This window comes from Amborella trichopoda, chromosome 4 (genome assembly GCF_054954075.1).
Source record: "Amborella trichopoda isolate Santa Cruz 75 chromosome 4, AtrichopodaSantaCruz75HAP2 v2.0, whole genome shotgun sequence".
NCBI classification, from domain to species: Eukaryota; Viridiplantae; Streptophyta; class Magnoliopsida; order Amborellales; family Amborellaceae; genus Amborella; species Amborella trichopoda.
This window is the reverse complement of record NC_142339.1, coordinates 43,076,349-43,148,437: the sequence shown is the minus strand read 5'-3', so window position 1 is coordinate 43,148,437 and position 72,089 is coordinate 43,076,349. Positions and strand designations below refer to the sequence as shown.

Here is a 72,089-nt window from a genome sequence, read left to right as displayed (position 1 = left end):
CTCTCTCTCTCTCATGATTGTCACATGCAACCAAAAAATTGATATCATCAAGAAAGAATCCCCGATAGCTTTTCTTAGGTTCCACCTTGATAACTTCCACGATACGTAAATACAAGTATTTGGTTTCTTTTCTTCGCTTTAGGATAGAGTTGTTTAACAACAATTATCAGTAGAAAATACCATTAAGATCATGAACTATAATGTGGACATTCCTCATCAACTGTGAGAAAAATCTCTCTATCTCACACACACACACACACACTCAAATAACCAGGGCATTACTCATTAACAACCAAAAGGCTAGTCAAGCACTACTCAAGCAAGTGTGTTTACTAAAACAATGGATCATATTTAGAGTTGAGAAATAACTCTAAATTCTCAACTCTAATAATAACTAATTTTATTTTCCAACTGTTTATGTAACAATCCTAAACTTTCAAAAAAAAAAAAAAAAAATAGAAACTATTATTACATGACAATTGGTTTGAACATGATGGTCCTTAGGGACTATCGTTACTTTTAAAAGCTTTTGTTTTAAAAGCTTTGTGTTTCCTTGCTCTTGCCACGTCCACTAAAGGACGTGGGCTTTAGGTGTTTAAAGCGTAAACTAACGCTCACACCTGTAACGCAATAAAAGCTTTAGGTGTTTAAAGCATAAACGAACGCTCATACCTGTAACGTAATAAAAGCTTTAGGTGTTTAAAGCGTAAATTAACGCTCACACCTGTAACGTAATGAAAGAATAAAATAATATGTTAGCAGAATTTAAATTCAGAGAGGTGAAGACTCCTACCTTAGAAAACTTATGAGATTTTTCTCTCTGGTCGAAACACAGTGAACTCCTCTCTCGAGCCGAATTTTTATCGGAAGCTCCCTCTCAAATATTTGTGTGTAAGTCACATCATCTTCTTGAAAAATAGTCTGTTTTTAATAAATAGTGATATTTCCGTCCAGGATTTCTATTTTATAAGCTTTGTGCGTAAGTGACCTCATTGTCTCGAAAAATAATCCATTCTTTTTAAAAGTAAAATGAAATAATTATTTCTACTTATTATCATGAATTTTAGGAGCAAGAAATTTTATGCGCACGCGACCTCATTATCTTGAAAAATAATCTTTTTAATAAAAATTGTGATATTTTATCTATGTTAGAAATTTAAAATGCTGTAAATTCTTAGAAAAATAAATTTATCTATTTTTCTTGTCTATTGTTAGAAAATTTTAGATACTATCAAATTATTAGAAATAAATGTGATATTTCTGCTTTTAGTAAAATTGTGAGATTTCTTTCTACTATTTTTAAATATTTAGACATTGTGAATTTCATGTGCAAATGACTGCCTTATTATCTGAAACTTGATATTTTTGCAATTGATTATAGCATTGTTGTGAAATGTTTATTTGTGAATTGATATCCCATAAATTGTGATAATTCCGTATTCTTGAATTTCTATAAGAGTTTTTCTATACATATTAAAGTGGCAATTATGCTAGAATGTCTTTACAAACTGCTACCATTCTAAATTTGAGCCCAAAATACTTGATTGGTTATTTTTGAAATGTTATTAAAAGTGACTATTATTAATGGTTACAGTGAAATTTATATTAAAGATTTCAGTGTTATGTTGAGTACATGATATTTGCTGCTTTCAAATGTTTAAAGAGATTTAAAAATAATTTAAGTATGCAAGTGGACTCATCCGGTTCGTCGGTGAGGTATAAGTGGACCTATCAGGGACGCCGATAGGGATTAAGTGGACTCATCCGGTACCCCGGTGAGGTATAAGTGGACCTGCAGGGATTAAGTGGACCTATCTGGGACGCCGATAGGGATTAAGTGGACCCATCAGGACGCTGATGGGGTATATAGGTGACCTACTTGGGACGCCAGTAGGGTATTTTGTGAAATCCTTTGAATTATGCACTACCGTTAAAGTGTTATATGCATTTCAATTATTCGGATTATACTTAATTATGCATTTATTGAAAGTGAAACTGTTGATGCATTTCTGTTAATAGATCTTCTTTTTGAAAATATTGATATCTTCCAACCATGATTATTTTTAGGATTATGATGATCACTTACTGAGTAGCCAAACTCATCAAACTATGGTAAACATTTTTTCAGGATAACTGCTGATTCATTTTGAGTGCTAGTTAAGATCAACCTTGGAAGATATTGTTGTTGTGCTAACTTTCTTTTGTTACCTTGTAAGAATTCGCCACTGTAAATTTGTCCTATCAAGAGTTGTATATATGTTTTGGACTGTCACATCTCAAAAATATCTGTATTGTAAATTTCTTGGGGGTGTGACAGTTTAACTGTAGAGCAGGGTTGTCGCACCGCTTTTGGAAATTAACAGATGAAAGGAAAAAAAAAAGTATAGAGAAAATCCAACTAAAGATAAATAGAAAATGAAATTATGTATGCAATGCTAAACCATGAGCAAGAGTAACCTTTTGATTTTAGCATAAAAGGAACTCTGCAACAAGTTTGTTATGAAAAGGATTTATAGGATATATTAAATAAGATGAGTTTGCAAGCATGACTCAAACATAAGAACAAACTGAGACATGACCCAGTAAAAAAGATAACTGAATATTTGATGAACTATCTTGCTTCCAGGTTGTCGAATCAATGAAAGAAGAAACAAACCTGCATTGAGCATCTCATAGAGGTCCTCTGCTGCCTCATTGAGTTCTTGAGTCATGCTAAACCCATGAATCAAAGCTTTATAAGTGAACTGTTCTAGTTTGAGTCCTCCTTCCAACATCATATTTCTGATCTTCCAAGCAAACACCATGTCTCCTCTCTTGGAGTAGGCATTGATCAAAGTATTGCATGAACTATGCCTAAGTAAAACTAACTGGAACTGTGCCTAAGTAAAATACCCAAAGGCATAGAAGGTCCTAAGTGAGAAGATAAAAGTGTTGTCTCTAACAAAAATTCAACACAAGCCCCATTAAAGCAATTCAACAAAATTGGGGAAAAACAAATACAGGAAAGATGGCATACCACATAGATTGGTAATAGCATTTGAAATGGCCAACGCCGTGCAGACACCCTTTTCAGATGCTGACATATATTCACCGAGCAAAAGCTTGGACAACTTCTCTTTCATCATCTCAATTTCTATAAACCCAAGTAAGAATTCAAAACAGTATTATCAAGCTAAAAAATGAGAAAGAAGAACAAGAAGTGAAAGAGAGTGAAACCCAACTAGTTCGTCTTCAGTACGTGGGAAAATTCCACACCCACTAAAAAAAAAGCTTGGGTGCTTGTCTGAATTCAGAACATTTATCAGAAACACAAAATCCCATCTTATCTAGTTTTATAAAAAATGTGGGTTCTTGCCAAAAAAACATAGTATTCAAGAAAAGCCAACAACCCAATTTCTTTCTCCAAAACATTAACTGGAGAATAAACGATAAACGTTTATGCAAAGCTTGAGAGAGAGTCTTCAAAATGCCCAAAAATTATAGATAAAATCAAACAAGAAACTCACCTACATACTTGCGTTCTTGTTTCTCACTCTTCACGTCTTTAGCAACACAATCTTCCTCTTTAACCCCAATTAGCCACCCAATAGGTGGAGACTCTTCAGAGCAAGTGCTACTGCAACCTTCATCATTTCCATCTCTTTGCTCCTCACTAGTTGAGGCCTCAGAACAAGTGCTATTCTCTACTGTAACCTCCCCTCCCTCTCTAACTCCATCACCATTAGCAATCTCACCATTACTTCCACCCACCAATAGATGACATCCATCAATTTCCACCCCATTTGCTCCAAATCTTCCTCGGCTGCTTTCAAAAGATAAAAACTAGAGTTGGGCAAGCATAAGAAACCATTGCTAGCAAAACCCATCAAAAAATTCGATTCTCAGAAGCTCGAAACCTGAATACATCTAGCAAAGGGAGAAGGCTTTCGGTTCACCAGATATGAGATCTTCAGTGCTTCTTTAATGGCGGAAAGGTCTCTATCCATACCCTACCCAAAACCCGATAAGTAGAACATGAAGTAGGGGAAGCATACGCCTTTGTGGAGCTTCGTACTGCGTATAAGGCCATGGTTTAGGGCATGAAAGGCGCGCAAAGAGCTCAAATAACACATGATAATATTAGTGAGTCAATAATTTATGAACGCTCTGCCTTATAAATGCAGAGACAGAGACACAGAGAGAGGATAATATTCGGCATGAGAAATGACCATGAATACTGATGAACGCTCTACCTTATGAATACTGATGAACGCTGCCTTATTCGACTCCTCCATTTTTTCTTTTCCCGTCTTTCTTTCTCCAAGAAATCCGCAGAGAGAACCCTTGGTGGTCAACGTGGAGAGAAAGAGAGAGCTACCATTCATCACGGAGAGTGACCCCACTGGATGGAAAGAGGGATTCCATTTCAAATTCAAAAGTTGAAATTTATAGACTAACTTTTTATTGGTTACATGTGGATCATCAGATTAAAGTAGATCCTATGGTTGAAATAAATCCACGTCATAATCTCATTCTACTATAATGCAACCATTGCATTGAATCATTTCTCTCTCTCCATGTATATATAGGGTGTAGTTTGTATAAAGCCAAGGTTCTAAACAATCAAATTAGAGTCTAGCTTCAAATAGTATCGAGAAATGTAGTTTCAAAATTGGAAATTTTTGTGACAGCCTTAAAAAATAGTTTCATAATTATTTATGAAGTTTAAAGCTTCGAATAGTGTAGATCGACATATCTATGAAAACTTGAAAATATTGAAAATTAATGATCCAAAATTTAATTACAAAAAACAATATTTTTAAAACTTGCAATCCATTATATTCTCATGTCCGTACATCTTGATGTCCAGATGATCAATTTGAATATATTTGGGCATCCAAACAACCTCTTCTCGTGAAATTTTGGAGGTAGGCTCAAATTCGATTGTTTAGAGCCTCGACTCTATATAAACGTTTCCCATATATATATATATATATATATATATATATATATATATATATATATATATATATATATATATATATATATATATATATATATATATATATATATGGAAAACTCTTCTCCACGCCTATAGGCGAAAATGAACAGTGATTTCACCTACTTTCATCACCATCCAAACTTCTTCTTGCAGTCACGGTTGTTCGGTAGTGTTTCAATTTATATTTTTTTATACAAATTAAAATTACATGAAATTTGGAACGTGTATACATTTTAGTGCAGCTCACCCCATAAAAATATGAAAAAAATAATTCGTAAAATTTAAATTGATTAAAATACCCCCGAAAATATATGGGGGCATTTTGATTAATTTATATATATATATATATATATATATATATATATATATCTATACAAACATACATACATATACATATATGTATGAAAGATGCAAGGGTGAGCCCATGGGCCCATGGAACAGGAACAGTGTAAGCCCAATTGCCCAGACTAAACCAGAGCCGATCTGACGGTAAGGACTATATATCGGTAATATAATTTTAGTATTTTTTATATAAATCAAAATAGTATGAAATTTGGAGTATAAACTTCCGAAACATTTCAGTGGTATTTTAGTCAGATTAATTTGTGTGAATTATTTTTTTATTAGATTCTACTAGTCTTGAAGAATAAGCGCTCCAAATTTCAAGCAATTTGGAATTGTAGAAAAAAATTAAAATTCAATTACAAAATACAATAGTGCTAATTGCAGTGGTCCATATTTAATATGAAATTTTGGGTGTATGTACCTAACACTATTGCGCACCATATAAAAATATAAAAAACTTATTTCAATAATTTAAAATGACCAAAATACCTCTTTATATTTCTAGTGTATTTCGGTCATTTTATATTTTGTGAAATATTTTTGTTTGTGCATCTTATTTTTTAGTACACATGTACAAAATTTCATTATGATCGAATTTATTGAAAAATGATTAAAATTAAAACAGTGATACGCATTCTGAACTGCATGATGAAGATCTGATGACTCATATTTCCACCTTTATTACTATTCATTATAGCTGACCAGGTATTTTAGTTTTTTCCTATATATAAATAGGGAAATGACTTTGTGAGACCCTCCCACACCCATGTGTGTAAGACCCCAAAAGATCACCATTAAATTTGGCATAGATCTCTAGAAAAGTCAGACCCCACACCCATATCATAACGTTTTTAGAGATCTGTGCCAAATTTAATGGTGATCATTTGGGGTCCTACACGCATGGGTGTGGGAGGTTCTCATATATATATATATATATATATATATATATATATATATATGGAAGATGTTAGGGTGAGCCCACTAGTTCATAGAATAATATAAGCCTAATGGCCCAGCTTGAATCTGGGCCGATTTGACGGCGGAGACTGTTTGAATATGACTTTTTTTTCTACAAATTCAAATAACTTGAAATTGTAGGTGAATATTCTTCTCATCAAGCCACACCTAATAAAAAACAAAAAAATCCACAAAATTAAAATGACCAAAATACCCCCAAAAATATATGGGGGTATTTTGATCATTGTTTTCATGTCAAATAATTTTTTAATAATTTTTGAATATTCATCTATTTTTTATGAACATACAACTAAAATTTCACCTATAGGTGTAGTTCTACAGTACTTCACCTTAACCACATCTCCAATAAAAGTTCATCACACAATCACAGTTGTCTGCCAGTATTTGAATTTTTATAAATATTATACTAATCAGATTTTTCTAAACTCTGGGGCGTGTGTACATACGATCATGTCGTATCAAAATAAAATAAAGAAAAAGCACTAATCATAAAAAATGACAATATTACCCTGGAAATTTTATATGGGTGTTTGACGTAATGTTTATCATTCAAGTTATTTGTTTTATAATTTATTCGTGTGAATCTCACTAAGGTGCACACACCTACAAACTTTTCGATCATTATTATTTTTAAAAAACACTATTAAAATTGAAATACTATCAGACATTTGTACACGTGATAAACGGTGATATAGCTTTAGGTGAAGTACTGTAGAACTTCGCCTATAGGCATTTTGTAGTGTTTTCTATATATAATATAAATATATAGTTAGAAAAATGATCAGGTAAACAGGTGGGCTTACTGGTAAAAATACGTCCAACAGCCCAGATTGAATCAGGGCCGATCTGACGGTCACGACCTTATTTCGTATTTTAAATTTAATTTTTTTCTACAAATCTAAATTACTTGAAACTTTAGACGTGTTATTCAAAATTAGGATAATCTAATAAAAATATCAAAAACATAATTTACATGAAATAACTTGATCAAAATATCCCAAAAATATTTCGGGAGTATTTTGATCAATATTTTTTTTTTTTTTCATATTTTTATTAGGTGCGCCTTAATGAGAATACATGCCTAAAAGTTAAAGTTATTCGAATTTGTAAAAAAAAAACTAAAATTCAAATACGAAATGAGGTCGTTATCGTCAGATCGACCCAAATTCAATATGAACCGTTAGACGTATTTTTACCTGTAAGCCAACCCCCTTACAGTAGCATCTTTTATATATATATAAACTAAGTGATCCAATGCAACGATTACATGTAAATACAAAAAAAGTTATTCTATAAATTTAAAATTTTGAGATTTGAAAATTTCAAATTTGATGCATTCAATGGCAGCTAAACCTCAAGATCCGTACTCTCCTTAAAATACTCTCTTTTCCCTTTCCCACGAAATACCCTCTCTCCCCTTCCAATGGAGCAGCAGTGGTTCTCCCCATTCCTATCCCGTCTATCGCTCTCTCACCGCTACTGCACCAGGTCCATCTCTGCCAATCTCACTCATCTGCACCATATCCGTCTCTCGCTCTCTCACCGCTGCTGCACCAGGTCCATATTGTCAATCTCACTCGCATGCACCATATCCGGAGAACCAGTAGGAAGGCTTATGCTTCAACATCAGGTATGGTCTTTCTCTCTGCTCTATTTCTCTCTCTTGGCTCTGGATCTCCCTCTCTCTCTCTTCCGCTCTTCACTCTTGGTTAAGGCGCTAGCCCTCTCTCTATGCTCTGGTTTTCTCTCTCTCACGGCTCTAGATCTCCCTCTCTCTGCTCTGTTTCTCTCTCTCTCTAGGTTAGGGCACTGGCCGCCTCTCTCTCTCTTTAGTTCTTTCTCTGCTCTGGTTCTCTCTCTCTCTTTCTCTCTCTGTTAGGGCATTGGCCCTCTCTCTCTCAATTTGGGGCAGCCCCAAGAGGGCTCTCTATCTCTCTGGTTCTCTCCCTGCTTTGGTTATTTCTCTCTTTCTATCTCTCAGTAAGGGCACTGGCCCAAGTGGTCTCTCCCCTGCTTTGGTTCTTTCTCTCTCTATCTCTCAGTTCGGGCACTGGCCCAAGGGGTCTCTCTCTCAATTTGGGGCAGCCCCAAGGTGTGTCTCTCTTTCTCTCAATTTGGGGCAGCCCAAAGGTCTCTCCTCCCTGGTGGGTCTCTCTCTCACAGACACATACTCGCCCCCACGTGGTTCTCTCTCTCTCTCTCTCTCTCTCTCTCTCTCTCTCTCCCCCCACAGTGAGCTTGGTAGCATGCAATTATTTTTCCATTGTGTCCAACTTATTATGTTAAAGGAAGATGTAGTTCTTGCGCAAAAACTTTGTTCCATGAAAATCCATATCGGTTTCTATTAGTCAAGAAATTTAAAGCTCGAGAAATTTCTACCATTAGAATATCACAGAGGATATGGAGATCATATGGACTGTTTAGTGGGTTCGGGGGTGTGGGTTTATGCTGCAATGTTATTGGTTTATGACATTTCTATATGCTAAATGGATTTTGTTTTAGTGAAGAAAAAGGGATAAGTGGTTTTCCTTATTTTCCATTGCCATTACGTAGTTACCCTCATTGGATTAGATGGTCCCTAGCAAGTAAGAATTCTGGGTATTGTTAGTTTCGTAGCATTGGATTGGTCTGCCCATGAAGCTCTTAACCCTACTGTGATGGATTGGCAGTGGTTGCAGGAATTTTCATTAATCAGCCGAACATGGCATTTTTTATGGAACTATTGATCATATTATTAAGGCTTTCATTAATTTTTGGATGATTTATAGAACCATGGATAAGATGGTAGATGGTATTGTGAATAGTTTGTAGCCTCTACATGGAACAATAGTTTCTGCCTGTCATTCTCATGTAGAAACTTGAGAGGCACTTATGTAGGGCTAGTTAATACTTCTGTGGGGTTCACTATTTTCTCTAGTGTACTCATTCATGTTTGGGGGCCAGTCATTTGTTCTAACAGTTAGGGGTGACAAAACTATAATCTCCATATTCATCCTTATTCTTTTCTCATCACTTTTTCCACAACTTGTTATACTCATGGTTCTTCTTTACATTTTGTGTTCCTCTCTCTCTCTCTCTCTCTCTCTCTCTCTCTCTCTCTCAATAAGGTTGTCTACGATGCAGCAGTTAAAAATATCAAAATCAGTATCAAAATTCATATCCCAATTTACCAAGCAAGAAAGTATCACTCAAGTAACAGTTATATGGTGGGTGTGATTATTATTAGATTTGGGAATGTTGTGTAAGCTTTCCTCATATTTGCTGGCCTAGTTGCAATTGAACTTGAATAATCGTTTAGTTTATTGAACTTGAATAATCATGCAGTCGGGGGGTCTAGGCTGCCTAGCGCCTAGGCAAGTGCTCAAAACCTGGGCGACCCCGTAAAATTTCTTTTTTTTTGGGTTTTCCGTCTCTAAAATAGCTTGTAATGAGTTTTAGGGTTCAAGTGAATCTAAAACCCATAATTTTGCCTCTTTAGTATTACAAAAATTGTCCAAAAATACCCTCAAGAAGCCGCAATTCCACCCCCGCCTAGGTGGGTTTAGGCAGCCGCCTAGAGAAATCCGCCTAGGCGGCCGCCCAGGCACTGGTCGATCCGCTTTTTCAGAAATTGAATAGAGTGACCGGCCTACTTGTAAATGAAAGCAGATTCTAGTGCACAATGTCTATTATTTAAGAACATAATTGCCGTTGAAATTACTTACTTTATTTACGGGATGTTAACTGGTGTGAATAGTTATTGGGCTCTTTCTTTTGACGATTGTGTGATAGTGTCATTCATAAAGTTGTGTTGTACTTGGGCGTCGGTGGGAAGAGGGCACTTTCATCTACAAGACTGCACAATATGAGAGCCAACAACATCTAACTTCAAGTCACTGATCAAGTTATTAGAGAATCAACAATATTTGATTGCCTATGGGAATTCTGAGAAGCATCTAATGATAGCCATGTTAGCTCTAAGTTTAGTGATCCATGTTGAGTAAAGTGTACTTCTCAATCTTACATGTATATTTCTTTCTCCTCATAAAAAAAGGAGTACTCAATCTTACATGTTGTATATTTTGTTCTCCTCATAAAAAAGGAGTAAACGTGTAATCATAGTAAGATGTACTCAACAATCTTAATATACTCTATTTGAATCAAAGGCAATTTTGTTATATGTTGTTCTTTCCCTTTCTCTTTCTGCTTGATAACTTTGGGTTAACCAAAGTCTTTGGGTGCCTAAGAAATTATTCAGAAGCATTGTTTAAAATGTAAGTGGACATCAATTTATTCAAAAAGACATTAAACCATGTCATAGACAGGCCTAACGTTACAGTTTATGGGGAAGTTTATATGTACCTCCCCTTGCAAATAAGAATTTGCAGGATTTGGGCATCGCCTTACCCCATGCAAATTTAGCCTCAAATCGCATACGAATTAAAATCCAATTGGTGGGCCTTGTATAGTTTTACAGTTTATTGGAAACTATATGCGACACTAAAAATCTCATTCAAATTAAATAAGTATTTGCATGATTTGTGTATGGCCTCACCCCTTGCAAATTAACCCTCAAATCCCATCCGAATTAAAAATCCAATTGTTGGGCCGTGAGAGAGAGAGAGAGAGAGAATATGAGAGTTTAAAAGGAATTAAAATCCAAGTTGTGGTTTCTAACCCACAGCACCTTCACCCACCCCAAAAGTGAAAAAAGAATGATTGAAAAGGAATTTCCCCAAATTTTAAAAACTTGAAGGGCTGTTTGGATAGGAGGAAATTAGGAATCTTCGATATTTGAAATCCAAGGAAATCTATGGATTTTCAATATCAGAAACTTTTATCATGGGTACTTCAAATCTCTTGTTTGGATATATTCAAAATTCATGGATTCCTTGCAATTACTTTAATTTCCATTGTTCGGTAACAAAACTTGATACAGTATCTCTCTCTAAAATTTAAAATTTGAGATAGTGTCTATAAAAAATTTAAGATAGTTTCTTATTTTAAAATTTGATATGGTTTCTCTCTCTAGACTTTAATATACTCTCTATCCAAAACTTAAAATTTGAAATTGTTTCTCTGGAAATTTTGAGATAGTTTCTCTCTCTAAAATTTTTAGGTGTTTCTCTCTCTAAAATTTAACATAGTTTCTCTTTCTAAAAATTTAATGTACTCTCTCTATAAAACATAAAACTTGAGATAGTTCTCCTCTTCAATAATTTTGAGATAATTTTTCTCTCTAAATGATTTTAAGTAGTTTTTCTTTATTAAATATGACAGCTTTCCTCTCAAATTTTAAGATATTTTCTCACTAACAGTTAAATTTGAGATAAATTCTCTCAAAAGTTTTTGCGATAGTTTCTCTTTCTAAAAATGTTTATGTACTTTCTCTCTAAAATTTGCTATAGTTACTCTCTTAAATTTTAAGATGCTTTCTCTCACTAAAACTTCAACTTTGAGATAGTTTCTCTCTCTAAAATTTTAAGATATTTTCTCTCTTTAAAAATTGATGCAGTGTCTATAAAATTTGATTTAGTTTCTCTCTCTAAAGTTTAAAGTTTGAGATACTTTCCCTCTCCATAACTTAAATTTTGAGAGTTTCTCCCTAAATTTTTCTGAGATAGTTTCACTGTAAAAATTTCATGTACTTTCTCTATCTAAAATTTGATATAGTTTATCTCTATAAAATTTTAAGATATTTTATCTCTCTGAAACATAAATTTTTACAATAGTTTCTCTCTCCAAAAATTTTGAGATAGTTTCAATCTCTACAATTTTTAAGGTTGTTTTTCCCTCAAAAATTTGATATAATTTCTATCTTTATATTTTTAATACAGTTTGTCTAAAACTCAAAATTCGAGATAGTTTCTCTCTCTAAGAAACATGAATTATTTCTCTTTAATTTATTTTCAGCAATTTCTCTTCCTAAAATTTATAACAGTATCTTTCTAAAAATTTTAGAATATTCTCTGTCTACAATTTTAAGAATACTTTCTCTCTAAAACTTAAGATTTTATATACTTTCTCTCTCAAGAAATTTTGAGAAAGTTTTTATCTCCAGAACTTTTAAGGTACTCTCTCTAAAATTTTATATAGTTTATCTCTCTAAAAATTTAAAACTAAGATTGTTTCTCTCTCTAAAATTTTTGAAATAGTTTATCTCTCAAAGGTTGACACAGTTTCTCTCTCTAAAATATGATAGTTTCTCCCTACAATTAAGATTTGAGAGTTTTTTTCTCTAAAATTTTGCGATAGTTCATCGCTCTAATTTTTTTGATACTTTTTCTGTCTAAAATTTTAACATACTTTCTTTCTTTAAAATTTTAATTAACTCTCTGTCTAAAAGTTAAAATTTGAGATAGTTTCTCTCTAAAATTTTTGCAATAGATTTTCTCTTTAAAACAATTTAGGTACTTTCTCTCTCTAAAATTTTCATACCTACCAAATGTTCCCTATATTTTGGGTCGAGGGAGCCAATGAGTGAAATCCAAGGGCCTTTGAAATTCAAAAAATCAGCTTTTGGTGTGGAAATCAAATTATGGAAAAGTAGTTCTTATTTTCATAATTTTAAGTATCCTAGTCATTAAGAAATCCAAACGATGGATTTTGGCATTATCCAAGATACTAAAAATCCATGCAATATCCACGTACCCAAACATGCTAGAAAGGAATTTTCCAAGCATGATATCCTCGACTTTACCAGACAAAATTTGGAAGTCTTAACTCCATCAAAATAAGACTATGAATCAATGACATAGAAGTAAGCGAATTAAGAATTCCACAACAAAAGACAACCTCACAAGAAGTGGATATTACTGCATAATAAGTCATTGAACTTCAACTTGAAACAACTGAGTGCTTGTTCATTCCCTAAACTAAAATTTAAAAACACATTTATGTTTATTGATTTGAATGCATAAATATAATTCATTCCATAAACTGATTTCATTATCTGGGACCCAATCTTCCTCTCTTTAAAACAATCTCTTCACTGGGTTAACCCCTCTGTCTTCATAAACCACTTAACTGCATTAAAATTCAGCAGCATATCAATCCAGTTTTTAACCCTCGTTAGTTCTTTATAAAAAAAAATTGCTTTAAGTGAGAACAATTATAGAAAATCAAAGGAGCTTCATTTAAAAGAGATTGCTGCAAAAAACTAAAAGATAACAATAACTCAGGTTTAAAGTTTGTGCAAATTCATAACACAATGCCTCCTGGAAAATAGCGTGCAGACCATTAAATCACTGAAATTAACAAACATCTATGAAATGTACAAGCATTTTTCAGAATAATTAAAAAATGTAAATTCAAACCATAGTAATCCCTAGAAGCATTATTTTATTCCGCCAAGACACCAAGGTTGCATTTGTGCATATATGGATAACCCTAAATAACCAATATAATCACCCAAACACTAAACCCATTTGAACAAGGCATCTTTTCTAAGGGTAGAGCTTTAAATTTTTTAGCACCAGAACTACATCTTCCTTGCAATAATTTGCACACAAAATGGAAAAATAGTGGCACGTTATCAAGCTTACAGTGGAGAGAGAGAGAGAGAGAGACCTTTGGGCTGCCCCAAATTGAGAGAAAGGGAGAGACCCCTTGGGGCTGCCCCAAATTGAGAGAGAGACCCCTTGGGCCAATGTCCTAACCGAGAGATAGAGAGAGAAAGAACCAAAACACGGAGAGACCTCTTGGGCCAGTGCCCTAATCGAGAGATAGAGAGAGACTCTCTACATTTCCCCATTACTTGTATCAACAGTCCCTTTTGCTACTATGTTCCCATTGTGTACGTTATTTATAATTTTTTAAAATAAACTCTCTATATTTCGTCAACCTCATCATCCTTTACTAATATCTTTTGATCCTCACTCTTAATGTATTTATTATTAGTATAAGTCCCGACGCTTTTTCTCTCTTATTTGTGTTAATTTGAAGATATATTTTTTGCCTTCTCTTGTTCTTAATTTATTATATAGATTATCATATGCCTAAATTTTAGCTTTAGTTACAACTTGTTTAGCATTTTTCTTAGAATTTTTATATTGTTCTAAGTTCTGATCGCTTCTATTATACTGCCAAATTTTATAACATGATCATTTTTATCTAATGGCCTTATGAACCTCATCATTCTACAACCAAGTTTCCATAACTTTTTTTTTCCCTCTAGATTCTCCTAAAATTTCTTTTGTCACTTTCTTGATACATTTAGCCATCTCTTTCCAAAGTACATTGGCATCATGTTCAGAGTTCCATTTTCCTTCTTTAACTAATTTATCTCTAAATAATTCTATTTTCTCATTTTTTAAATTCCACTACCTAGGTTTTGGTTGCACATTACTCTCACCCCTTCTCTTTCTGTAGACGTCCATGGCCACGAGCGTATGTTGGGTTGTCAAACTCTCTCCTGGGAGAACTTTGCAGCCTTTACCTGATGGTCGATCTACCTTCTTAACTAGAAAGATGTCTATCTAGCTGTTATGTGTTCCACTACTATAGGTTATTACATGTTCATGTCATTTTTTAAAGTAAGCATTTGTTATTGCTAGGTTGTAGCCCATAGAAAAATCTAAAACTGTCTCACCCATCTTATTTCTTTCTCCAAACCCATATCCCCTATGTGCCCCTTCATATGCTCTATTATCCTTCCCTACATGACAATTTAGGCCTCCACCTAAAAAAGTCATCTCTCCATTCGGTATATCTTGGACTATTCTATCTATGTCCTCCCATAATTGTCTCTTAATTTTATCATCTAATTCTACTTGTAGTACGTAAGCGCTAATTACGTTAATTATCTCTTCTGCTACTATGACTTTAATTAATAAGATTCTATCACCTATTCTTTTGACAATAACTACTTTATCTTTTAAATCTTTGTCAACTATTATGCCTATGCCATTTCTATTATTATCATTTCCTGCATACAATAGTTTATACCCATCTATTTCTCTAACCTTTTCTTTTTTCCATTTAATGTCCAGTAGACACGTTATATTTACTTTCCTTCGTCTTATTGTATCCACTAACTCCATACTCTTACTTGTAGCGTTCCTACGTTCCATGGGGTTAAACGAATCCTATTATCTTGGACTAGCTTCTTTATCCATGCTTGTCTAAGGTGTCGCAGGAACCTTTGCCTATATTTCACCGCAATCGGGTAGTATTGCGGTGCGTCACTTCTGGGGAATTCCCTACCTACCCCCTGCTCATTTATCACTATACCCAATTTTCAGAACAGTGCGTCGCTTTTGGAGAACGTCCTAGCATAAATAGATATTATAGTTTATCAGGATTAATGATGGGTTATGAAAATTTTTTACGTTGGTTTCTTACCTAATACAACCATGCCCTTTTACCCAAGCATGGGATGGGTTAAGGGAAAGTTTAAGGTCACCACCTTTCTTAAACCAATTCTTATCGAAGGCTAGGGGCCCAAATCCCACTAACTTACCCGTTTTAAGAATGGGCTGAGGCTTTGGTGGTAATATTACTAAGCTCCCTGATGAAGTATCCGACTCCATTCTAACCAAAGGGTAGGGGGTCAAATCCCCATTGATCTTCACCTTATTCACCAAATAGCAGGGGTCCAAATCCCCACTGACTTACCCCTTTTGGGATAGCGGCTGCGTTTGTGGTGGTAGCACCCCACATCCTAGTCACCATGTTGTGGTTTCCATTCCCACTCACACCACCCCAATAATATTTTAAAAAAACTAACTCCTAAAATAATTTAAAAAATAAGTAGCGGCCCGTCTTCCCCACTAAATTACCGAAAAAAAAAGCTTATATAAACTTTTTCTTATATTGTACACCTTGCAACAGATTATCCATTTTCAAGATTTTAAAGAGTTTGTAAATCTGCTTGATTTTAGCAATTTTTGGAGTTTGAACTTTTATAATTAGAGATGAACATAGATTCTCAGACCATCTTATGAATTTTTGACACAAAATTTGGATATTACAACAAAGTTTATTAGTATGTTTTATTTTGATTGTTTAATAGTTGGAACCTCATACATATCCACCTACATATAATATTATGACAAAGTTTATAAGTATGTTTTATTTTGATTGTTTAAAGGTTGCAACCTCATATATACCACACTTACATATGTACACCCATGAAGCAATTGAGTTTTTCTCTTTGTTGGGTTTTGGTAAGTTTGAAGATTCGAGCTCTGGACTTTTAGCGTGTGAAGTTTTGTATAAAATTTATTTCATGTTACCCTTTTTATTTGTAGGGAGCACGTCCTGCAAAGAAGCTAAGATGTCCGATCCATGAGGCCATGAAAGTTAGTGATTTAACAAGAAGGAGAATAAATGGACCACAAAAAGTTACAAGGAGAAAATATGCAAATGGAAATTACAATTGTTTCTTCAAATGGTAAAATACGAATAGCTTGAAGCTGTTAATTTCTAAGATAAATACCTGTAGATTAAAAACCAAAAGTTGCATCAGATTTAAGTGGGTATTCGGCCCTGCAAAACAAAAAAATAAAAAGAAAAAAAATACATAAAAGAAAACCTAGAATGCATTCATATAATTATCAATACTTGGATGTGTCCCAAACCTACACAAGGAGCATGGGTTGCTAATCGAAATCCTATAGGCCGGTACCCCATGGTGACGGGTATACAATGCGAGCGAACCAGCTCCTTTCTCTTCTTTCTGTTTCTAAATCTCTAGCTCATTTCTTTCTTGCATTCCTCGTAGAATTGATTATAGAGTAAATTACGTGCATAAACTATTGGGGGAGGCCAATTACCATTTGGTGTCTCATTTGCTCGAAATTACGAGCGCTACCTCTTCTATTTTTTTAACTAAGATTTCCCACTGTTTGGCAATGCAAACATGTAAACACCAAAGAGGGCGCTATTCTTTCCTTTTAAGTGAATTCCATTTCTTTCTTTCACTAACACTAAACCCATATGCTCCATTCTTTCATTCACCACCTCCCCAAAACCTCGGCGGAAAAAACCCCAAACCCACCAGCAAAAGATGAAAAATGGATTTCAAGTTTGAAAATAATGCATTTTTTGACCGTCAATTTTCAAGAATTTCAAGTTTTCGTAGATCTTCTCGATCTACACTATTTTTAAAGCTTTGAATTTTATAATTAGAGATGAAAGTATATTTTAAGGCTATGCAAAAAATTTCCCACATTGAAACCATATTACTCAACACTATTTGAAGATAACCTTTACTTTGATTATTTAGACTCTCGGCTCTACACAAACCGCACCTCCTACATACCTGGTTAGGTCAGGCACAACCGCATGAGTCAACTCCATCAAGGTCCAAAGAACCAAGCCAACATTACGCAGCTTGAGGCATGCAACATGGAATAGGGGGAGAAATGCCGGTTAAATGAAAAGATACAATGAAATAACTCTTTTCTTTTTAGGGAATCTTTTCTTTGTGAAAGAGATAAGTACCAGATTACCCAAAAAACCAAAGAGATAAGCACCATCTAAGGTGTGATTGCTTTGGGAGGGCGCATGCCCGCTTAGGGTGGCCGCGTGCCCGAAATCTCTCTACTTATAGGGAAAATAAATTTATTGAGATTTATTGCCAAATTCGAGAGGTTATTAAGAACAGGCCAGACCTTATAAATGAAGCCTAGTGGGCAACCATGGCTTCAAGTTCAATCCTCATCCTCAATAATATGACGTGGGTGCATGCTTTGTTTCCTCTCCTGCTTCTCGTCTCTCTTACGACTCTCCACTTTAGTGAAGGAAGAAATGTGGTGGGCCTCGACCAGAAACTGAGCAACCAAGGCACGGTGGCTGCCACAGTTGAATTCGTAGAGGACAACTTCCGTCCCACTGACCCCGATCATAGCCCTGGCGTAGGACACGACACCCCGCCCCCTGGCACCGAATTTGTTATGGATGATTTCCGTCCCACTGACCCTGGTCATAGCCCTGGAGTGGGACATGACACCCTGCCCCCTGGCGCAGAATTTGATGTGGACGATTTCCGTCCCACTGACACTGGTCATAGCTCTGGCGTGGGACATGACTCCCCGCCCCCTGGTGCAGAATTTGTTTTGCACGATTTTCGTCCCACTGACCCTAGTCATATCCCTGGCGTGGGACATGACACCCCACCCCCTATCCCAGAATTTGTAGTAGACGATTTCCGTCCTACTGACCCTGGTCATAGCCTTGGCATGGGACACGACACCCCACCACCTACTGCAAAATTTGTAGTGGGCAATTACCGTCTCATTCGCTCTGGTGCTTAAATTGTTATGGAAGATTATCGTCCCACTGACCCGGGTCATAGCCCTGGTGTAGGTGATAAGTGAAAGTTTTGATGCCTCTCATTCTCTCTTCAACGGGAGAGACAAAGCCTAGCATTGTAGTGTTGGATACATTGTCATGGAAAAAAATTTCACTATTCTATTTTCAGGTGGTTAAGCTTTGGATTTGAGTCATTACTTAAATTTTTTTAATGTTGTTTTTTAGCCCGTTAATGCCCTCTGGTTTGTAGTCTCTCTTTAAATGGCTGACTTGCACTTTCCTTACCTTATTAAAATTACACTGCACTATAATTGGAACTCTATAAAGATGGAAAATGTTTTGATAGGGCTGTCGTTCTATCAGATTAAGTAAGGCCTCATTGAAAAATGTAGTTTTCACGTCAAGAAACCTTCAAATCATTCATCTTGGCCTAAACTATTATAATAGGAAAAGCCGATCAGATTTCAAGCCCTAAAATAGTGTATATTGTAATACATTATTCAGACAGTCCATTTTCCCCTAAAAATAAGTGTTTACTGATCTGTAAGACTTATAATATTTTTTTTAGCTTTAAATTTCATAGTTTGCATTTGAATTTGACTTTAAAATCATCATCGAGATTTCCAATGCTCAAAGGATTCGGGGTGTAGCCATTCGCAATATGGGATCTTGTAATGGAAAAGATTTTATTTTGTGGGTAAGATTGTAAAAAATGATTTAAATTATCTTTATTATCATTTAAATGATATTTTTTGCATCAGCAATATATAAATAGTATTTTATAATTTATGATTATTAGAGCAATTATCCTATGTATTAAAGATACACCTCATTAGGCATCTGAATTCCTTCTTAAAATACTCAAAATCTCAAGTCCTATTAACTTGGAAAGCCTTGTCATGAAATTTATATCCAATTGCCTTTTACCTTATTGCAATTTTTTTATCTAATACCCCCTTCAACGGCCCCTTTCTTGTGCCATCATTAAAAACTTCTCCTTTTCTATCCCTTTCATCGTTCTCTTCTCTCACTCATGATTTTAACTTCTTGCTCCTCTCCTCTCTCTCATGATTTTAACTTCTTGCTCCTCTCCTCTCTCTGATGGTAGTTGCAGGAGGTCTTGAAGAACACCAAGAAAATAAGAGAGAGAGTGCGCATATTAAATAGTTTTTAAAAATCATATAATATAGTTTACGAGCTTGTATTTTTTGAGTTCATATAGGGGCATATTCATAATAAATTAATAACAAATACATAACAAATATTTTGAAAAATAAATGTCTTTGACTAATAGTAACATATTAATATACTCTATCATAAATTAAATAATGTAAATATATAATATAAATTTGTAATAATGTACTAAATTGCATATGCATGGATGGGCATGCATTAAAGGGCTCTTTCTTTATAGTATCGCTTATAAACTTATTTCATTTTGACTTTTGCTAATAATCAATGCAACAGATGCACAACCATTAATGGCTTTGGACTTTCCTTATTGCCTTTAACTTTCTTTCTACACGTATTATCTAGACAAATAATACAAGAGAAATTTATGTATAGGCACTATTTGGGGTCAATTACAAAATGCGATCACGTTTGTTTTAAATTACGAGAGGCACCCCCATCCCTCCCATGTTTTTTTTGTCCCCCTAAGTTGCCCTCATGTTCGGCAATGCAAAAACAAGATAGTATGATGGCTATTTTTTTTCAAAATAAAAAGAATTGTCGGGTATTCAAAATACCAGACAGCTTTATTTGCCAATGATAGAGTTAGAGAGAGAAAAAAAGGCATCTCTCTAAATACATCGAACCAAAAAACCCCCACTTTTTAATGTGTGCTACCCTTTTCGGTTGCTACCAATGTAAATCTTGCACCGCATCCATTCCACAATGTGTTATAGTTAGAGAGAGTGCAGGCCCTTGGCTCACCCTCCCCCTAAAGTTCCCTCAAAAAACAAAAGAATTAAAATCCTAAAAGTAAAAGATATAGAGACGAGGAGAAAGAAAAACTAACAGAAAAAAATAAGAGGATTTTCTTCTTCCTTCTCTCAGTATAGAGAGAGAAGAAAAAATACATTAAGACACAAAAGTTGGTGGTATTTTTTTCTCTCATAAGAGAACATATTCGAGAGAGAAAATAAGGAAAAGGTTTACAGGGAAAAATAGGTAGTGTTTCTCTCTTCCAGTAAAGGCGAATGAAAAAAGAGAGTGACAAGATAGAGGAAAGAAATAGAAGATAGAAGTCAGTAGTATTTAGACTGTTTCTTCTCTATGAAGAGGCGCTTCCCGCCTGTGAAAACCCCACTTTCTCTCTCTAGAATGAGGATTTATTAGTAGAAACCACTTGGGTATTCCAAAAATCATATCTCTCTCTCAGAAACACCTTCCTCTCTCTATAGAATGCCCTCTCTGAATGGGTATTCCACAGTCGCACAAAGGGGGCAACAAGAATGGTATCCCCCACCTGTAAAAAAAAACCCCTTCTCTCTCTAAAACTCCTCTCTCAAGCGCCAACTTCTCTGCCTCTGTACATTTTTCTCACTCTCAAGCTTTTCTATGCTATGATTACCCTCACTTTCTTGCTTGACTTCTCCCTCTCTTAAGTACCAACTTCTCTATTTCTCTCTCTCTACTAAACCTTCTTCTCTGGTTTAGCCTCTATCCCCACTTTTACTCGTGGCTTCATGGCCACGCCCGTCTTTCATTTTTACTCATGGCGCCCTTTCGGGCTATCACCAAGCCGAATTTTCTTTTTGGCCATTTTATCCACAGCGTTGTGGCTTTGACCGCTTGAGGCTCTCACTTTTACTCATGATGATCCTCATCGGAAGCTCATTATGCCCGACTTCTTTCTTTTTGAACAGTTTGACCCATAGTATTGAGGCTGTGTCCGTCTTTATGAAAGGGAAGGGCTCCTTCTTGATGATGAATAGGATGGAAGGGACCATTCCACCTCACTTGATCCGACTTATTTTTGTCACATATGAAGCACCATTCACCATCATGAGTGGAAGCTTCCATTCAAAACCAACCCAAAACATGTCAAGCCATTATATCCCCTAAACTTTCAAATCCCAAGCTCAGGTATTTCTAAGCTCTCTAACCCCCACGTGTCATATTCTCAATTACCTAGGAAGAACATCTTATAGTTCGGTAATTTAAATACTGGACAACTCTTTTATTATTGAAAAAAATTAGCTCTCTTTCTGTCTGTATTTGCAATGCCAAACATGATGGCAACTTCGGAAAAAAAAAGCTGCGAGAGAAGGGGGGGTGGGGGTGGGTGCTTCCCGTAATTTGGGAAATGAAAAGGATATATATTAGATACATATTGATAAATATACAAATGAAGAGGTTTAGAAAACGCGTCAATCTTATAATACGAAACTAAGGAGCCTTAAAAAATTATTCAAAAAGATTGTTTCAATATTGAAAATCTCCAAATGATCATCTCAACCTCTAGATATACGGATGTGAAAAGAAAAAGATTTGAAATTCTTAAAGAAGGTGTGTCTTGTAATGCAATATATGGGACGTCCATTTATTTAGTTTCCAATTGTTACAAATCAGCTCAGATTTGTTGGAGTATAGCCACTAAGGCCTCATAACCACCATAGTGTTCATGGTCCATCTCGTACCTTTTATTTTTAAATGCATTTAATTTAATTTAATTATATTATATACTTGTTATAATGGTCTCATTGCATTCAAATCCTTTTATTATCTTTTATGGTGTATTTCATTCTCTTTCTTTCTTTTTCTTAACCACCCATCTATGATATTCTAACGGTCACATTAAACAAAATATTTTTCCTTTGAGGTAAGAGAGAGAAAGAGAGAGAGAGAGAGAGAGAGAGAGAATGACAAAAAGGAAGGCTTAGCTATTGATATGGGTCGAGAGAAATCTGGACCATTGGATGAAAAACCTGTGATATGTGGCAAGGGAATATGCTCCAATGCATAAAAAAGGAGCTCACTCACCCATTAGAAAACATAGAGAAAAATCTGAGAGCTATTTCCCTTCTCTTTAGCTATCCAGAAGCTTTACGAAAAAATTCATTTCATATCTATCTTTCTCTCTCTATCATTTTTAATCAAATTATTTTTCGACACCGGTATCAGATGTAGATCCTTATCTTTCAATCAAATCATCCGTCATTAATTTGGATGTTTCATAATCTTCAAAAACTCTTACAAAATTATCTTATATAAAAGTACGAAAAGGAAATATAATTATGTGTTATATATTAGATGCATATTGATAACTATGCAAATGAAGAGGTTTAGGAAAGGTGTCAATCTTGTAATATGAAACTAAACGGTGATAATCTTATCATACAACCCAAAAGCATTGTTCCAATATTGGAAACCTCCAATTGATCATCTCAACCTCTAGATATACGGATGTGAAAAGAAAAAGATTTGAAATTTTTAAAGAAGGTGTGTCTTGTAATGCAATATATGGGACATCCATTTATTTAATTTTCAATTGTTACAAATCAACTCAAATTTATTGGAGTATAGCCACTAAGGCCTCATGGCCACCATAGTGTTCATGGTCCCTCTCTTAGCTTTTCTTTTTAAATGCATTTAATTCAATTTAATTATATTATATACTTGTTATAATGGTCTCATTGCATTCCAATCCTTTTACTATTTTTTATGGTGTATTTCATTCTCTTTCTTTCTTTCTTTTAACCACCCATCAATGATATTCTAATGATCACATTAAATAAAACATTTTTTCTTTGAGGTGAGAGAGAGAGAGAGAGAGAGAATGCCAAAAAAGAAAGGCTTAACTATTTATATGGGTAGAGAGAAATCAGGACCATTGGATGCAAAATTTGCGATATGTGGCAAAGGGATATGCTCCAATGCTTATTAAAGGAGGTCACTCACCCATTAGAAATCATAGAGAAAAATTTGAGAGCCATTTCACTGCTCTTTAGTGGTCCAGAGGCTTTACAACAAAATTCATTTCATATCTATTTTTCCCTCTCTATCATTTTCAATCAAATTATTTTTCGACACCGATATCAGATGTAGATCCATATCTTTTAATCAAAGCTTCCATCATTAATTTGGATGTTTCATAATCTTAAAAAACTCTTATCAAATTATCCTCTATAAAGTATGTCATGTAATTTTTGTTAATGTGTCATCCCCCTCCCATATCGCAAGTTCTCTTCTACTATGGGTAGAGGGGCTTAAATCCAATTCAGGTTTAGTTGAAGTCAAAATATAATCAATCGTGTCTTGAATCAATATGTAATTCATTTTTCTTTTCCACGTATTCAAGTTTGGCCCCATTAAGGTTTTAGGTTTTAGATAGCTCACTCATCACCAATCTAGCAGCCATGTTATCAAAGAAATATATGTATTTCATAAAGTTCAAGGTTTAGATCAATTGACCACTTTGTCAATACACGATTTACCAATTTCTTGGATGATGATAGCGACACCCTTTGGTCGATGGTGAGTCACAGATCTCTTAAGGGAGCAGCAGGTACTTGAGTCCAAAGAATCACCGATGATTACCAACTCGTTGTGACTTAGGTATTTCTAGCCGTAACAAACAATTGGTGTAGCAGCCCAAAAAGATCCATGAAAGAATAGAATTAAAGAGGTTGACTTATTTGAAGAAGAACACAATAAAGATCAAGGCAATCAAATGGATCTTATACTAACAACTAGTGATTTCACCAAAGAGATTTTCTTTATCTATCATTTTCAATGTAATTGTTTATTTTATTATTATATTTTTCAACATTGGTATCAGAGCAGAAAAAAAAAAAATTGCAGTAAGTTATTTGTCTTTCAATGATATGATAGCTGACCTGTTAACAAAGGGATTGACTATTGATATTTTCTCCAAGCACATGACCATGATGGGACTTAAATAAATATAGTTTTTTTATCTTCCCAAGTGGTACCTTCTGATTGCTACAAACGATTAAGTCCTGTAGCTGGACAAAAACTTGTCGTGTAGCATGTCACATTAGGTAAAACCTTAAACGGGCAAAACCCTATGGCTTAGAAACATTGGTTCATTTGGCCATTTGGCCAAGTGGGAGTGTTGAAGTATGGCTACTACGGCCTCATGACCATCATAGTGTTCATGGTCCCTCTCTTATTTTCAATTTTTAAATGCATTTAATTCAATTTAGTTATATTATATACTTACTCTAATTGCCTCATTGCATTCAATCTTTTCATTATCTTTTATGGTATATTTCATTTTCTTTCTTTCTTTTCTTAACCACCCATCAATGGAAATCTAACGGTCACATTAAACCAAACTTTTTTTCTTCGAGGTAAGAGAGAGAGGGAGAGAGAGAGAGAGAATGATAAAGAAAGAAGTCTTAGCTATTAATATGGGCAAAGAGAAATCTGGACCATTGGATGCAAAACCTGTAATATGTGACAAGGAGATAAGCTTCAATGCTTTTAAAAAGGGCTCACTCACCCATTAGAAAACACAAAGAAAAATTTGAGAGTCATTGCATATCTTTCTAGCTATCCAGAAGCTTTACAGTAAAATTCCTTTCATATATATATATATATATATATATATATATATATATATATATATATATATATATATTTCTCTCTCTCTCATTTTCGATCGAATTGTTTATTTTATTAATATTTTTAGCAAGATTCGCATCATTTTGGAGGTTAGATTTCATAATTAGGGGAATGAGCATATTTTAGACCCATTTTAAGGATTATCGGCATTAGCATTTTCTGTCAACGAGGTTTCAACGTGCACCTTTATTTGATTGTTTAAGGTTGAAACTGCACCCCATGATAACATCGCAATAGTTCTTAAAAAGTGGTAAAGGGGCATATTCCCCCTTCCTATACTTTTGGTCGCATAAAAACCCTTGTGTCTATAATATTGACACTTACACCATTACTTGATGAGCAAGATACCATAAAAAATAACTTTTTATATAAAAAATAACTTTTTATATAAAAAATTCACATATTTAGTAAATCCATCCTTCATGGTCCATTGGACTAATGGTTTGATGCTTGGGATATTTATTGGACCATGTGGGCCTAAGGTTAGTAAGCCGCAGCTATGAGAATGGTTGGGTACGCATGAGCCTAAGGGCGGTATTGTCCCATTAGCGCCATCACGGGCTAAGGAGGTTGGGATAACTCTTGGACGTGCCGAACTATTAGAACCAACTGAAGAACCAGATAACTCGGTTGTCCTATGTCACTAAGCTGATTGCAGACTGAGCCATGGGCTGGGGCATGAAAATATAGCCCCAGTGGATTAGACTTTGGATGGCGGCTTGGACACCTGGGTCACCAAGGGGCTGGTTCGGGCCAAGACCATAATTTCCTATTACATTAAGTGGGTATCCTTGAGCAGTACTATGATGGCTCGAAACTGGGTTTGACTTTATAGACCTTGGTAGGCACTGATTGTTAGGATCTTGAGGGCAGTTGTGCCTCAGTGTTATTATGATTCATGTTATGAGAAGGAACATTCGACAATGCATGTACCTCTTCCCTCCATCGGTTCCTAATTTAGGACCCAAGAGCCCTTGCAGGTTGACTCCAAGTTGAATCCCCTGACTATTCATGGTCTTTCGAGTCAACAAATCATGGCCTGGAGCTGACCCCAGAGGCTCTCCATCGATTTGGAGGCTAGGGCACTGAACTATGGATGGCCCTTGGTTTTGACCATAAGTGCATGGGATCGTAGCATAGTTGTCCTTATGCTTGGGCAAGTTGGGTTTGGAGACAGCGTTTCACCTTGCGTGACCAACATAGTGACTCTTCCTAGCTTGATCTTTATTGGCCTGACCTAATATTGGATCCTGTTTAAACTACATGTAGCTTAAGTTTGAGCCCAAAACTAGGGTGAGCCTAGTCTAGTTCCCTAAATTTAGACCCAGGCTTGGACATGGGCTAGAATCTAGACTAGGTTTTGCCCGAGCCTTGGCTCGGACCAAGACAAGGTGGGAAGGCTCGGGCCAAGACAAGGTGGCCTAGGTTTGGACCTTGGTGAAAACACGGTTTGAACTTGGGCTTGGTTGAGCACAAGCTTAAACTTTGACCCAGAAGGTCTAGATTTCAGACCAGGTGTGGACCTGGACCTTGACTCAAACAGAAAAACCTAAATCTAAGCACAATAATACACTTGAAAATACTTGAAAACTTCTGTCCTAGATCCTAGCCACCCACCAAGTGACCAAGCTCTCCTCCTCCTTATGCAAGGCCCCTTAGGGCCTTTGACTTGCGATTGAATGAGTTGATTTTCTAATTGGTAGTGTTTCTGCTTTCGGACAAGTAGCTAAAAGTCATAAATCAATCCTTTCCTTTGGTTGGGAAGTCAGGTTCATGTTGACGTGCCTTTGGACTTTCAGACAAAACTAACAGCGTCGTCGCCCAAAACAACCTTCCTCAACCGTTGAGGAGGATTGAAACAGGCTAAACAGGAGCAATGGAGAGGGCTCAACCAACATTTATATCTAATGGATCAATTCGTGGTTATGTTATATCATTCTCCATTACGAGTGCTTGTGATCCTCTCTTCTTTAAGCTAGGAAATTCAATCCCGATTAGTGATCACTATGCCTTCTTCTTGTTTGGTCATTCAAGAATCTCGTCTAGTCGGGCAAGTAATCGAGAACTCAGGAAGAGCCTTTTAATTCTGTGGAAACTACTCTACCCTCGTCCATCGCTCCTGCAACCCAGCCTGCTCTCGTTCGGTCTCTAGTAACACAGGTCATTGCTATCACTTCCTGCATATAAATACCCTTGAGTGGTTTAAACATAAAAAATTGCTTTTTGAACTATATTGCTTAGCCGAAGGTTTTCCCAATATTGTCAGGATCGTCTGAGTCAACGGGTTTCATCTTAGGCCCGCTAGTCTCTCTGTCCTTCCACTTTGAAACTCTCCCCTCAAAGTCGTCCCTGTTCGCTAGCAATCAATCCCAACTCCCATTAGCCACTGCTACGCAGGACTTAGTGGGGTTAATCATTATTGCAACAACTAAAAGTGGCAACACTTAGGTAGTGGCCACCTGTTAAACCGATCAACCAAGTCCTACTATGTGTGGAGTTGCTTTGAGGTAGAGAATTACATAGGGGTACTCACAGTTAAAGCTACACAACCCCAACCGTCCCTGCTCAAGGCTAGGGCACTCAGGACTTTAACGCTGATTTTTTGGGGTTTTTCAAATAGTTTTTGGGGCTTCTCTAGTTTGGTGTGTGCAAGTGCTGTAAGAGATGCAGGTGCACGTGTGTGAGGAGAATGGCATAATCATTCAAGCATAGCACAAAATGAAAAAAGAAATGTGAACAGTTGGTATGTTTGTACCAAGTAAGGTGTGCTTTCAAGTCTAATTAGTCGATCGAGAGCACAGTTAGGGTATGGGGGTACGTAACCCCTAAGAAGGTATGCAACCAAGAGGGTGACAACTGTGCATAATCCGTGCTTAGTTAACCGCACCCTGAGTCGAGGATGACTCGATCAAGGCACAGCTAGAGCGAGGGTGTAGACAACCCTCGATTTGTTTGTTGCTATTTTATTATTATTATTATTTAGTTTATGTGAAAAGTCAGTCTAAAGATGAGGGATGCAAGCAAATCATGGATGAAATAAAACTTTATGCGTGGAGTGAAAGTGATATTCTATTTTTACTTTTTTTTTTTGAAATTACTTTTTTTCCAAAGACCGTAAAATGGATGATAGGACCTATGACACAAGGCTGGGGTCATTGGTGAAAATTTTATGGTCGTTGATAAAAGCAACACACAGTGTGTCACCTCAACAGATCAATCCAGTGGACCGAATTCTAGGTTCCTGGACTAACCAGGGACTAATGACCTTGAGACCTTAGAACTGTGACACAGGTTAGAGAAACTTGATAAAAATGACACACATTGTGTGGCACAAGCACTATGTGTTGCTTTTGTTCATCAGGGATCTTAACAACTCAGAGATCTTAGATTTGAACTCAGTTACTTTTTATGTTTTTTTGGAATACAACAAGGAATAACACAAAATAAATAGAAGTTATGGTGCAAAGATCAGCTCAACAAGCCCCGTTGTGGGCGCCAAACTGTTTATAGTGCAAATCTGAGATATTTTCAAGTGACAATCCCCCCTGATCTGACAATATAAACTCGTCAATTAAATTAATGGAGTAGTCATGGGATCAGTCGAATTATGATCTAGGGCTTGATCAATCCAAATAAATAGATCCTCACATAGATCATCGGCAACGTTGGCATGCTTTATGTATGAAACTACCTAAAGAAATGCAATTAATTGAGATCTAACTAAGATAACTGAAAGAATGGGGAAAGAGGGACTAACCTGACTGAGTCATTTGACTTGGACACCTGAAGTTTAAAAAGCTTCACCCTTATCAAGACCGTGGCTTCACTTTACGCCATGTGTTCTTTTCTTTTTCTTTAAAATCATCAAGTCGTAGCTTTGGTTGAAATGGGACCTAGGGTTTTCCAGATCCAAGGCGTAACGATTGAAGTACGAGTCTTCTAATGGGATTCATGATCCTAGAATTTTAAGTATTACTCTCCACTCTGAGTCTAAGTGAATTTTGGCAACCAACCGATAAGAGGTCAGACTTAGGTCTTTTTATAGACCTCTAAGTGGTTGGGAAAGGGATAGGAGTGCTTATCTACTTGTTTATACTCAAAATTTGAAGTTCTAGCAATCAAACATATGGGCGACAAAAAGTGTGCCACTTTGGTCAAACGTGCCCAGACAGCACAAACTATGTCATAAAGCTTAAAGTTGACTATTTACAAAAGCCAGACACCAAATAACCCGGACGGCCCATCAATAAATTCACTCCCATATTTTTGTCGCCCAGCCAAAACTAGAAACCGTCATACGCACAGCCTGTGTCGCAGGCCAAAAAATAATTAAAAAAATAAAAAAACTGCAATAATGGGGCAGAGGAAAAAAAAAAATCTTTGGGCAGCACTATCCATGTCGCTCGGGCAACACAACACGTCTTAAATCCCACCTTGTTACCTCTTGAAGAGATGGACAAAAAATGCCAAGGAAGGGTGTGCAATAGATGAACGTGGTCATACATGCAAGTTGATTTGCATGAATCCTTGACTGTTCGATACTATGAATTGTGGAGAAGGCTATAAAGAAACATATCAGGAAGCAATGCGTGTTCTTGATGAGGGCTTGAAAAGAGTTGCAATTGTCACAGAAAATATTGATAAAATATGTCAAGAAGCCAGCCCAAAAGATTCCCAAGTTTTGCAATTAAATGTCAATGTAACTGAAGATGTGAATTTAATAAATAATAAGTGAGTGCTTGACCCCCCTACCAGTGAAGTCGAAAGGTAAGCCTCCTAAGCATCAGTTGAAATCCTTTTTGGAGAATACACAAAAAAATGTACCATGTGTAAAGGTAGTGGTCATGATAAGAGGAATTGCCCATCTTTGAGGAGTATTCTGAATACCGAAGAATGAAAATCAAAAGGTTTTTAAATTGACCCCTATTTTTAAATCCATCATTTTAAAATGTTAATGAATTTGTAATTAATATCTCTCTCTCTCTCTCTCTCTCTCTCTCTCTCTCTCTCTCTTTCTCTCTCTCTCTCGCCCCCCCCCCCCCCCCCCCCCCACACCCCGCCACCCCAATTAGCATTTTGTTTGTAACAAATTCAGGTGACAATCATGCTCTTCATGTTTGAAGTATATTGGAGAAGTTGCATTAGTAATTATTTGTAATTAAGGTTTACTGCATTGTTAACTATTATTGTAAATTGGTTTTGTGGTCTCAAGTGTAAAATCCAATTGTATGTTACATGAAGTTGCTCATTTGGTGATATCTTAATCTCATGAAAGTTGGCTTATTAAGAAGAACTGAGGGGTCTCTAATTAGCACCACTTCTTGTTCTTAGGAAATTGCTCTTTTGATGGAACTTGTGACCTATCATTAGCACCACTTTTTATAAAGATTGCTACCTCAAGCACCATTTTTTTGTACATGTTGCTATTTTCTAAGGGGTACTTTATTTTATATAGAATGTTGCCTCAAGGACCATTTTTTGTATATGTGGCATTTTTCAATGGGGCCTCCAACAAATCTAATTTTGGACTAAATAGAATACAATCCAAGGTTTACTACAATGAATAGTTTCACTACAGTTGGTGGCAAACCTTTTGTAAGTCAGTTACATTGAATCAATAGATAAGAAGCTTGCCATTTACTTTGATTTGCAATCCATTAAATTTACCATAAGATCTCTCTCACTCTCTCTCTCTCTCTCTCCGTGTTGCGTAGAGCATCATCCTATTTTATGTCTAGAACAATCTTCTCTCTCTCTCTCACTCTCTCTCTCTCTCATGATTGTCATGATTGTCATATGCAACCAAAAAATTGATATCATCATGAAAGAATCCCCGATAGCTTTTCTTAGGTTCCACCTTGATAACTTCCACAATACGTAGATACAAGTATTTGGTCTCTTTTCTTCGCTTTGGGATAGAGTTGTTTAACGACAAATAGCAGTAGAAAATACCATTAAGATCATGAACCATAGTGTGGATATTCCTCATCAACTGTGAGAAAAATATCTCTATCTCACGCACACACACACACTCAAATAACTAGGGCACTACTCATTAACAACCAAAAGGCTAGTCAAGCACTACTCAAGCAAGTGTGTTTACTAAGAAAATGGATCATATTTAGAGTTGAGAAATAACTCTAAATTCTCAACTCTAATAATAACTACTTTTATTTTCCAACTGTTTAACTGTAGAGCAGGGTTATCGCACCGCTTTTGGAAATTAACAGATGAAAGGGAAAAAACAAGTATAGAGAAAATCCAACTAAAGATAAATAGAAAATGAAATTATGTATGCAATGCTAACAATGAGTAAGAGTAACCTTTTGATTTTAGCATAAAAGTAACTCTGCAACAAGTTTGTTATGAAAAGGATTTATAGGATACCTTAAATAAGATGAGTTTGCAAGCATGAATCAAAAATAAGAACAAACTAAGACATCATCCAGTAAAAAAGATAATTGAATATTTGATGAACTCTCATGCTTCCAGGTTGTCGAATCAATGAAAGAAAAAACAAACCTGCATTGAGCATCTCATAGAGGACCTCTACTACCTCACTGATTTCTTGAGTCTTGCTAAACCCATGAATCAAAGCTTTATAAGTGAACTGTTCTAGTTTGATTCCTCCTTCCAACATCATATTTCTGATGATGTCTCCTCTCTTGGAGTAGGCATGGATCAAAGTATTGCATGAACGGTACCTAGGTAAAATTAACTGGAACTGTGCCTAAGTAAAATACCCAAAGGCATAGAAGGTCCTAAGTGAGAAGATAAAAGTGTTGTCTCTAACAAAAATTCAACACAAGCCCCATTAAAGCAATTCAACAAAATTGGGGAAATAAAAGTATGGGAAAGATGGCATACCACATAGATTGGTAATAACATTTGAAATGGCCAATGCCGTGCAAACACCCTTTCCAGACCCTGGCATATATTCACCGAGCAAAAGCTTGGACAACCTCTCTTTCATCATCTCAATTTCTATAAACCCAAGAAGGAATTCAAAACAGTAATATCAAGCTAAAAAATGAGAAAGAAGAAAAAGAACTGAAAGAGAGTGAAACCCAACTAGTTCTTCTTCAATACGTGGGAAAATTCCACACCCACTAAAAAAAAAATCCACTTGCATAGAGAGAGAGTCAAAAGCTTGGGTGCTTGTCTGAATTCAAAACATTTATCAGAAACACAAAATCCCATCATATCTAGTTTTATAAAAAACGAGGGTTCTTGCCAAAAAAACATAATATTCAAGAAAAGGAAAAAACCCAATTTCTTTCTCCAAAACAATAATTGGCGAATAAATGATAACCGTTTATACAAAGCTTGAGAGAGAGTCTTCAAAATGCCCAAAAATTATAGATAAAATCAAGCAAGAAACTCATCTGCATACTTGGGTTCTTGTTTCTCACTCTTCACCTCTTTAACAACACAATCTTCCTCTTTAACCCCAATTGGCCACCCAATAGGTGAGGACTCTTCAGAGCAAGTGCTACTGCAACCTTCATCATTTCCATCTCTTTGCTCCTCACTAGTTGAAGCCTCAGAACAAGTGCTATTCTCTACTGTAACCTCCCCTCCCTCTCTAACTTCATCACCATTAGCAATCTCACCATTGCTTCCACCCACCAGTAGATCACATCCATCAATTTCCACCCCATTCGCTTGATCCCCCATCTTCAAACCTCCAACAAAAACACTAATTGGGTCTCTCTGAAAAAGCTCCAAATCTTCCTCGGCAGCTTTCAAAAGAGAGAAACCAGAGTTGGGCAAACATAAGCAACCATTGCTAGCAAAACCCTTCAAAAAATTCGATTCCTAGAAGCTCAAAACCTGAATACATCTAGAAAAGGGAGAAGGCTTTCGGTTCACCAGATATGAGAGCTTCAGTGCTTCTTTAATGGCGGAAAGGTCTCTATCCATACGCTACCCAAAACCCAATAAGTAGAACATGAAGTAGGGGAAGCATACGCCTTTGTGGAGCTTTGTACTGCATATAAGGCCATGGTTTAGGGCATGAAAGGCGAGCAAAGAAAGGCGAGCAAAGAGCTCAAATAACACATGATAATATTAGTGAGTCAGTATTTGATGAATGCTCTGCCTTATAAATGCAGAGACAGAGACACAGAGAGAGGATAATATTCCGGATGAGAAAGGACCATGAATACTGATGAACGCTCTGCCTTATGAATACTGATGAATGTTGCCTTATTCGACTCCTCCATTTTCTCTTTTCCTGCCTTTCTTTCTCCAAGAAATCCGAAGAGAGAACCCTTGGTGGTCACCGTGGAGAGAGAGAGATCCGCCATTCATCACGGAGAGTGACCTTATGTCACACCCCAAGAATTTACAGTACTGTTATTCCTGAGATGTGACAGACAAAACATATATACATCTATTGATAGGACAAATTTACAGTGGCGAGGTCTTACAAAGTAAATAAAGAAAGCTAGTACAACAACAGTATCTTCCAAGGTTGATCTTGACTATCACTCAAAATGAATCCGCAGTTATCCTGAAAAAATGTTTACCATAGTTTGATGAGTTTGGCTACTCAGTAAGTGATCATCATAATCCTAAAAATAATCATGATTGAAAGATATCAATATTTTCCAAAATGAGATCTATTAACAGAAATGCATCAATAGTTTTACTTTCAATAAATGCATAATTAAAATAATCCGAGTAATTGAAATGCTTATAACACTCTTAACGACAGTACATAATTAAAAGGATTTCACAAAATACCCTACTGGCGTCCCAAGTAGGTCACCTATATACCCCATCAGCGTCCTGATGGGTCCACTTAATCCCTATCGGCGTCCCAGATAGGTCCACTTAATCCCTGCAGGTCCACTTATACCTCACCGGCGTACCGGATGAGTCCACTTAAACCCTACCGGCGTCCCAGATAGGTCCACTTATACCTCACCGGCGAACCGGATGAGTCCACTTGCATACTTAAATTATTTCTAAATCTTTTTAAACATTCGAAAGCAGCAATATCATGTACTCAACATATCACTGAAACCATTAATATGAATTTCACTTAAACCATTAATAACAATCACTCTCTATAACATTTCAAAAATAACCAATCAAATATTTTGGGCACAAATTTAGAAAGGTAGCAGTTTGTAAAGGCATTCTAGCATAATTGCCAATTTAATATGTATAGAAAAACTCTTATAAAAATTCAAGAATAAGAAATTATCACAATTTATGGAATATCAATTCACAAATAAACATTTTACAACAATACTATAATCAATTGCAAAAATGTCAATTTTTAAATAATACGGCAGTCATTTGCACATGAATTTTATAATGTCTAAATATTCAAAACAGTAGAAAGAAATATCACAATTTTACTAAAAGCAGAATTATCACATTTATTTCTAACAATAGACAAGAAAAATAAATAAATTTATTTTTCTAATTTACAGCATTCAAAATTTCTAACATAGATAAAATATCACAATTTTTATTAAAAAGATTATTTTTCAAGATAATGAGGTCACGTGCGCATAAAATTTATCGCGCCTAAAATTCATGATAATAAGCAGAAATAATTATTTCATTTTATTTTTAAAAAGAATGGATTATTTTTTGAGACAATAAGGTCACTTACACATAAAACTGATAAAATAAAGATCCTAGACGGAAATATCACTATTTATTAAAAATAGACTATTTTTCAGGAAGACGATGTCACTTACCCACAATTATTTGAGAGGGAGCTTCCGATAAAAATTTTCGGTTCGAGAGAGAAGTTCACTGTGTTTCGACCAGAGAGAGATCTCAAAGTTTTGTTTTAGGGTGGGAGTGCTCACATCCCCTATTTAAGTTCTTATAACGTATTATTATATTATTTTCTTACGCTCTACCTCATACCTGAGGTGTCGCGTTAAAAGCAGACGTTTATCGTACGAAAACCACGTCCGCTAAAGGACGCTGCCAGCTGCAAGTAGCAGGAGGCAAAAGCGGGCAAAGGAAAAAAGTAAAGGCAAAGCAAAAGTTAATTCAAAGCAAAAGTTTTTGAAAACAGTGATGGTCCCCAAGGACCATCATACTCAAACAGAACATCACCTATTTATAAGCATATTTTCTCCTTTTTTTTTTTTTTGAAATTTTAGGATTGTTACATTCTTCCCTCCTTAAAGAAATTTAGTCCTCTAAATTTGTGCACCTGATTACTGAAAAAGATAGGGGTATTTTTCTCTGATTTCGTTTTCTCGTTCCCAAGTCGACTCTTCTCTTGAATGGTACTGCCATAATACACGGACTAAAGGAATCTCCTTGTTACGCAACACTTGCACCCTTCTATCCAGTATCAAAATTGGCTGCTCAATGAAGGATAGGTCCTTCCTGATCGGTAAAGGTTCATATTTTAAGATATGGGACGGGTCGGGCTGATATTTTCGTAGTGAAGATACATGAAAGACATTATGGACATTTGCCAATTCGGGTGGTAAGGAAAGTCTATAAGCGACACCTTCGATTCTTTCCAGGATTTCAAATGGTCCGATGTAACGTGGGCTCAACTTTCCTTTCTTGCCGAATCTCATAATGCCCTTTATTGGTGAGATTTTTAGAAAACTCGATCACCTTCCTCAAATTCAAGATCTCTCCTTCGGTTATCGGCATAACCTTTTTGCCGACACTGAGCTGTCCTGAGCCTTTCACGAATTAATGCTATTTTATCTGTGGTTATCTGGACAATTTTTTGCCCCAAAAGCTTTCTTTCACCAACCTCGTCCCAACATATGGGTGAGCTGCATTTTCTTCCATACAGGGCTTCATATGGTGCCATTTGAATACTGGCTTGGAAGCTATTATTATAAGCAAACTCAATCAGGGGTAAATGGTCATCCCAGCTTCCTGTAGGGTCAATAACACAGGCCCTCAGCATATCTTCCAAGGTTTGGATGGTCCTCTCCGATTGTCCATCAGTTTGGGGGTGAGAGGCAATACTAAAGGCCAGTCTCGTCCCCATGGCTGACTGTAGTCTAGCCCAAAATTTAGAAGTAAACCGAGTATCCCTGTCCGATACAATGCTGACAGGAACTCCATGCAACCGCACTATTTCCTTAATGTACAGCTGAACCAGTCGATCCAAAGTGTACGTCGTGCGAATCGGTAGAAAGTGGGCAGCTTTGGTTAACCGGTCCACAATGACCCAAATGCTATCATGTCCTGAATTTGTTCTAGGCAAGCCAGAGACAAAATCCATAGAGATGTGCTCCCATTTCCATTCTGGCACCGGTACAGGCTGCAACAACCCAGCGGACCTTTGATGTTCAGCTTTTACTTGCTGGCATGTTAGGCATGTAGACACAAATAGTGCTACCTCTTTTTTCATATTATTCCACCAAAAGGTTTTCTTCAGGTCCTGATACATTTTAATACTTCCGGGATGTATCGTATAACGAGAATGATGTGCTTCTTCTAAGATAGCTTTCTTTATACTCTCATCATTCGGGACACAAACCCGGCCTTTGAATCTTAGCAAATCCTCACTACATATAGAGAATTCATCTCTCTTTCCTTGCTTCACCTCTTCTATAATTGTTATAAGCTGAGGGTCTTTCTTTTGTGCCAATCGAATCTGTTGGATTAATTGGGGTTCCGCCTTAATGTTGGCAATCATACTTACCACACCATTAATGGACGGAGTTGGATGCCAATCCACTATTTCCTCTAACAATCGCATTTCTTGGATCATTAGATGAGCTAAGACTCCCGTAGATTTTCTGCTTAGAGCGTCGGCCACAACGTTAGCTTTTCCTGAATGATAATGGATTGTACAATCATAATCTTTTAAGAAATCCATCCATCTTATCTGCCGCATATTTAAATCCTTCTGAGAGAAAAGGTATTTCAAACTCTTATGATCCGTGTATATTACGAATTGCTCACCATATAGATAATGCCTCCATATTTTTAAAGCAAATACTATTACAGCTAGCTCCAAATCATGAATTGGATATTTTTTCTCATATTCTTTCAACTGTCTGGATGCATATGCTACTACTTTCCCATATTGCATTAATACACAGCCCAAACCTTTATGTGAAGCATCACTATAAATCACAAATCCCCCACTCCCCTCAGGAATAGTTAAAATAGGTGCTGAAATTAATCGAACTTTTAGTTCTTGAAAACTCTCCTCACATTCACTAGTCCACTCAAATTTGACAATTTTCTGTGTCAATGGAGTCAATGGGATTGCGATTCGAGAAAATCCTTCTACAAATTTTCTGTAATATCCTGCCAATCCCAAAAAGCTTCGAACTTCAGTCACATTACTTGATTGTTTCCAATTAACAACGGCTTCAACCTTTGAAGGATCAACTGATAGACCTTCCTTTGATATGACATGTCCTAAAAATGTCACTTGTTCAAGCCAAAATTCACATTTACTAAGTTTGGCATACAATTTATTTTCTCTTAATATTTGCAATACCATTCTTACATGCTGCTCATGTTCCTTCTGATTCTTGGAATAAATTAAAATATCATCGATGAATACCACAATAAATTTATCCAAAAAGGGCTTAAAGATCCGATTCATCAAATCCATAAATGCAGCTGGTGCATTGGTTAATCCAAAAGGCATGACTAAAAATTCATAATGGCCATACCTTGTTCTGAAAGCTGTCTTGAGTACATCTTCACTTTTAATCTTAAGCTGATGGTATCCAGATCTAAGATCAATTTTTGAAAACACTTGTGATCCTTGTAATTGATCAAATAAATCATCAATTCTAGGTAATGGATACTTATTTTTCACTGTCACTTGGTTCAACTGTCTATAATCAATACACAATCTCATAGTCCCATCTCTCTTTTTGACAAACAGTACTGGAGCACCCCAAGGTGACACGCTGGGCCTGATAAAACCTTTATCTAATAATTCTTCCAATTGTTGTTTCAGTTCTTTAAGTTCTGCAGGAGCCATTCTGTAAGGTGCCTTAGAAATTGGTGCTACCCCTGACAATAATTCAATGGAGAATTCAATTTCCCTGTCAGGCGGTAATTCTGGCAATTCTTCAGGAAAAACGTTGGGAAATTCTCGTTTAACTGGAGTGGTATCCAAATTTATTTCTTCCTTCCTATCTTCTTTGATATAGGCAAGAAAGCCTTGACACCCTTTTCGAAGGAGGCGATTAGCTCGAATATAAGAGATTAAATATGATGGGGAGTCTTCTTTGACACCATTGAAGTAAAATACTGGTTGATTCGGAATACTAAAGGTAACAATTTTCTTATAACAATCAATACTTGCATGGTATGCAGAGAGCCAATCCATGCCTAAGATTACATCAAAATCTTGAATTTCCAAGAGTATTAAATCAACCAACAGTTCCTTTTCTTCTATCTTTATTACACATGATTTGTACATTATATTGGTGTTAATTGAATCTCCCATCGGTGTGGCTACCTCTAGAATGTATTCTAATTGTTCTGATTCTACCTTTAAGTGACATGCAAAGTGTTGTGACACAAATGAATGAGTAGATCGAGGATCAATCAAAACATGAGCTACTTTTTGGAAGATAGTAAGAGTACCTTGGATCACTGATTTTGAGGCTTGAGCGTCTTGCTCGATAATCGCAAATACTCTTCCCTTCATCTGAGGCTTCGGAGCTATCTCTCCCTGCTTTGGAAGCTGTTGTGTCTGTAAGCTAGGACATTATTTAATCTGGTGTCCCAATTTTCCACATTTAAAACAGGCTCCGGTATTCCAATAATAAGGGCTTGATCGATGATTTTTCCCACATTTTCTACATGGTTCTATTGGGTTTTGAAATGGCGAGGGCCTTGGCTTCTTGTTTGGCTTTTCAAACTGTTGTCGATTAGATGATGTAGGTCTAACATGACTGTTCTGATTTTTTGTCTTTTGGTAATCTTCAAAATCTGTTTCGACAATTTGGGTACGATCCACTATTTCAGCATAAGTTCTTAATTTCAAGACTAATATTCTGCTTCTAATAGCTGGCCTGAGACCCCTTTCAAATTTCTTCACCTTTCTTGCCTCATTATTAATCATATGCGGTGCAAACCTGGCCAATTCAATAAACTTGGCCTCGTACTGTGCTACTGTCTTATTTCCTTGGATTAATTCTAGAAATTCCATTTCTTTTTGGTCTCGAATAAAATCTGGGAAATACTTTTCATTAAATGCCTCTAGAAATACTTCCCAAGTCAAGGTTTTATTTTCTTTGACCAATACTCCTTTTGCCATTCGCCACCAGTGTTGTGCCTCACCTTCTAACATAAAAACTGCCAAGGCCACCTTCCTATCATCAGGACATTCCATAACCTCGAATATTTTTTCCAATTGCATAATCCATCCCTCGGCTTCCAGTGGGTTTACAGCACCCTTAAAAGAAGGTGAGTTTAATTTCTTAAATTGTTCGATATTGCTCCCACCATTTCCTGTAACTGACTGCTTGGGTGGATTGTTGTTTTCCATCTGATGTTGCATTAAAGCAACCATATTTTCCAAAGCTTTGTGAATTCCTTTCATATTGGCTTCAGTTATTCTGGATCTTGACTTTATCCCGGTCGGTACACACAATAAATGTGATTTTTAAGTATATTCTTTTTAAATTTCCTAAAGATCTTAAACCTATTGCTCTGATACCATAATTGTCGCACCACAAGAATTTACAGTACTGTTATTCCTGAGATGTGACAGACAAAACATATATACATCTATTGATAGGACAAATTTACAGTGGCGAGGTCTAACAAAGTAAATAAAGAAAGCTAGTACAACAACAGTATCTTCCAAGGTTGATCTTGACTATCACTCAAAATGAATCCGTAGTTATCCTGAAAAAATGTTTACCATAGTTTGATGAGTTTGGCTACTCAGTAAGTGATCATCATAATCCTAAAAATAATCATGATTGAAAGATATCAATATTTTCCAAAATGAGATCTATTAACAGAAATGCATCAACAGTTTTACTTTCAATAAATGCATAATTAAGTATAATCCGAGTAATTGAAATGCTTATAACACTTTTAACGGCAGTACATAATTAAAAGGATTTCACAAAATACCCTACTGGCGTTCCAAGTAGGTCACCTATATACCCCATCAGCGTCCTGATGGGTCCACTTAATCCCTATCGGTGTCCCAGATAGGTCCACTTAATCCCTGTAGGTCCACTTATACCTCACCGGCGTACCGGATGAGTCCACTTAAACCCTACCGGCGTCCCAGATAGGTCCACTTATACCTCACCGGCGAAACGGATGAGTCCACTTGCATACTTAAATTATTTCTAAATCTTTTTAAACATTCGAAAGCAGCAATATCATGTACTCAACATATCACTGAAACCATTAATATGAATTTCACTTAAACCATTAATAACAATCACTCTCTATAACATTTCAAAAATAACCAATCAAATATTTTGGGCTCAAATTTAGAAAGGTAGCAGTTTGTAAAGGCATTCTAGCATAATTGCCAATTTAATATGTATAGAAAAACTCTTATAAAAATTCAAGAATACGGAATTATCACAATTTATGGAATATCAATTCACAAATAAACATTTTACAACAATACTATAATCAATTGCAAAAATGTCAATTTTTAAATAATACGGCAGTCATTTGCACATGAATTTTACAATGTCTAAACATTCAAAACAGTAGAAAGAAATATCACAATTTTACTAAAAGCAGAATTATCACATTTATTTCTAACAATAGACAAGAAAAATAAATAAATTTATTTTTCTAATTTACAGCATTCAAAATTTCTAACATAGATAAAATATCACAATTTTTATTACAAAGATTATTTTTCAAGATAATGAGGTCACGTGCGCATAAAATTTATCGCGCCTAAAATTCATGATAATAAGCAGAAATAATTATTCCATTTTATTTTTAAAAAGAATGGATTATTTTCGGAGACAATAAGGTCACTTACACATAAAACTGATAAAATAAAGATCCTAGACGGAAATATCACTATTTATTAAAAATAGACTATTTTTCAGGAAGACGATGTCACTTACCCACAATTATTTGAGAGGGAGCTTCCGATAAAAATTTTCGGTTCGAGAGAGAAGTTCACTGTGTTTCGACCAGAGAGAGATCTCAAAGTTTTGTTTTAGGGTGGGAGTGCTCACATCCCCTATTTAAATTCTTATAACGTATTATTATATTATTTTCTTACGCTCTACCTCATACCTGAGGTGTCGCGTTAAAAGCAAACGTTTATCGTACGAAAACCACGTCCGCTAAAGGACGCTGCCAGCTGCAAGCAGCAGGAGGCAAAAGCGGGCAAAGGAAAAAAGTAAAGGCAAAGCAAAAGTTAATTCAAAGCAAAAGTTTTTAAAACAGTGATGGTCCCCAAGGACCATCATACTCAAACAGAACATCACCTATTTATAAGCATATTTTCTCCTTTTTTTTTTTTTTTTTTTTTTTTGAAATTTTAGGATTGTTGCACCCAACTGAATGAAAAGAGGGATTTCATTTCAAATTCAAAAGTTGAAATTTATAGACTAACTTTTTATTGGTTACATGTGGACAATCAGATTAAAGTAGATCCTATGGTAGAAATAAATCCACGTCATAATCTCATTCTAGTATAATGCAACCATTGCATTGGATCATTGCTCTCTCTATGTATACATAGGGTGTAGTTTGTATAAGGCCAAGGTTCTAAACAATCAAATTAGAGTCTAGCTTCAAATAGTATCGAGAAATGTAGTTTCAAAATTGGAAATTTTTGTGATATCCTTAAAATATAGTTTCATAATTATTTATGAAGTTTAAAGCTTCGAAAATAGTGTAGATCGACATATTTATGAAAACTTGAAAATCTTAAAAATTAATGATCCAAAATTTCGTTACAAAAAACAATATTTTTAAAACTTGCAATCTATTATATTCTCATGTCCATACATCTTGAAGTCCAGATGATCAATTTGAATATATTTGGGCATCAAAACAACCTCTTCTAGTGAAATTTTGGAGGTTGGCTCAAATTCGATTGTTTAGAGCCTCGACTCTATATAAACATTTCCCATATATATATATATATATATATATATATATATATATATGGAAAACTCTTCCCAACGCCTATAGGCAAAAATGAATAGTGATTTCACCTACTTTCATCACCATCCAAACTTCATCTTGCGGTCACGGTTGTTCGATAGTATTTCAATTTATATTTTTTTATACAAATTAAAATTACATGAAATTTGGAACGTGTATACATCTTAATATGGCTCTCACCCCATAAAAATATGAAAAAAATAATTCGTAAAATTCAAATTGACTAAAATACCCCCGAAAATTTATGGGGGCATTTTGATTAATTTATATTTTGTGAATTGTTTTTTTCAAATGTTTATTAGATGAGCCTCACTATTATATACATACGCTCCTAATTTGAGATCATTTTGATTAGTAAAAAATAAATGAAAATTAAAATACTATCGAAAAACTGTGACCGAGCGAAGAAGTTTGGATGGTGATGTGGGCCGGCGAAATCACAGTTTATTTTCGTCCATAGGCGTTTTGTAGTATCTTCTTATATATATATATATATATATATATATATATATATATATATATATATATATATATATATATATATATATATATATATATATATATATATATATATATATATATATATATATATATATAAACATACATACATATACATATATGTATGGTAGATGCTAGGGTGAGCCCATGGGCCCATGGAACAGGAACAGTGTAAACCCAATTACTAAGATTAAACAAGGGCCAATCTGACGGTCAGGACTATATATCGGTAATATAATTTTAGTATTTTCTTTTATAAATCAAAATAGTATGAAATTTGGAGTATAAACTTTTCTCATCAAGATGCACCTAATAAAAATATTTAAAAAATAATTTACATAACATAAATTGACAAAAATACTTCCGGAACATTTCAGTGGTATTTTAGAGAATTTAATTTGTGCGAATTATTTTTTTATTAGATTCTACTAGTCTTGAAGAATAAGCGCTCCAAATTTCAAGCAATTTGAATATTCATCTATTTTTTATGAACATACATCTAAAATTTCAATTGATTTGGATTTGTAAAAAAAAAACGTTACAATTCAAACACTATCGGGCATCCGTGATTATTTGATCGGCCTAGATTCAATCTGGGCCATTGGGCTCATTTTTTCTTGTGAGCCCATTCGCTAACAGAAGCCTTTTCCTATAAGGCGTTTTGTAGTGTTTTCCATATATATATATATGGAAAAGTCTTTCCAACGCCTATAGGTGAAAATAAATAGTGATTTCACCTATCCTCATCACCGTCCAAATTTCATCGCACGGTCATGATTGTCCGGTTTTTTTTTTTTTCTATAAATTAGAATGACTTGAAATTTGGAGGTTATGTACATCTTATTAAGTTACATTTAATAAAAATATAAAAAAAATTATCAGCAAAAAATAAACTGACCAAAATACCCCCAAAATATTTTGGGGTTTTTTTGTCAATTTGTTTCATGTAAAATATTATTTTCATAATTTTCAAAGATTCTCCTATTTTTTATGAATATACGCTCCAAATTTTAGGTCATTCCGATGTGTAGAAAAAAAATGAAAAATAAAACACTACCGGACAATCGTGACCGCATGATGAACTTTGGACGGTGATGGGGGCAGGAAAAATCACTGTTCATTTTCACCTATAGGCGTTGTATAGTGCTTGTTTATATATATATATATATATATATATATGTATATATATGTATATATATATATATATATATATATGTATATATATATATATATGTATATATATATATATATGTATACATATATATATACATATATATATAAATATATATACATATATATATAAATATATATACATATATATACAAATATATATATATATATATATACAAATATATATATATATATATATATATATATATATATATATATATATATATATATATATAGATATATATATAAATATATGCTACGGTATGCCAATTCGTGTAACGCTACAGTAAACACCGAACGGCCCAGAGCCGATCTGATGATCATAGATGTCCAATAGTTTTTTTTTTTTTATTTGTTTTCTACGAATCAGAATAATATGAAATTTGGAGTGTGTATTCATAAAAAATAAGAAAATCTACGGAAAATATCTAAAAAAATATTTTACATCAAATAAATTGACCAAAATACCCTTAAAACTTTTCTAGGGTATTTTGGTCATGTAGTTTTTGTGAATTATTTTTTTTATATTTTTATTTAGTGCGCCTCACTAAGATGTATATATGCTCTAAATTTCGTATCATTCTAACTTGTCTAAAAAACATTAAAATTCAAACACTTTCAGACAACCATGACCGTTAGATCGATCCAGATTTGATCCGGACCGTTGGCCATTTACTGTAGCGGTACGCACATGGACGTGCAGGAAATTTTTCTTACATATGTTCATATGTCCGTTTACTGTAGCGGTACACACATGGACGTACAGGAAATGTTTCTTACATACATACGTACATACGTACATATATATATATATATATATATATATATATATATATATATATATATATATATATATATATATATATATATTTATGAAGTACCTATAAAACACCTATAGGTGTAGTTCTACAGTACTTCACTTGCACCACATCACCAATAAAAGTTCATCACACAGTCACAGTTGTCCTTTAGTATTTGATTTTTTATAATTATTGTACTAATCAGAGTTTTCTAAACTCTAAGGCGTGTGTACATATGACCATGTCTTATCAAAATAAAATAAAGAAAAAGCACTAATCATAAAAAATGACAATATTACCCTTGAAATTTTATAGGGGTGTTTGACGTAATGTTTATCATTCAAGTTATTTGTTTTGTAATTTATTTGTGTGAATCTCACTAAGGTGAACACACCTACAAACTTTTCGATCATTATTATTTTTAAAAAATACTGATAAAATTCAAATACTATCAGACATTTTGTGCACGTGATAAACGGTGATATAGCTTTAGGTGAAGTACTGTAGAACTTCGCCTATAAACATTTTGTAGTGTTTTCTATATATAATATAAATATATAGTTAGGAAAATTATCCTGTAAACCTGTGAGCTTACAGGTAAAAATGCGCCCAACGGCCCAGATTGAATCAGGACCGATCTGACGGTCACAACTTTATTTCGTATTTTAAATTTAATTTTTTTCTACAAATCCAAATTACTTGTAACTTTAGACGTGTTATTCAAAATTAGGACATTCTAATAAAAATATCAAAAACATAATTTACATGAAATAAATTGATCAAAATACCCCTAAAATATTTCGGGGGTATTTTGATCAATGTTTTTTAAATAATTTTTTTTTTTGCATATTTTTTTTAGGTGCGCCTTAATGAGAATACATGCTTAAAAGTTAAAGTTATTCGAATTTGTAAAAAAAAACTAAAATTCAAATACGAAATGAAGTCGTGACCGTCAGATCGACTCAAATTCAATATAGACCGTTGGACGTATTTTTACCTGTAAGCCAACCCTTTTACCGTATCATCTTTTATCTATATATATATATATATATATATATATATATATATATATATATATATAAACTAAGCGACACAATGTAACGATTACATTATAGTAGAATGAGACCGTGATATGGCTTTATTTCAACAATAGTATGTACTTTAATTTGTAGGTCAACATGTAAATAAAAAAAAAGTTATTCTATAAATTTAAAGTTTTGAGTTTTGAAATTTTCAAATTTGATGCATTTAATGCCAGCAAAACCTCAAGATCCGTACTCTCTTTAAAATACTCTCTTTTCCCTTTCCCACGAAATACCCTCTCTCCCCTTCCCATGGAGCAGTAGTGCTTCTCCCCATTCCTATCCCGTCTATCGCTCTCTCACCGCTACTGCACCAGGTCCATCTCTGTCAATCTCACTCATCTGCACCATATGCGTCTCTCGCTCTCCCACCGCTGCTGCACCAGGTCCATATTGTCAATCTCACTCACATGCACCATATCCGGAGAACCAGTAGGAAGGCATATGCTTCGACATCAGGTATGGTCGTTCTCTCTGCTCTATTTCTCTCTCTTGGCTCTGGATCTCCCTCTCTCTCATTCTCCCTCTCTCTTCCGCTCTTCACTCTTGGTTAAGGCGCTAGCCTCTCTCTATGCTCTGGTTTTCTCTCTCTCACGGCTCTAGATCTCCCTCTCTCTGCTCTGTTTCTCTCTCTCTCTAGGTTAGGGCGCTGGCCCCCTCTCTCTCTTTAGTTCTTTTTCTGCTCTGGTTCTCTCTTTCTCTTTCTCTCTCTGTTAGGGCATTGGCCCTCTCTCTCTCAATTTGGGGCAGCCCCAAGGGGGCTCTCTATCTCTCTGGTTCTCTCCCTGCTTTGGTTATTTCTCTCTTTCTATCTCTCAGTTAGGGCACTGGCCCAAGTGGTCTCTCCCTGCTTTGGTTCTTTCTCTCTCTATCTCTCAGTTCGGGCACTGGCCCAAGGGGTCTCTCTCTCAATTTGGGGCAGCCCAAAGGTCTCTCCTCCCTGTTGGGTCTCTCTCTCACAGACACATACTCGCCCCCACGTGGCTCTCTCTCTCTCTCTCTCTTTCTCTCTCTCTCTCTCCCCCCACAGTGAGCTTGAGCTTGGTAGCATGCAATTATTTTTCCATTGTGTCCAACTCAGCGTTTAAAAAATCGCCGAGTCGAACCGGACTCGCCCGGTTCGACTCGGAATTCATGAAAAAGGTACCGGATCGGTTCAAAAACCGGGAATCGTCCGGTTCTAGAGAGAACCGGACGATTCTGCACAGTGACTCGCCGATTCACTGTGCGGAATCGGCGAGTCCGTGAAGAACACGGGTTGCACAGTGTTCTTCATGGATTTTTTCAAATTTGTCATTTTTTGATCATTTTTTTTGTTTTTTTCGGCATGTGATCTGTTTTTCCGGCTGTAAACAGCTTTATTCAGATTTTTCAAGGATTAAATGGTGGAAAAATTAGTTGTTTTTGGATCAAGAAAAATTCGGGGTTTAGGGTTTCCGCCATTTCTGAAATTTCATGCCAAATAGGGCATGAATCTTTCAAAATTTGTAGGCATATTGATCTTAAAGCTGTGAATCAAAATATTTTGTTACTAATTTGTGATAATCGTTGAGAAAAACAGAGTTTTTTGGAGATTGAAGGCTTCGGTTCACAAAAATAGGTAAGAACTTTAGGTTTTTTTTTTTTCCGCCATTTGATTTATTTCACGGCATATTTTGAACAAAATGAGTTCAATAATTAGGGTTTTTAATCTTTATTGTGTCTAGTATGATTTAAAATTTTCAATTTTACGTAATCTGATCAATTACAGCAAGAAATTTGATATGAACAGTGAGATGCCTGCGGAACCAAATTCCGCTGTTTTTTTTTTTTTTTTTCCGCCTTTTGATTTTGTTTTCATGATATATTTGAAATAATGTGTTAAAAATTTAGGTTTTTGATTCCTTATATTGTTGTTTATCAGAAAATATAGTCAATTGGATGTAATTTATTCACTTGGAGGTGAATTTTTTAGTTAAAATCGCTTATGTAAAACGACTCTGTGAAGAACAAATTTTTTTTTTTTTTTTTTTTTTTTTTTTTCTTTTTTTTTTTTTTTTGTGTTGCCCATGATAGAATTTTTTGTAATCTATGATCGAATTTTTTGTAATCCATGATCAAAATGTTTGTTTTTTTTTCTTGTAATCCATGATCGAATTTTATTTTTTATTTTTTATTTTTGTAACCCATGATAGAATTTTTTGTAATCCATGATCGAATGTTTTGTAATCCATGATCGAAATGTTTGTTTTTTTTTGTAATCCATGATCGAATTTTTTGTTTTTTGTTTTTTATGTAACCCATGATAGAGTTTTTTGTAATCAATGATTGAATTTTTTGTTATCCATGATGTAATTGTTTTTTTCTTTTTTTGTAATCCACGATCGAATTTTTTGTTTTTTTTTTTTGTAATGCATGATCGAATTTTATGTAATCCATGAACGAATTTTTTGTAATCCATGATAGAATTTTCTGTAATCCATGATCGACTTTTTTGTAATCCATGATCGAATTTTATGTAATCCATGATCGAATTTTTTGTAATCCATGATAGAATTTTCTGTAATCCATGATCGACTTTTTTGTAATCCATGATCGAAATGTTTGTTTTTTTTACTTGTAATCCATGATCGAATTGTTTTTTTCTGTTCTTGTAATCCACTATCGAATTTTTTGTTTTTTTATGTTTTTTTTTTTTTTGTAATCCATGATCGAATTTTATGTAATCCATGATCGAATTTTATGTAATCCATGAGCGAATTTTTTGTAATCCATGATCGAATTTTTTGTAATCCATGATCGAATTTTTTGTAATCCATGATCGAATTTTTAGAAAATTTATGATTTTTTTTTTTTAATCCATGATCGAACTTTTTGAAAATTTGTTAATTTTTTTTTTTAATCTATGATCGAATTTTTTGAAAATTTGCTGTACTTTTTTTTTTAATTTCTTTTGATCCATGATCGAATTTTTTGAAAAATGATGATTTTTTGAAAAGATGTGAAAATCGTGATAAAGTTTTGATTATCGTGATGTATTAAACATTTAAACCCAATTTTTAATTTTTATTGTTTGAGTTTGCTGTAAATTTTTTTTTTTTTTTTCCATGATCGAATTTTTTGAAAAATGATGATTTTCCGAAAAGATGTGAAAATCGTGACAAGGTTTTAATTATCATGAGGTATTAAACCATATTTAAAATTTTTATTGTTAAAGTTTTTGTTGAAAAAATTGTATGTTGATGGATTATTTATGCAAAAAAATGCATGTTATTATATTTTCAATACAAAACTGTATTTTTTTTATCTGTTGTTCATGGATTTTTTAGTTGGAATGACTGATGTTAGCCGGCTCTTTGAAGAATTGTTTTTACTATTAATTTTTAATGCAAAAAATGTATGTTCTTGATAATTGAGTTGTAGCCATGTTTGGAGCTTGCATTTTGTATTATTCTAAATGTTTGTAATTGATATGTACGAAAATATTATTGTCCTTTTGCAATAACAAATAACAACGAATATGACTACATGAACTACCGCAACATATTATCATTACATATGGTGATTATTTTTCTTTTTGAACTGTCAGGTTAATTTAAACTTTTTACATCTTAATTTAGATCGTATATTACTAATTTTATGCTTTATTGTAGTCCATGTATGTTGATATACTTATTCCATGATAATTCTATGTTTATCCTTTTGTGTGATGTAAATTAAATGTTGAATGGCGGTTCATGCAGGGGAAGAACATATCAATATTCGCATATTCATTTAAAAACACGAAAATTCTTAATGGAGTACCCTCATTTTTTATTGAATTCCTAAAAAACAATATTTATAATGAATTTTAATAATTTTTTCGGATTTTTTTGGAGCTTTATTCCGACCGATTCACCCGATTCCGATCCGGATCGCCGATTCGCCGATTCGCCGATCCGGATCGGTTTTTGAAAAGCCCGATCCGGGTCACCGATCCGGTTTTTAAACCATTGGTCCAACTTATTATGTTAAAGGAAGATGTAGTTCTTGTGCGAAAACTTTGTTCCATGAAAATCCATATCTGTTTCTATTAGTCAAGAAATTTAAAGCTCGAGAAATTTCTACCATTAGAATATCACAGAGGATATGGGGATCATATGGACTGTTTAGTGGGTTCGGGGGTGTGGGTTTATGACATTTCCATATGCTAAATGGATTTTGTTTTAGTGAAGAAAAAGGGATACGTGGTTTTCCTTATTTTCCATTGCCATTACGTAGTTACCCTCATTGGATTAGATGGTCCCTAGCAAGTAAGAATTCTGGGTATCGTTAGTTTCGTAGCATTGGATTGGTCTGCCCATGGAGCTCTTAACCCTACTGTGATGGATTGGCAGTGGTTGCAGGAATTTTCATTAATCAGCCGAACATGGCATTTTTTAAGGAACTATTGATCATATTATTAAGGCTTTCATTAATTTTTGGATGATTTATAGAACCATGGATAAGATGGTAGATGGTATTGTGAATAGTTTGTAGCCTCTACATGGAACAATAGTTTCTGCCGGTCATTCTCATGTAGAAACTTGAGAGGCACTTATGTAGGGCTAGTTAATATTTCTGTGGGGTTCACTATTTTCTCTAGTGTACTCATTCATGTTTGGGGGCCAGTCATTTGTTCTAACAGATAGGGGTGACAAAACTATAATCTCCATATTCATCCTTATTCTTTTCTCATCACTTCTTCCTCGACTTTTTATACTCATGGTTCTTCTTTACATTTTGTGTTCCTCTCTCTCTCTCTCTCTCTCTCTCTCTCTCTCAATGAGGTTGTCTACGATGCAGCAGTTAAAGATATCAAAATCAGTATCAAAATTCATATCCCAATTTACCAAGCAAGAAAGTATCACTCAAGTAACAGTTATATGGTGGGTGTGATTGTTATTAGATTTGGGAATGTTGTGTAAGCTTTCCTCATATTTGCTGGCCTAGTTGCAATTGAACTTGAATCACCCTTTAGTTTATTAAATTAGTGTCAGTGTTTCAAAAAGCGCAGTCGGGGGGGGGGCTGCCTAACGCATAGGCGGGTGCCCAAAACCTGGGCGACCCCGTAAAATTTTTTTTTTTTTGGGTTTTCCCTCTCTAAAATAGCTTGTAATGAGTTTTAGGGTTCAAGTGAATCTAAAACCCATAATTTTGCCTCTTTAGTATTACAAAAATTACTCAAAAATACCCTCAATAAGCCGCAATTCCGCCCCCGCCTAGGTGGGTTTAGGCAGCCGCCTAGAGAAATCCGCCTAGGCGGCCACCCAGGCACTGGTCGATCCGCTTTTTCAGAAATTGAATAGAGTGACAGGCCTACTTGTAAATGAAAGCAGATTCTAGTGCACAATGTCTATTATTTAAGAACATAATTGCCGTTGAAATTACTTACTTTATTTACGGGATGTTAACTGGTGTGAATAGTTATTGGGCTCTTTCTTTTAATGATTGTGTGATAGTGTCATTCGTAAAGTTGTGTTCTACTTGGGCGTCGGTGGGAAGAGGGCACTTTCATCTACAAGACTGCACAATATTCGAGCCAACAACATCTAACTTCAAGTCACTGATCAAGTTATTAGAGAATCAACAATATTTGATTGCCTATGGGAATTCTGAGAAGCATCTAATGATAGCCATGTTAGCTCTAAGTTTAGTGATCCATGTTGAGTAAAGTGTACTTCTCAATCTTACATGTATATTTCTTTCTCCTCATAAAAAAAGGAGTACTCAATCTTACATGTTGTATATTTTGTTCTCCTCATAAAAAAGGAGTAAACGTGTAATCATAGTAAGATGTACTCATCAATCTTAATATACTCTATTTGAATCAAAGGCAATTTTGTTATATGCTGTTCTTTCCATTTCTCTTTCTGCTTGATAATGTTGGGTTAACCCAAGTCTTTGGGTGCCTAAGAAATTATTCAGAAGCATTGTTTAAAATGTAAGTGGACATCGATTTATTCGAAAAGACATTAAACCATGTCATAGACAGGCCTTATATAACGTTACAGTTATGGGGAAGTTTATATGTACCACCCCTTGCAAATAAGAATTTGCAGGATTTGGGCATGGCCTCACCCCATGCAAATTTAGCCTCAAATCGCGTACGAATTAAAATCCAATTGATGGGCCTTGTATACTTTTACAGTTTATTGGCAACTATATGTGACGCTAAAAATCTCATTCAAATTAAATAAGTATTTGCATGATTTGTGTATGGCCTCACCCCTTGCAAATTAACCCTCAAATCCCATCCGAATTAAAAATCCAATTGTTGGGCCGTGAGAGAGAGAGAGAGAGAGAATATGAGAGTTTAAAAGGAATTAAAATCCATGTTGTGGTTTCTAACCCATAGCACCTTCACCCCAAAAGTGAAAAAAGAATGATTGAAAAGGAATTTCCCCATATTTAAAAAACTTGAAGGGCCGTTTGGATAGGAGGAAATTAGGAATCTTCGATATTTGAAATCTAAGGAAATCTATGGATTTTCAATATCAGGGACTTTTATCATGGGTTCCTCAAATCTCTTGTTTGGATATATTCAAAATTCATGGATTCCTTGCAATTACTTTAATTACCATTGTTCGGTAACAAACTTGATACAGTCTTTCTCTCTAAAATTTAAAATTTGGGATAGTGTCTATAAAAAATTTGAGATAGTTTCTTTTTCTAAAATTTGATATGGTTTCTCTCTCTAGAATTTAATATACTTTCAATCCAACACTTAAAATTTGAAATTGTTTCTCTAGAAATTTTGAGATAGTTTCTCTCTCTAAAAATTTTAGGTGTTTCTCTTTCTAAAATTTAACATAGTTTCTCTTTCTAAAAATTTAATATACTCTCTCTATAAAACTTAAAACTTGAGATAGTTCTCCTCTTCAATAATTTTTTGATAATTTCTCTCTCTAAATATTTTTAAGTAGTTTTTTTTTATTAAATATGACAGCTTTTCTCTCAAATTTTAAGATATTTTCTCTCTAACAGTTAAATTTGAGATAAATTCTCTCAAAATTTTTTACGATAGTTTCTCTTTCTAAAAATATTTATATACTCTCTCTCTAAATTTGCTATAGTTACTGTCTAAAATTTTAAGATGCTTTCTCTCACTAAAACTTCAATTTTGAGATAGTTTCACTCCCTAAAATTTTAAGATATTTTCTCTCTTTAAAACATGATGCAGTGTCTATAAAATTTGATTTAGTTCCTCTCTCTAAAGTTTAAAATTTGAGATACTTTCTCTCTTCATAACTTAAATTTTGAGACTTTTTCCCTAAATTTTTCTGAGATAGTTTCACTGTAAAAATTTCATGTACTTTCTCTATCTAAAATTTGATATAGTTTATCTCTATAAAATTTTAAGATATTTTATCTCTCAGAAACATAAATTTTTGCAATAGTTTCTCTCTCTCAAAATTTTGAGATAGTTTCAATCTCTAAAATTTTTACGGTTGTTTTTCCCTCTAAAATTTGATATAATTTCTATCTTTATATTTTTAATATAGTTTGTCTAAAACTCAAAATTCGAGATAGTATCTCTCTCTAAGAAACATGAGATATTTCTCTCTAATTTATTTTCAGCAATTTCTCTTCCTAAAATTTATAACAGTTTCTTTCTAAAAATTTAAGAATATTCTCTATCTACAATTTTAAGAATACTTTCTCTCGAAAACTTAAGATTTTATATACTTCCTCTCTCTAGAAATTTTGAGATAGTTTTTATCTCCATAACTTTTTAGGTACTCTCTCTAAAATTTTATATAGTTTATCTCTCTAAAAATTTAAAACTGAGATTGTTTCTCTCTCTAAAATTTTTGAAATAGTTTATCTCTCAAAGGTTGACACAGTTTCTCTCTCTAAAATATGATAGTTTCTCCCTACAATTAAGATTTGAGAGTTTTTCTCTCTAAATTTTTGCGATAGTTCATCGCTCTAATTTTTTTGATACTTTCTCTATCTAAATTTTAACATACTTTCTCTCTTTAAAATTTTAATAAACTCTCTCTCCAAAAGAAAAAATTTGCGATAGTTTATCTCTAAATATTTTGCAATAGTTCCTCTCTTTAAAAGAATTTAGGTACTTTCTCGTTCTAAAATTTTCATACCTACCAAATGTTCCCTATATTTTGGGTTGAGGGAGCCAATGAGTGAAATCCATGGGCCTTTTGAAATTCAAAAAATCAGCTTTTGGTGTGAAAATCAAATTATGGAAAAGTAGTTCTTATTTTCATGATTTTAAGTATCCTAGTCATTAAGAAATCCAAACGATGGATTTTTGCAATATCCAAGATACTAAAAATCCATGCCCTTAATATCCATGTACCCAAACATGCTAGAAAGGAATTTTCCAAGCATGATATCGTCGACTTTACCAGACAAAATTTGGAAGTCTTAACTCCATCAAAATAAGACTATGAATCAATGACATAGAAGTAAGCGAATTAAGAATTCCACAACAAAAGACAACCTCACAAGAAGTGGATACTATTGCATAATAAGTCATTGAACTTCTACTTGAAACAACTGAGAGCTTGTTCATTCCATAAACTAAAATTTAAAAACACATTTATGTTTATTGATTTGAATGCATAAATATATTTCATTCCATAAACTGATTTCATTATCTGGGACTGAATCTTCCTCTCTTTAAAACAATCTCTTCACTGGCTTAACCCCTCTGTCTTCATGAACCACTTAACTGCATTAAAATTCAGCAGCATATCAATACAGTTTTTAACCCTTGTTAGTTCTTTATAAAAAAAAATTGCTTTAAGTGAGAACAATTATAGAAAATCAAAGGAGCTTCATTTAAGAGAGATTGCTGCAAAAAACTAAAAGATAACAATAACTTAGGTTTAAAGTTTGTGCAAATTCATAACACAATGCGTCCTGGAAAATAGCGTGCAGATCATTAAATCACTGAAATGAACAAACACCTATGAAATGTACAAGCATTTTTCAGAATAATTAAAAAATGTAAATTCAAACCATAGTAATCCCTAGAAGCATTATTTTATTCGGCCAAGACACCAAAGTTGCATTTGTGCATATATGGATAACCCTAAATAACCAATATAATCACCAAAAAACTAAACCCATTTGAACAAGACCTCTTTCCTAAGGGTAGAGCTTTAAATTTTTTAGCACCAGAACTACATCTTCCTTACAATAATTTGCGCACAAAATGGCAAAATAGTTGCACGTTATCAAGCTTACAGTGGAGAGAGAGAGACCCGTGTCTGGGTAAGAGAGAGAGACCTTTGGGCTGCCCCAAATTGAGAGAAAGGGAGAGACCCCTTGGGGCTGCCCCAAATTGAGAGAGAGACCCCTTGGGCCAATGCCCAAACCGAGAGATAGAGAGAGAAAGAACCAAAACAGGGAAAGACCTCTTGGGCCAGTGCCCTAATCGAGAGATAGAGAGAGATTCTCTACATTTCCCCATTACTTGTATCAAAAGTCCCTTTTGCTAATATATTCCCAATGTGTACGTTATAAAATAATTTTTTAAAATAGACTCTCCACATTTCCTCAACCTCATCATCCTTCACTAATATCATTTGATCCTCACTCTTAATGCATTTATTATTAGTATAAGTCCCGACGCTTTTTCTCTCTTATTTGTGCTAATTTGAAGATATTTTTTTTGCCTTCTCTTGTTTTTAATTTATTATATAGATTATCATATGCCTAAATTTTAGCTTTAATTACTACTTGTTTAGCATTTTTTTTAGAATTTTTATATTATTCTAAGTTCTGATTGCTTCTATTATACTGCCAAATTTTATAACATGATCATTTTTATCTAATGGCCTTATGAACCTCATCATTCCACAACATCCATATCGAACTTTTTTTTTCCCTCTAGATTCTCCTAAAATTTTTTTTGTCACTTTCTTGATACATTCAGCCATCTCATTCCAAAGTACATTGACATCATGTTCAGAGTTCCATTTTCCTTCTTCAACTAATTTATCTCTAAATAAGTCTATTTTCTCATTTTTTAAATTCCACTACCTAGGTTTTGGATGCACATTACTCTCACCCCTTCTCTTTCTATAGACGTCCATGACTACGAGCTTATGTTGGGTACTCAAACTCTCTCTTGGGATAACTTTGCAGCCTTTACATGATAGTCGATCTACCTTCTTAACTAGAAAGATGTCTATTTAGCTGTTATGTGTTCCACTACTATAGGGTATTAAATGTTCATCTCATTTTTTAAAGTAAGTATTTGTTATTGCTAGGTTGTAGCCCATAGAAAAATCTAAAATTGTCTCACCCATCTTATTTCTTTCTCCAAACCCATATCCCCCATGTGCCCCTTCATATGCTCTATTATCCTTCCTTACATGACAATTTAGGTCCCCACCTAAAAAAGTCATCTCTCCATTCGGTATATCTTGGACTATTCTATCTATGTCCTCCCATAATTGTCTCTTAATTCTATCATCTAATCCTACTTGTAGTGCGTAAGCGCTAATTATGTTAATTATCTTGGACTAGCTTCTTTATCCATGGTCGGCTAAGGTGTCGTAGGAACCTTTGCCTAAATTTCACCACAATCGGGCAGTATTGCGGTGCGTCACTTCTGGGGAATTCCCTAGCTACTCCTTGCTCATTTATCACTATACCTAGTTTTCAGAACAGTGCGTCGCTTTTGGAGAACGTCTTAGCATAAATAGATATTATAGTTTATCAGGGTTAATGATGGGTTATGACAAAATTTTACGTTGGTTGCTTACCTAATACAACCATGCCCTTTTACCCAAGCATGGGATGGGTTAAGGGAAAGTTTAAGGACACCATCCTTCTTAAACCAATTCTTACCAAAGGCTGGGGGCCCAAATCTCACTAACTTACCCGTTTTAAGAATGGGCTGAGGCTTTGGTGGTAATACTACTAAGCTCCATGATGAAGTATCCGACTCCATTCTAACCAAAGGGTAGGGGCTTAAATCCCCACTGATCTTTACCTTATTCACCAAATAGTAGGGGCCCAAATCCCCACTGACTTACCCCTTTGGGAAAGCGGTTGAGTTTGTGGTGGTAGCACCCCAAATCCTAGTCACCATGTTGTGGTTTCCATTCCCACTCACACCACCCCAATAATATTTTAAAAAAACTAACTCTTAAAATAAATAAAAAAATAAGTAGCGGCCCGTCTTCCCTACAAATTACCGAAAAACAAACCTTATATAAACTTTTTATTATATTGTACACCTTGCAACAGATTATCCATTTTCAAGGTTTTAAAGTGTTTGTAAATCTGCTTGATTTTAGCCATTTTTGGAGTTTGAACATTTATAATTAGAGATGAAAATAGTTTCTCTGACCATCTTATGAATATTTGACACAAAATTTGGATATTACGACAAAGTTTATAAGTATGTTTTATTTTGATTGTTTAATGGTTGCAACCTCATACATATCCACCTACATATAATATTATGACAAAGTTTATAAGTATGTTTTATTTTGATTGTTTAAAGGTTGCAGCCTCATATATACCACACTTACATATGTACACCCATGAAGCAATTGAGTTTTTCTCTTTGTTGGGTTTTGGTAAGTTTGAAGATTCGAGCTCTGGACTTTTAGCGTGTGAACTTCTGTATAAAATTTACATGTTACCCTTTTTATTTGTATAGGGAGCAAGTCCTGCAAAGAAGCTAAGATGTCCGAACCATGAGGCCATGAAAGTTAGTGATTTAACAAGAAGGAGAATAAATGGACCACAAAAAGTTACAAGGAGAAAATAATCAAATGGAATTTACAATTTTTTCTTCAATTGGTAAAATACGAATAGCTTGAAGCTGTTAATTTCTAAGATAAATACCTGTAGATTAAAAACCAAAAGTTGCATCAGATTTAAGTGGGTATTGGGCCCTGCAAAACAAAAAACTAAAAAGAAAACAAATGCATAAAAGAAAACCTAGAACGCATTCATAGGATTATCATTACTTGGATGTGTCCCAAACCTACACAAGGAGCATGGGTTGCTAATCGAAATCCTATAGGCGGGTACCCCATGGTGACGGGTATACAATACGAGCGAACCAGCTCCTTTCTCTTCTCTCTGTCTCTAAATCTCTAGCTCATTTCTTTCGTGCATTCCTCAAGAAACCCTCTATTTTATAGAGTCTGTACCTCGTAGAAGTGATTATAGAGTAAATTACGTGCATACACTATTAGGGGAGGCCAATTACCATTTGGTGTCTCATTTGCTCGAAATTACGAGCGCTACCTCTTCTATTTTTTTAACTAAGTTTCCCTGCTGTTTGGCAATGCAAACATGTAAACACCAAAGAGGGCGCTATTCTTCCTTTTAAGTGAATTCCATTTCTTTCGTTCACTAACACTAAACCCATATGCTCCATTCTTTCATTCACCACCTCCCAAAAACCTTGGCGGAGAAAACCCCAAACCCACCAGCAAAAGATGAAAAATGGATTTCAAGTTTGCAAATAATGCATTTTTTGACCGTCAATTTTCAAAAATTTCAAGTTTTCATAGATCTTCTCGATCTACACTATTTTAATGCTTTGAATTTTATAATTAGAGATGAAAGTATATTTTAAGGCTATGACAAAAATTTCCCATATTGAAACCATATTACTCAACACTATTTGAAGATAACCTTTACTTTGATTATTTAGACTCTCGGCTCTACACAAACCGCACCTCCTACATACCTGGTTAGGTTAGGCACGAGCGCATGAGTCAACTCCATCAAGGTCCAAAGAACCAAGCCAACATTACGCAGCTTGAGGCATGCAACATGGAATAGAAGGAGAAATGCAGGTTAAATGGAAAGATACAATGAAATAACTCTTTTCTTTTTAGGGAATCTTTTCTTTGTGAAAGAGATAAGTACCAGATTACCCAAAAAAACAAAGGGATAAGCACCATCTAAGGCGTGACTGCTTTGGGAGGGCGCATGCCGGCTTAGGGTGGCCGCGTGCCCGAAATCTCTCTACTTATAGGGAAAATAAATTTATTGAGATTTATTACCAGATTTGAGAGGTTATTAAGAGCAGGCCAGACCTTATAAATGAAGCCTAGTGGGCAACCGTGGCTTCAAGTTCAATCCTCATCCTCAATAATATGACGTGGGTGCATGCTTTGTTTCCTCTCCTACTTCTCGTCTCTCTTACGACTCTCCACTTTAGTACTTCTCGTCTCTCTTACGACTCTCCACTTTAGTACTTCTCGTCTCTCTTACGACTCTCCACTTTAGTGAAAGAAGAAATGTGGTGGGCCTCGACCAGAAACTGAGCAACCAAGGCACGGTGGTTGCCACAGTTGAATTCGTAGAGGACGACTTCCGTCCCACTGACCCGGTCATAGCCCTGGGGTAGGACACGACACCCTGCCCCCTGGCGCCGAATTTGTTGTGGATGATTTCCGTCCCACCGACCCTGGTCATAGCCCTAGAGTGGGACATGACACCCCGCCCTCTGGTGCAGAATTTGTTGTGGACGATTTCTGTCCCACTAACCCTGGTCATAGCCCTGGCGTGGGACATGACACCCCGCCCCCCGGTGCAGAATTTGTTTTGGACGATTTCCGTCCCACTGACCCTGGTCATATCCCTGGCGTGGGACATGACACCCCACCCCCTTTCTTAGAATTTGTAGTAGACGATTTCCGTCCCACTGACCCTGGTCATAGCCCTGGCGTGGGACACGGCACCCCACCCCCTAACGTTAAGTTTGTTGTGGATGATTTTCGTCTCACTGACTCCGGTCCTTGCCCTGGCGTGGGACACGATACCCCACCACCTGCTGCAAAATTTGTAGTGGGCAATTACCGTCTCATTCGCCCAGGTGCTTGAGTTGTTATGGACGATTATCGTCCCACTGACCCGGGTCATAGCCCTGGTGTAGGTCATAAGCAACAGTTTTGATGCCTCTCACTCTCTCTTCAATGGGAGAGACAAAGCCTAGCATTGTAGTGTTGGATACATTGTCATGGAAATAAATTTCACTATTCTATTTTCAAGTGGTTAAGCTTTGGATTTGAGTCATTACTTAAATTTTTTTATTGTTTTTTTAGCGCGTTAATGCCCTCTGGTTCGTAGTCTCTCTTTAAATGGCTGACTTGCACTTTCCTTACCTTATTAAAATTACACTGCACTATAATTGGAACTCTATAAAGATGGAAAATGTTTTGATAGGGCTGTCGTTCTATAAGATTAAGTAAGGCCTCATTGAAAATTGTAGTTTTCACGTCAAGAAACCTCCAAATCATTCATCTCGGCCTAAACTATTATAATAGGAAAAGCCGATCGGATTTCAAGCCCTAAAATAGTGTATATTGTAATACATTATTCAGACAGCCCATATTTCCCTAAAAATAAGTGTTCACAGATCCGTAAGATTTATAATACTTTTTTAGCTTGAAATTTCATAGTTTGTATTTGAATTTGACGTTAAAATCATCATCGAGATTTCCAATGCTCAAAGGATTCGAGGTGTAGCCATTCGCAATATGGGATCTTGTAATGGAAAAGATTTTATTTGTGGGTAAGATTGTAAAAAATGATTTAAATTATCTTTATTATCATTTAGTTGATATTTTTTGTATCAGCGATATATAAATAGTATTTTATAATTTATGATTATTAGAGAAACTATCCTATGTATTAAAGATACACCTCATTAGGCATCTGAATTCCTTGTTAAAATACTCAAAATCTCAAGTCCTATTAACTTGGAAAGCCTTGTCATGAAATTTATATCCAATTGCCCTTTACCTTATTGCAATTTTTTTATCTAATACCCCCTTCAACGGCCCCTTTCCTGTGCCATCATTAAAAACTCCCCCTTTTCTGTCTTTCATCCTTCTCTTCTCTCTCTCATGATTTTAACTTCTTGCTCCTCTCCTCTCTCTCATGGTAGTTGCAGGAGGTCTTGAAGAACACCACGAAAATAAGAGAGAGAGTGCGCATATTAAATAGTTTTTAAAAATCATATAATATAGTCTACGAGCATGCATTTTTTGAATTCATATAGGGGCATATTCATAATAAATTAATAACAAATACATAACAAATATTTTGAAAAATAAATGTCTTTGACTAATAGTAACATATTTATATACTCTATCATAAATTAAATAATGTAAATATATAATAAAAATTTGTAATAATGTACGAAATTGCATATGCATGGATGGGCATGCATTAAAGGGCTATTTCTTTATGGTATCGCTTATAAACTTATTTCATTTTGACTTTTGCTAATAATCAATGCAACAGATGCACAACCATTAATGGCTTTGGACTTTCCTTATTGGCTTTAACTTTCTTTCTATATGTATTATCTAGACAAATAATACAAGAGAAATTTATGTATAGACACTATTTGGGGTCAATTACAAAATGCGATCACATTTGTCTTAAATTACGGGAGGCACCCCCATCCCTCCCATGTTTTTTTTGTCCCCCTAAGTTGCCCTCATGTTCGGCAATGCAAATACAAGATAGTATGATGGCTATTTTTTTTCAAAATAAAAAGAATTGTCAGGTATTCAAAATACCAAACAGCTCTATTTGCCAATGATAGAGTTAGAGAGAGAAAAATCCTGCACCACATCCATCCCACAATGTGTTATAGTTAGAGAGAGTGCAGGCCCTTGGCTCACCCTCCCCGTAAAGCTCCCTCAAAAAACAAAAAAAAAAAAATCCAAAAAATAAAAGATATAGAGACGAGGAGAAAGAAAAACTAACAGAAAAAAATAAGAGGATTTTCTTCTTCCTTCTCTCAGTATAGAGAGAGAAGAAAAAATACATTAAGACACAAAAGTTGGTGGTATTTTGTTCTCCCATAAGAGAACATATTCGAGAGAAAATAAGGAAAAGGTTTACAGGGAAAAATAGGTAGTGTTTCTCTCTTCCAGTAAAGGCGAATGAAGAAAGAGAGTGACAAGATAGAGAAAAGAAACAGAAGATAGAAGTTAGTAGTATTTAGACTGTTTCTTCTCTATGAGGAGGTGCTTCCCGCCTGTGAAAACCCCACTTTCTCTCTCTAGAATGAGGATTTATTAGTAGAAACCACTTGGGTATTCCAAATATCCTATCTCTCTCTCTGAAACACCTTCCTCTCTCTATAGAATGCCCCCTCTGAATGGGTATTCCACAGTCGCACAAAGGGGGCAACAAGAACGGTATCCCCCACCTGTAAAAAAAAACCCTTCTCTCGCTAAAACTCCTCTCTCGAGCGCCAACCTCTCTGCCTCTGTACATTTTCCTCACTCTCAAGCTTTTCTATGCTATGATTACCCTCTCTTTCTTGCTTGACTTCTCCCTCTCCTAAGTACCAACTTCTCTATTTCTCTCTCTCTACTAAACCTTCTTCTCTGGTTTAGCCTCTATCCCCACTTTTACTCGTGGCTTCATGGCCACGCCCGTCTTTCATTTTTACTCATGGCGCCCTTTCGGGTTATCACCAAGCCGAATTTTCTTTTTAGCCATTTTATCCACAGCGAAGTGGCTATGACCGCCTTAGGCTCACACTTTTACTCATGATGATCCTCATCGGAAGCTCATTATGCCCGACTTCTTTCTTTTTGAACAGTTTGACCCATAGTATTGAGGTTGTGTCCGTCTTTATGACAGGGAAGGCCTCCTTCTTGATGATGAATAGGATGGAGGGGACCATTCCACCTCACTTGATCCGACTTATTTTTGTCATATATGAAGCACCATTCACCATCATGAGTGGATGCTTTCATTCAAAACCAACCCAAAACATGTGAAGCCTAAATATCCCCTAAACTTTCAATTCCCAAGCTCAGGTATTTCTAAGCTCTCTAACCCCCACGTGTCATATTCTCAATTACTTGGGAAGAACATCTTATAGTTTGGTAATTTAAATGCTGGACAACTCCTTTATTATTGAAAAAAATTAGCTCTCTTTCTGTCTGTATTTGCAATGCCAAACATGATGACAACTTCGGAAAAGAAAAGCTGTGGGAGAAGGGGGGGTGGGGGTGGGTGCTTCCCGTAATTTGGGAAATGAAAAGGACATATAATCATGTGTTATATATTAGATACATATTGATAAATATGCAAATGAAGAGGTTTAGAAAACGCGTCAATCTTATAATACGAAACTAAGGAGCCTTAAAAAATTATTCAAAAAGATTGTTCCATTATTGGAAACCTCCAATTGATCATCTCAACCTCTAGATATACGGATGTGAAAAGAAAAGATTTGAAATTCTTAAAGAAGGTGTGTCTTGTAATGCAATATATGGGACGTCCATTTATTTTGTTTCCAATTGTTACAAATCAACTCAGATTTGTTGGAGTATAGCCACTAAGGCCTCATAACCACCATAGTGTTCATGGTCCCTCTCTTACTTTTTATTTTTAAATGCATTTAATTTAATTTAATTATATTATATACTTGTTATAATGGTCTCATTGCATTCAAATCCTTTTATTATCTTTTATGGTGTATTTCATTCTCTTTCTTTCTTTTTCGTAACCACCCATCGATGATATTCTAACGGTCACATTAAACAAAATATTTTTCCTTTGAGGTAAGAGAGAGAGAGAGAGAGAGAGAGAGAGAGAGAGAGAGAGAGAGAGAGAGAGAGAGAGAGAGAGAGAATGACAAAAAGGAAGGCTTAGCTATTGATATGGGTCGAGAGAAATCTGGACCATTGGATGCAAAACCTGTGATATGTGGCAAGGGAATATATTCCAATGCTTATAAAAGGAGCTCACTCACCCATTAGAAAACATAGGGAAAAATCTTAGAGCCATTTCCCTTCTCTTTAGCTCTCCAGAAGCTTTACAACAAAATTCATTTCATATCTATCTTTCTCTCTCTATCATTTTTAATCAAATTATTTTTGGACACCGGTATCAGATGTAGATTCATATCTTTCAATCAAATCATCCGTCATTAATTTGGATGTTTCATAATCTTGAAAAACTCTTACAAAATTATCCTATATAAAAGTATGAAAAGGAAATATAATTATGTGTTATATATTAGATGCATATTGATAACTATGCAAATGAAGAGGTTTAGAAAAGGTGTCAATCTTAAAATATGAAACCTCCAATTGATCATCTCAACCTCTAGATATACGGATGTGAAAAGAAAAAGATTTGAAATTTTTAAAGACGGTGTGTCTTGTAATGCAATATATGGGACATCCATTTATTTAATTTCCAATTGTTACAAATCAACTTAGATTTGTTGGAGTATGGCCACTAAGGCCTCATGACCACCGTAGTGTTCATGGTCCCTCTCTTAGCTTTTCTTTTTAAATGCATTTAATTCAATTTAATTATATTATATACTTATTATAATGGTCTCATTGCATTCAAATCCTTTTACTATTTTTTATGGTGTATTTCATTCTCTTTCTTTCTTTCTTTTAACCGCCCATCAATGATATTCTAATGGTCACATTAACTAAAACCGTTTTTCTTTGAGGTAAGAGAGAGAGAGAGAGAGAGAGAGAGAGAGAGAAAGCCAAAAAAGGAAGGCTTAACTATTTATATGGGTAGAGAGAAATCTGGACCATTGGATGCAAAATTTACGATATGTGGGAAGGGGATATGCTCCAATGCTTATAAAAGGAGCTCACTCACCCATTAGAAAACATAGAGAAAAATTTGAGAGCCATTTCCCATCTCTTTAGTGATCCAGAGGCTTTACAACAAAATTCATTTCATATCTATCTTTCTCTCTCTATCATTTTCAATCAAATTATTTTTTGACACCGATATCAGATGTAGATCCATATCTTTTAATCAAAGCTTCCATCACTAACTTGGATGTTTCATAATCTTACAAAACTCTTATCAAATCATCCTCTATAAAGTATGTAATGTAAGTTTTGCTAATGTGTCATCCCCCTCCCATTTCACAAGTTCTCTTCTACGATGGGTAGAGGGGCTTAAACCCAATTCAGGTTTAGTTGAAGTCAAAATATAATCAATCTTGTCTTGAATCAATATGTAATTCATTTTTCTTTTCCACGTATTCAAGTTTGGCCCATTAAGGTTTTAGGTTTTAGATAGCTCACTCATCACCAATCCAGCAGCCATGTTATCAAAGAAATATAGGAATTTCATAAAGTTCAAGGTTTAGATCAATTGACCACTTTGTCAATAAACGATTTACCAATTTCTTGGATGATGATAGTGACACCCTTTGGTCGATGGTGAGTCACAGATCTCTTAGGGGAGTAGCAGATACTTGAGTCCAAAGAATCACCGATGATTACCAACTCGTTGTGACTTAGGTATTTCTAGCCGTTTAACAAACAATTGGCGTAGCAGCCCAGAAAGATCCGTGAAAGAATAGAAGTAAAGAGGTTGACTTACTTGAATAAGAACACAGTAAAGATCAAGGTAATCAAATGGATCTTATACTAACAACTAGTGATTTGACCAAAGAGAGTTTCTTTATCTATCATTTTCAATGTAATTGTTTATTTTATTATTATATTTTTCAACATTGGTATCAAAGCAGAAAAAAAAGAAATTGCAGTAAGTTATTTGCCTTCCAATGATATGATAGCAGACCTTTTAACAAAGGGATTGACTATTGATATTTTCTCCAAGCATATGATCATGATGGGACTTAAATTAATATAGTTTTTTTATCTTCCCAAGTGGTACCCTCTGATTGCTACAAATGATTAAATCCTGTAGGTGGACAAAAACTTGTCATGTAGCATATCACATTAGGTAAAACCTTAAACGGGCAAAACCCTATGGCTTAGAAACATTGGTTCATTTGACCATTTGGCCAAGTGGGAGTGTTGAAGTATGGCTACTACGGCCTCATGACAATCATAGTGTTCATGGTCCCTCTCTTATTTTCTATTTTTAAATGCTTTTAATTCAATTTAATGATATGATATACTTACTCTAATTGCCTCATTGCATTCAATCTTTTCATTATCTTTTATGGTATATTTCATTTTCTTTCTTTCTTTTCTTAACCACCCATCAATGATATTCTAACGGTCACATTAAACCAAACTTTTTTTCTTTGAGGTAAGAGAGAGAGGGAGAGAGAGAGAGAATGATAAAGAAAGAATGCTTAGCTATTGATATGGGCAAAGAGAAATCTGGACCATTGGATGCAAAACCTATAATATGTGACAAGGAGATAAGCTTCAATGCTTATAAAAAGGGCTCACTCACCCATTAGAAAACACAAAGAAAAATTTGAGAGTCATTGCCTATCTTTCTAGCTATCCAGAAGCTTTACAGTAAAATTCCTTTCATATATATAGATATATATATATATATATATATATATATATTTCTCTCTCTCTCATTTTCCATCGAATTGCTTATTTTATTAATATTTTTAGCAAGATTCGCATCATTTTGGAGGTTAGATTTCATAATTAGGGGAATGAGTATATTTTAGACCCATTTTAGGGATTATCGGCATTAGCATTTTCTGTCAACGAGGTTTCAAGGTGCACCTTTATTTGATTGTTTAAGGCTGAAACTGCACCCCATGATAAAATCGTAATAGTTCTTAAAAAGTGGTAAACGGACATATTCCCCCTTCCTATACTTTTGGTCGCATAAAAACCCTTGTGTCTATAATATTGACACTTACACCATTACTTGATGAGCAAGATGCCATAAAAAATAACTTTTTATATAAAAAATTCACATATTTAGTAAATCCATCCTTCATGGTCCATTGGACTAATGGTTTGATGCTTGGGATATTTATTGGACCATGTGGGCCTAAGGTTAGTAAGCCGCAGCTATGCGGTTGGTTCGGTACGCATGAGCCTAAGGGCGGTATTGTCCCATTAGCGCCATCACGGGCTGAGGAGGTTGGTATAACTGTTGGACATGCCGAACTATTAGAACCAACTGAAGAACCAGATAACTCGGTTGTCCTATGGCACTAAGCTGATTGCAGACAGAGCCATGGACTGGGGCATGAAAATATAGCCCCAGTGGATTAGACTTTGGATGGCGGCTTGGACACCTGGGTCACCAAGGGGCTGGTTAGGGTCAAGACCATAATTTCCTATTACATTAAGTGGGTCTCCTTGAGCAGTACTATGATGGCTTGAAACTGGGTTTGACTTTATAGACCTTGGTAGGCCCTGATTGTTAGGATCTTGAGGGCTGTTGTGCCTCAGAGTTATTATGATTCATGTTATGAGAAGGAACATTCGACAATGCATGTACCTCTTCTCTCCTTCGGTTCCTATTGTGGGACCCAAAAGCCCTTGCAAGTTGACTCCAAGTCGAATCCCCTGACTATTCATGGTCTTTCGAGTCAACAAATCATGGCCTGGAGCTGACCCCAGAGACTCTCCATCGATTTGGAGACTAGGGCACTGAACTATGGATGGCCTTGGGTTTTGACCATAAGTGCATGGGATTGTAGCATAGTTGTCCTTATGCTTGGGCAAGTTGGGTTCGGAGTCAGTGTTTCACCTTGCGTGACCAACATAGTGACTCTTCCTAGCTTGATCTTTATGGGCCTGACCAAAAATTGGATCCTGTTTAAACTAGATGTAGCTTAGGTTTGAGGCCAAAACTTGGGTGAGCCTAGTCTAATTCCCTAAATTTAGACCCAGGCTTGGACATGGGCTAGAATCTAGACTAGGTTTGGCCCGAGCCTTGGCTGTAATCAAGATAAGGTGGCAAGGCTCTGGCCAAGACAAGGTGGCCTAGGTTTGGACCTTGGTGCAAACTCGATTTGAACCTGGGCTTGGTTGAGCACAAGCTTAAGCTTGGACCCAGAAGGTCTAGATTTCAGACCAGGTGTGGACCTGGACCTTGACTCAAACAGACAAACCTAAATCTAAGCATATTAATGCACTTGAAAATACTTGAAAACTTCTGTCCTAGATCCTAGCCACCCACCAAGTGACCAAGCTCTCCTCCTCCTTGTGCAAGGCCCCTTAGGGCCTTTGACTTGCGATTGAATGAGTTGGTTTTCTAATTGGTAGTGTTTCTGCTTTCGGACAAGTAGCTAAAAGTCATAAATCAATCCTTTCCTTTGGTTGGGAAGTCAGGTTCATGTTGACGTGCCTTTGGACTTTCAGACAAAACTAACAGCGTCGTCGCCAAAAACAACCTTCCTCAACCGTTGAGGAGGATTGGAACAGGCTAAACAGGAGCATTGGAGAGGGCTCAACCAACATTTATATCTAATGGATCAATTCGTGGTTATGTTATATCATTCTCCATTACGAGTGCTTGTGATCCTCTCTTCTTTAAGCTAGGAAATTCAATCCTGGTTAGTGATCACTATGCCTTCTTCTTCTTTGGTCATTCAAGAATCTCGTCTAGTCGGGCAAGTAATCGAGAACTCAGGAAGAGCCTTTTTTTTTTGTGGAAACTACTCTACCCTCGTCCATCGCCCCTGCAACTCAGCCTGCTCTCGTTCAGTCTCTAGTAATTAGCTCCTCTCGTTACAGGTCATTGCTATCACTTCCTGCGTATAAATACCCTTGAGTGGTTTAAACATAAAAAATTGCTTTTTGAACTATATTGCAAAGCCGAAGGTTTTCCCTGTATTATTAGGATCGTCTGAGTCAGCGGGTTTGATCTTAGGCCCGCTAGTCTCTCTGTCCTTCCACTTTGAAACTCTCCCCTCAAAGTCGTCCCTGTTTGCTAGCAATCAATCCCAACTCCCATTAGCCACTGCTACCTAGGACTTAGTGGGGTTCCTCATTATTGCAACAACTCAAAGTGGCTACAATTAGGTTGTGGCCACCTGTTAAACCGATCAACCAAGTCCTACTATGTGTGGAGTTGCTTTGAGGTAGAGAATTACATAGGGGTGCTCACAGTTAAAGCCACACAACCCCAACCGTCCCTGCTCAAGGCTAGGGCACTCAGGACTTTAACGTTGATTTTTTGGGGTTTTTCAAATAGTTTTTGGGGCTTCTCTAGTCCGGTGTGTGCAAGTGGTGTAAGAGATGCTGGTGCACGTGTGTGAGGAGAATGGCATAATCATTCAAGCAGAGCACAAAATGAAAAAAGAAATGTGAACAGTTGGTATGCTTGTGCCAAGTAAGGTGTGCTTTCAAGTCTAATTAGTCGATCGAGAGCACAGTTAGGGTATGGGGGTACGTAACCCCTAAGAAGGTATGCAACCAAGAGGGTGACAACTGCGCATAATCCTTGCTTAGTTAACCGCACCCTGAGTCGAGGATGACTCGATCAAGGCACAGCTAGAGCGAGGGTGTTGACAACCCTTGATTTGTTTGTTGTTAGTTTATTATTATTATTATTTAGTTTCTGTGAAAAGTCAGTCTAAAAATGAGGGATGCAAGCAAATCATGGATGAAATAAAACTTTATGCGTGGAGTGAAAGTGATATTCTATTTTTACTTTTTTTTTTTGAAATTATTTTTTTTCCAAAGACTGTAAAATGGATGATAGGACCTGTGACACAAGGCTGGGGTCATTGTTGAAAATTTTATGGTCGTTGATAAAACCAACACACTGTGTGTCACCTCAACAGATCAACCCAGAGGACCGAATTCTAGGTTCCAGACTAACCAGGGACTAACGACCTTGAGACCTTAGAACTGTGACACAGGTTAGAGAAACTTGATAAAAATGACACAGTGTGTGGCACAAGCACTATGTGTTGCTTTTGTTCATCAGGGATCTTAACAACTTAGAGATCTTAGACTTGAACTCAGTTACTTTTTTATGTTTATTTGGAATACAACAAGGAATAACATAAAATAAATAGAAGATTATGGTGCAAAGATCAGCTCAACAAGCCACGTGGTGGGCCCCAAACTGTTTAGAGCGCAAATCTGAGATATTTTCAAGTGACAATCCCCCCTGATCTGACAATATAAACTCGTCATTTAAATTAATAGAGAAGTCATGGGATCAGTCGAATTATGATCTAGGGGTTGATCTATCCAAATTAATAGATCCTCACTTAGATCATCGGCAAGGTTGGCATGCTTTATATATGAAACTACCTAAAGAAATGCGATTAATTGAGATCTAACTAAGATAACTGAAAGAATGGGGAAAGAGGGACTAACCTGACTGAGTCAGTTGACTGGGACACCTGAAGTTTTAAAAGTTTCGCCCTTATCAAGATCGTGGCTTCACTTTATGCCGTTTGCTCTTCTCTTTTTCTTTAAAAGTATCAAGTCGTAGCTTTGGTTGAAATGGAACGTAGGGCTTTCCAGATCCAAGGCGTAAAGATTGAAGTATGGGTCTTCTAATGGGATTCATGATCCTAGAATTTTAAGTATCACTCTCCACTTTGAGTCTAAGTGAATTTTGGCGGCCAACCTATAAGAGGTCGGACTCAGGTCCTTTTATAGACCTCTAAGTGGTTGGGAAAGGTTAGGAGTGCTTATCTACTTGTTTATACTCAAAATTTGAAATTCTAGCCATCAAACGTATGGGCGACAAAAAGTGTGCCACTGTGGTCAAACGTGACCAGACAACACAAACTATGTCCAAGGGGGTAGTGTAGTCGTAAGGGTATTACAAGCGTTTCTAATGTTAGGAAAATAATGAAATTTATCATATTAAAAAATAGGTGTCTACATCAATAAATTCACTCCCATATTTTATATCGAATGTTTCCTCAAGGACCATTTTTTGTATATGTGGCATTTTTCAATAGGGCCTTCAACAAATCTAATTTTGGACTAAATAGAATACAATCCAAGGTTCACTATATTGAATAGTTTCACTACAGTTGGTGGCAAACTTTTTGTAAGTCAGTTACATTGAATCAATAGATAAGAAGCTTGCCATTTACTTTGATTTGCAATCCACTAAATTTACGATAAGATCTCTCTCTCACTCTCTCTCTCTCTCTCTCTCTCTCTCCATGTTGCATAGAGCATCATCCTATTTTATGTCTAGAACAATCTTCTCTCTCTCTCTCTCTCTCTCATGATTGTCATGATTGTCACATGCAACCAAAAAATTCATATCATCATGAAAGAATCCCCGATAGCTTTTCTTAGGTTCCACCTTGATAACTTCCACGATACGTAGATACAAGTATTTTGTCTCTTTTCTTCGCTTTGGGAGAGAGTTGTTTAACGACAAATATCAGTAGAAAATACCATTAAGATCATGAACCATTGTGTGGACATTCCTCATCAACTGTGAGAAAAATCTCTCTATCTCACGCACACACACACACTCAAATAACTAGGGCACTACTCATTAACAACCAAAAGGCTAGTCAAGCACTACTCAAGCAAGTGTGTTTACTAAGAAAATGGATCATATTTAGAGTTGAGAAATAACTCTAAATTCTCAACTCTAATAATAACTACTTTTATTTTCCAACTGTTTAACTGTAGAGCAGGGTTGTCGCACCGCTTTTGGAAATTAACAGATGAACGGGAAAAAAAAAGTGTAGAGAAAATCCAACTAAAGATTAATAGAAAATGAAATTATGTATGCAATGCTAAACCATGAGCAAGAGTATCCTTTTGATTTTAGCATAAAAGTAACTCTGCAACAAATTTGTTATGAAAAGGATTTATAGGATACATTAAATAAGATGAGTTTGCAAGCAAGACTCAAACATAAGAACAAACTAAGACATGACCCAATAAAAAAGATAATTGAATATTTGATGAACTCTCATGCTTCCAGGTTGTCGAATCAATGAAAGAAGAAACAAACCTGCATTGAGCATTACATAGAGGACCTCTGCTACCTCACTGATTACTTGAGTCTTGCAAAACCCATGAATCAAAGCTTTATAAGTGAACTGTTCTAGTTTGAGTCCTCCTTCCAACATCATATTTCTGATCTTCCAAGCCAACATCATATCTCCTCTCTTGGAGTAGGCATTGATCAAAGTATTGCATGAACTGTGCCTAGGTAAACCTAACTGAAACTGTGCCTAAGTAAAATACCCAAAGGCATAGAAGGTCCTAAGTGAGAAGATAAAAGTGGTGTCTCTAACAAAAATTCAACACAAGCCCCATTAAAGCAATTCAACAAAATTGGGGAAAAAAAAATATAGGAAAGATGGCATACCTCATAGATTGGTAATAGCATTTGAAATGGCCAACGCCATGCAGACACCCTTTCCAGACCCTGACATATATTCACCGAGCAAAAGCTTGGACAACCTCTCTTTCATCGTCTCAATTTCTATAAACCCAAGTAAGAATTCAAAACAGTAATATCAAGCTAAAAAATGAGAAAGAAGAAAAAGAAGTGAAAGAGAGTGAAACCCAACTAGTTCTTCTTCAGTATGTGGGAAGATTCCACACCCACTAAAAAAAAAATCCACTTGCATAGAGAGAGAGTCAAAAGCTTGGGTGCTTGTCT

General features: G+C 35.4%; 3 long non-coding RNA genes across 3 annotated transcripts; 2 read left to right on the top strand and 1 right to left on the bottom strand.

Moving 5' to 3' along the window:
• The first annotated feature begins 7,628 nt into the window (after positions 1 to 7,628).
• Positions 7,629 to 10,461, top strand: LOC148782471 (uncharacterized). The gene is made up of 2 exons (XR_016053596.1): positions 7,629 to 7,934; positions 10,076 to 10,461. It is a non-coding gene; the product is annotated as an uncharacterized LOC148782471 (long non-coding RNA).
• Positions 10,462 to 45,970: 35,509 nt separating this feature from the next.
• LOC148782470 (uncharacterized) lies at positions 45,971 to 51,627 on the top strand. Its single transcript, XR_016053595.1, has 2 exons — positions 45,971 to 46,241; positions 51,242 to 51,627. It is a non-coding gene; the product is annotated as an uncharacterized LOC148782470 (long non-coding RNA).
• A 2,660-nt stretch (positions 51,628 to 54,287) lies between these two features.
• Positions 54,288 to 55,213, bottom strand: LOC148782469 (uncharacterized). Its single transcript, XR_016053594.1, has 2 exons — positions 54,996 to 55,213; positions 54,288 to 54,477 (listed from the first exon to the last, which is right to left on the bottom strand). It is a non-coding gene; the product is annotated as an uncharacterized LOC148782469 (long non-coding RNA).
• Between the last annotated feature and the right edge of the window lie 16,876 nt (positions 55,214 to 72,089).